Source organism: Helicoverpa zea, chromosome 16 (assembly GCF_022581195.2).
Source record: "Helicoverpa zea isolate HzStark_Cry1AcR chromosome 16, ilHelZeax1.1, whole genome shotgun sequence".
NCBI classification, from domain to species: Eukaryota; Metazoa; Arthropoda; class Insecta; order Lepidoptera; family Noctuidae; genus Helicoverpa; species Helicoverpa zea.
Window position 1 is genome coordinate 6712650 of NC_061467.1, and position 72089 is coordinate 6784738.

The 72089-nt window shown below is 35.0% G+C and overlaps 1 protein-coding gene across 1 annotated transcript; it reads right to left on the reverse strand.

Moving 5' to 3' along the window:
* Nucleotides 1-9170: 9170 nt before the first annotated feature.
* On the reverse strand, nucleotides 9171-29917 carry LOC124637498. The gene is made up of 2 exons (XM_047174009.1): nucleotides 28021-29917; nucleotides 9171-9286 (listed from the first exon to the last, which is right to left on the reverse strand). The coding sequence occupies exons 1-2, from the start codon at nucleotides 29915-29917 to the stop codon at nucleotides 9171-9173; spliced, it is 2013 nt and encodes a 670-aa protein (XP_047029965.1).
* Between the last annotated feature and the right edge of the window lie 42172 nt (nucleotides 29918-72089).

The window sequence follows — 72089 nt, forward strand, 5'->3', positions numbered from 1 at the left end:
TCAACGTCAATTTGAAAAAACTTATGAGAAAATAATGAAAAACTGTAAAATGTAATAATAAAAAGCTTTGAATGTTGTTTCATTTTTTGAAACGCTACCTGACTCCTTAAACATTTTCTCCGTGAAGAACTAGACATTTTCGTAAACGACTGTACCCATAACAAAAAGCGATAAGAACACGTCATGCTCGGACGACGTCACTGTCACACGAATGAAAGTTGTATATGTTAGTATCTGTGGTACATTTATATTTCTTCTGTATTAAAAACTATGGTAACTCTGTTGTCTATTGCCAATGTTCTCTCTCCTCGCCACGTTTTACTGTGTGTTCTTTGCATATTAAAATATTAAGTAATTAAGTAATAATGTTCCTTTGTAATATTAAAGTGAAAATAAAAGATGATTAAAAACAAGATATTTATTTTAACATGGTAGCAGAGCGTGGTTACAAAAATAGAAAAAGATGGCTTCGAAAAATTGTGATATAAATATTCCCATATTCGATGGCACGGATTATAGCAACTGGAAAATACGAATTCTCAAGTTTCTGCAATTCAAAAAATGTAAGGATGTCGTTATGAGAGCGAAAACTGAAGCCGACAAAGTTGAGTGGGACGACAAAGATGTCCAAGCAACGAATTACATATATAGTGCAATAAGCAACAAGCAGTTGGAATATGTAAGTGAACTTGATTCAGCCTACGAAATTATGAAAAAATTCGACCAGATGTATTTAAAGAAATCTACAGCGTTACAAATAGTGTGCAGACATAATCTCGAAAATATCAAATTGAAAAATTATTCTGAAGTGTCTCTATTTTTCGATGCGTTTGAAAAAGCTGTAAACGAGTTAAAACAAGCAGGTGCAGTGGTATCTGAAACAGAAAAGCTGAATTATATGTTAAAGGCACTACCAGCGAGTTACAGCTATATAGGTGATCTGATTGACGTCTTGCCGGAGGGTGAAAAGACAGTAGACTATTTAAAAAGTAAAATAAAGTTGAAACATACAGAAAACGTAAGTGAAGTTACAAATGATACATCAAATACATTTAAGGCAGAAACCAAGCCATCATATAATTGTTTTAGTTGTGGAAAACCTGGTCACCTAAGCCGAGATTGTAGATCTGGCAATGTAAACCGTGGTCGAGGACATAGTTTTTACCATAACCGAGGACGTGGTGTTTCAAATTATAGAGGACGTGGTTTGCCAAATTATCGTGGAAATTCATATAATCATAGAAGACGAGGGTCAGGAAATTATCACCAGAATAATCCGGAAAATCCAGGTAACAGCTTTCACACTACTATTGTACACAATACTTGCACAACGAAGGAGGAGAATACGCCTGAGAATGGTCAAATAACCTGGTTATTGGATAGTGGCTGCACAGACCATATTATTAATAGCGACAAGTACTTCAACACTTATGAGACATTAACTAAACCTATTAAAGTTAAAATTGGGGATGGAACAATATTAGAGGCTACAAAAATTGGCAACATTAAAGTTTATTTTTTAGTCTGTGGACAGAAATCTGAAGTGACTTTGACAAATGTATTTTTTGTAAAAGAAATGAAAGCAAATTTATTGAGTTATTCTAAAATTACTGATAAATATTCAATTACATCAAGAGGAAAGTTGACAAAAATTTACGACAATTATGGGAAGGTTATAGCAATTGCAATTAAGGATGACGACCTCGATGGCGCAATGGTCACCATGCCGGACCGCCGAACCTGAGGTCCCGGGTTCGATTCCCGGCTCGGTCGACATTTGTGTGATGAGCATGCTTGTGGGTCGTGGTCTGGGTGTTATGATATGTATTTATAAATATGTATATATGTAGCTATATGTAGTTTATCAGTTGTGTTAGCACCCATAACACAAGTTAATTAATAACTTACCATGGGGCTAACCGACCGTGTGTGAAAAGGTGTCCCGACATTATATAAGATGAAAAGTTACATGTGTGAAGAAATATCGCAAGTAAATATAACTAAAAAGGATATGACAATTAAAGAAAAACTACATCGTACTTTGGGCCATATAAATTTTAATAATTTGGAGTTAATGTGTAAAAATGAATCATTAGAAGGATTACCTAAAGAGATTGAATATGAATATTTAAAATGTGCCATATGTATTGAAAATAAAATGCATAACCTACCATTTCAAAATAATCGCCGAAGAGCAGAGGGTATATTGGATATAGTACACACAGATTTGAATGGGCCACATCAGACTACGGGATATAATGGAGAAAAATATTTTTTGAGCTTTATTGATGATTATAGCAAATTGGTCAAAGTTTATTGTATTCGGTCAAAGGATGAGGTATATGACTACTTGGTGCAATATGTTAATGAGGTACAGAACTTGACAGGAAAGACAGTAAAGGAACTACGGTGTGATAATGGAAGAGAATATATTAATGCTAGATTGTTTCAGTTCGCGAAGGAGAGAGGAATGATTATAAGGCCTTGTCCAGCATATGTTCATCAGTTGAATGGAACAGCAGAACGGTATAATCGAACACTAATGGATATGGGTCGATGTCTTTTAGCTGAGGCCAAAGTGGAAAGAAGATTTTGGCCAGAAGTAATTAAAACAGCTGCTTACCTTAAGAATAGAACCTTAACAAATACTATAGAGAGAAAAACACCATACGAAATATTTTTTAGAAGGAAGCCATCTGTTCAAAATTTAAAAATGTATGGAAGTAAAGTTTTTGTAAGAATTCCGGAAGAACGGAGAAGATCTAAATGGGATAAGAAAGCAGAAGTTGGAATTTTACTTGGTTATACTGATACTGGATACAGAGTGTTGATTAAAAACAGAGTTATTATTGCCAGAAATTGTGATGTAATAGAGGAAGATGTTAAATTATGTGGTATTGAAAATGAGGAAGAAAATAATAATGAAAGTAATACAAAAGAAATTGAAAAAGAAAATAAAAAGACTGAGGAGAAATCAGATAAGGTAGAAAACTTGGAAAAAGATGAAACAAGTGTAGTAGAAAGGAAAGATAAAGAGCAAAATAGACATTCAGCAAGACAAGTCAAACCTCCAGTTCGCTTTGATGAAGAGTTTGGTTATTATTGCATATACTGTAACTATTGTGATGCTTCGGCACCATCTAATTTTCAGGAAGCAACTTCATGTAATGAGGCAATGCAGTGGAAAGAAGCAATGAATCGAGAGATGGATAGTTTAATGAAAAATAACACATGGACTCTAGTTAACAAACCTCCCAAGAACAAAAAGGTAATTGATGTAAAGTGGGTGTACAAGAAGAAGAGTGAAAATGAGTATAAAGCAAGGTTAGTAGTTAGAGGTTTTCAACAAACAAACTGTATTGATGACACATATTCTCCTGTTGCTAAAATGCCGACACTTAAACTATTATTATGTTATTGTTGTCAGAATTCTTTGATTATACATCAAATGGATGTGGAAACTGCTTTTCTTAATGGTAAAGTTTTATCTGAAGTTTATGTAAAGCAACCAATTGGCTATGAAAATGGTACTGATAAAGTCTATAAATTAAATAAATCATTATATGGTTTAAAAGAAAGCCCCCGTGCATGGTATGAATGTTTTAATGATTTCTTGACTAATTTTGGTTTTTGCAGAAGTAAATATGACTATTGTTTGTATGTTAGAAAAGAGAACAACATTACTGTTTATATTCTTCTATTTGTAGACGATTTATTGATATGTTGTGAAAGTGTAGAAGTTATTACTGACATAAAAACTAAATTATCTGAAAGGTTTAAAATGAAGGATATGGGTAAAGTAAAAAATTATATTGGTATTGAGATTGAGTACATGTATAATCAAAATAATGTCTTAACTTTGAGTCAGAAATCTTATATAGAGTCATTAGCTAAACGTTATAATATTGAAAATTCTAAATTGTTTAAAACTCCTATGGAAATTAATTTAAAATTGACACAATGTGATGTTAATGAAGATGTTAAGTATAGAAATTTGATTGGTGCACTTTTATATATTAGTTCAGGTACTAGGCCTGATATATCCTACAGTGTTAATTATTTAAGTAGATTTCAAAACTGTTATAATGAAACACATTTTAAGTATGCTTTGAGAGTATTAAAATATTTGTATTTGACAAAAGATCTTAAGTTAACATATTGTAATAATAGTAACACTGATATTGTAGATTGTTTTGTGGATGCTGATTGGGCAGGAGATATATTAGATAGAAAGTCTACTACTGGATTTGTCATTAGATTATTTGGAAATATTATATACTGGAAATCAAAGAAACAAAGTAGTGTAACAAAGTCTTCAACATTTGCTGAATATGTAGCCTTATCAGAAGCAGTAACAGAACTAAATTTTCTTGTTTGTTTAATTAATGAAGTCTTTACTAAAGTTTGTAAACCAGTTAACATTTATGAAGATAATTCAGGAGCTGTAGCTATTTCAAAATATGGAAACTTTACAAAGAATTCTAAATATATTGAAGTACATTATCATTTTATACATGAAAATGTTAAGCAAGGAAGAATTAATGTTGTAAAAATAGAGTCTGAAAATAATATTGCTGATATATTTACAAAAGCTTTGGGAAATGTTAAATTCATTAAATTTAGAGAAATGTTAAATTTAAAGTAGTTAAAAGTTTGTAAATTGATTTGGTATAACTATGATTTGGTGTAAGAAACTTTGTGGTAATGTTTAGAAATATAAATGTAAGGAGGCGTGTTAGTATCTGTGGTACATTTATATTTCTTCTGTATTAAAAACTATGGTAACTCTGTTGTCTATTGCCAATGTTCTCTCTCCTCGCCACGTTTTACTGTGTGTTCTTTGCATATTAAAATATTAAGTAATTAAGTAATAATGTTCCTTTGTAATATTAAAGTGAAAATAAAAGATGATTAAAAACAAGATATTTATTTTAACAGTATATTTACAAGCCGACGCACACATAGGGCCGCGCGCAAATCTGAGTTGAACTATCTATACACCTACATACTTGTTGACTCTAGCGGTATCGCCGACGGAATTATTTTTTCCAAAGAGCGGAATTATTTTTTTCAATGTCGGGACACCTTTTCACGCACGGTCGGTTAGCCCCTTGCTAAGTTATTGATTAACTTGTGTTATGGGTGCTAACACAACTGATAAATTACATGTAGCTACATATATGCATATTATAAATACATATTGTAACACCCAGGCCACGGCCACAAGCATGCTCATCATACAAATGTCGACCAAACCGGGAATCGAAGTCCAGTTTGTAAAGTTGTTTCGGAGATTTGCAATGTTTTTACGGACCGTGCGTACATTAGTAGGGACCTAGGCCAACCTGTTATTTTGTCATTACAAACGGGCACATTTACAACATTGCTAGATAGGTTTGTTTCCACATTCTCATAGTTAGGTGATAACAAACACGTTATGAGCTCATAATTGCTTCTATTTGTGCTAAAGTATTGTGTTACGTCGTAGTATTGTTTATACGTAATGTGTTAACAGTGTTTGTTTTCTCTTCAAACGGAAGGCTCTGTTTTGTATAGCAACAGAAAATATTAGCTATGTTATGGCAAACATGCTGTGTTTTGATTATACACCCTAATTGTTGAAGGGTTGAAATACTTTATGAAACATAACAAATATTTTATGAAAGCTTTAACCGAGGAACTATTTAAATTGGAGCTTAGAATATTATTAAAGATAAGCACCGTACACGTATTAACCTCGTTTATAATTATTATTTTCGCCTTATGTATCGAAAGTGGTTCTAAATTTCAACTCATGCGTTTCAACACTGTCAAATAATTTAAATTAAACGAAGTGACTATCTTTTCCAGACGACCTCAATGGCGCAATGGTCACCATGCCGGACTGCCGAACCTGAGGTCCCGGGTTCGATTCCCGGTTCGGTCAACATTTGTGTGATGAGCATGATTGTTGGCCGTGGTCTGGGTTTACAATACGTATATATGTAGCTATATGTAGTTTATCAGTTGTGTTAGCACCCATAACACAAGTTAATTAATAACTTACCATATTATTTTATTATCTTTTCCAGACAAAAAACTTACTAAAAAATAACAATACCTACAACATCAAAAAAACTTTAATAAAAACAACTAACGCTCACAATAACAGAGGACGTCTCAATTCAGCATGGCGCTAATTTACATTCTGCCATCTTCATTCAAAGCAACGCAAAAAGAGATGACGAGACGTTCTGAACGTTCCCTTTGTCGTGCGAACACCGACTGACAGGGCGTTCCGATTTGTATGTAGATAAATGAAAAAGGGTATTAGATCCCTGTTACGCCTGACGTTTGTGTAAAATGTAGATTTTGAGAGAATGCGTTGGTTTAATTAGGTAGGCTGGTTGTTATTTCACGTCATTTTTAAGTAGTAATAAGCTTTTTTGCCTTTGTTATTGAAATCTCAAAAGGCCTTTTTACGCCCATTTTTACAGTTTTTCTAAAAACAACTATTTGTTAAAAATTACACTAAGCAGTTTGGACCCGGGCCTTAGCCTAACTTAGGAATGGATCTTAGGACTTCGTTTTCAGCGGTTGTGTCTTGTGACTATAGACCAACCACGCAGCAAAAAAAGTAATATGCATTATACTTAAACTTGACCAGATAGGGCGCAACTTACCAAACTAATCAGTCACGTTTCTTGTTGATAGGAAAACTTCAATATTGAAAGCAGTTCCTTGACCTGACTCTTCCAACTTTTGGGCAATTTCTTAGAATCATTTCCATTTACATATCTACACCTTAAACCAAACAGTATACCTTTTTACATACACCTTTAGGTCGTTGATATATAACAGCACCGCAGACAACTGACTTTTAGTAAACATCTGTTAGTACCTAATGCCACTTCTATTCTTCATTATTTTTATGCAAATAAATTCCACACTTGATTTTATAGTAAAGATATCAAATTTTAATGCAGTTGGTAGATTATACAAAATAATTTTAAAATTACTTATATAAAATGAGGCATCAAATTTGTTACTATATCAAAGTCATTAGGGCATCCACACGTTTGTTCAAAAGCGTTCACGTGGTAATGAAAACTCTATTGTCTGTCAATCATACGTTTGCGAACTTGTTAAATGAATCTATAGATAACAACGTAACTTAAATAACATATTAAAATATAAAGTATCTTGCATTTTCAAAAAAATACCTACGTAATTTGTTCACATTTTGAACTTGCACAACCATTGTTCAGTGTTCTAGCATATTTTTAAAACAAAGTTATATATATGATATTCTATCATACTACGAATTCACCTTAAATTAAACTTGAACACGAAAAGTCAAACTATAAATGAAGAAACGTTGGCAACAATATGGCTGAATATCAATAACATCTACTGAGTACATTTGTTTCATTGAATATACGAAATAAACTGTAATACTACTGAAATATGTATATTAAACTATAGATATTTTACGAGTATTGTTTGTGCTCAATGTTCTTTAGAACTTTATGAAGAATCAAATTGAGAATTTCTATTCGCGTGAGTCATAATTTTATGTCATAACTTTTCCAACAGTCGGGTAAACATTTGTGTTGAACCATCTCTAAAATGATACCTTTTTGAGTTGGGAAATCATCAAAAGACCCCTCCCTCTGTGGGTATAGCAGAAGGGAGTGTCAGACTTTAACTGACTTAAACCCACCATTGTTCTTTCAGAAACCCTTTGTGCACCAGAGTTGCGGACTCTTTCGACCAATCCCGCAGCCCCGATGGATTTAAAACGATGCCTTGGTAAGATACTTAACCTTACCTATGTATTTATTAAAATAAACGATTCTTAAATTACATAAATAGTCCTTAATAACTAAAAAAGTATATTATGGCCTAAAATTAATACATTGCCTTTTATTAGAAAAACATATCGCACGCTTAATCATAAAGAGAAATAACTCAAAAATAAGTTATTTAAAGATTTAATCATAAAACGTAATAACGTATCGCTAAGAATATGTACGCGCCAACCGCCGCTCGATTTGAATGAATATGAACGAAATAAAGGACTGTCGCTCTCTTTCTGACTAACGCTTTCGAACAGGTTGGTACCGGTAAACTGCTATATTCAGTAGTGTGCCAACCGTGATGCAAGCAAGGTGATCGAAAAATTATTCAAAGGGCGAAACATTACGGCATACTTCTTTATATTATTAACAGGTAAGTCTTATTTCTTATTTTAATTTATCCATAAAGTGAATAACTACGTCTTATTTCACTTTATTATAAAAAGTATCTCACTACTTTGTGATATCATTTTGACTTATTGCAGTTTAGTTTAAATTTTAGTAACGCGTCATCCAAATTTATATTACTTATTTCGTTTTTATATTAGAACTATAAATATAGTTATGGCACAAAATGACTTATTTCGGTTCAGTTTAAAATTATCGTTCAAATTTAATAGTGAAACATGCTTATTTCGCTTTAGTTTTAAATTATCGTTCAAATTTAATAATAAAACATGCTTATTGCTGTTTATGATTAACTAGCGACCCGCTCTGGTTCCGCACGTGGACAAAGTGATTTAGGTTGGTCCTTCAATAACAATAGTAGGTATCAACTGCGCCGATCAAAATAGTTTTCCTCGATTTTGATATTTACCCGTTACTCGATTCATATCTTCCGAGTTGCAGACGCGTCTTTATTTTACTACTGTAAAAATATTTAATATTAAGAAATTAATGTATTGTTATTTTTTGTAGGATGGCATCTTGGAGAGCAAGTCGTATTCTCAAATTGGTATCACCTGATGCAACATTTCTTAATCAAGACAATGTAAATGAACTGGGGGTTAAAATCGACAATACTATTGTACAAGATCAATACAGTACAGCTAACGAAAACACAGAAAATGTCTCTCCAAATAAAAATATTGATGTAAGTAGCTGTGATGAGATCTTATCAGATTGTGATAGAGATGATCAATTTGCCAACAAAATTGATGCTCGATTTATTAGTTCCCGTAAAACAGATAATAGTAGTCTTGCTAAACACACATCAATAATTAGAACATTGAAAACAAACCTCGTACCAGATTATGACAGTGACGATTCAACCACAAATGATAATAGTAACTTAGAAAACATTGAAACTTATCCTGAAATGAATCAAAGCATTCAAAAAGCACTGCCGAAGTCTTCTTCTTCAAACTCGTCTTCATCGAGCTCTTCTTCCTCCTCCTCCTCTAGTAGTTCATCTTCGGATTCAGACAGTTCTACGTCTTCTAAACGAACTAATCAACATTCTGAACATTACGCCGATGGTGTAAGACCACAGAGCGCTTCAACTTCCACACTACCTGCTAATATTTCCCCAAAGTATACTGATGAAAGTGACAACACACTTACTTACTTACGACTTACGACTTAAGTGATGATGACCCTACATTTAATTATGAACTGTCTACCAAACACAAAAAGAAAAACTATTTTTTCGATGCTGCCACCAAAACAGACTCATCTGACAGTGACGATAGTGTTTCAGATTCTGATAGAAAGAAGATTTGTAAAAGAGGCCGCAAGCGATCTCTAAATCCGGCAAAGTGGAAACAAAATAAAGTTAAAAAGTTACGGAACACTGGTGAATCGTATATATCCACATCAAAATCTCAGAAAGTTATTCCCAGCCGCTGTCTTAAAGTGCCTTGCACAGATAAATGTAAATTAAAATGCACAAGTAATATATCAATGGATGAAAGGTATAATATATTCAAAGAATTTTGGGATTTAGGAGACCTGACAAGACAAAGAGTTTTTATAAGCAGTTGCATGGTAGACATAACTCCAAAATATAGGTACACAAATGCTACAAATCCCAGACGCCCAAATAAAGCCTATAATTTTACTGTTAATAATAAGACAATAAGGGTATGTAAGACATTTTTTAAATCTACATTGGATATTACGGACAGAATGATATTCACCGTACAGCATAAAGTAAGTGACGCTGGATTTATGCTTGAAGATTTGAGAGGGAAACACCATAGCCACAAAACTCTTAATCCTGAATTTCTTGACGACATACGGAAGCATATTCAATCCATTCCAAAAATAGAGTCACATTATGTAAGAGCTACTTCTACCAGAGAATACATTGACGGCGGAAAAACTATAAAGGATTTATATTCAGATTTTGTTAAACAACAAGAAGAAAACAATAAAGAGACAGGAAATTACATAGCATACTATAAAATATTCACATTAGAATTTAATTTAAGTTTTTTTCAGCCAAAAAAAGATCAGTGTGACTTATGTGAATCATTTAAAAACAGTACTGATGAAAAAAAGAAAGAGCTGGAAGATAAATATAATAAACACATAGAAGAAAAGTCATTAAGCAGAATAGAAAAACAAGAAGATCGTAAAAAAGTTACCAAAGATAATATTGTCGCAATTTATGATTTAGAAGCAGTGCTCCAATGTCCAAGAGGTGATACCTCGGCATTCTACTATAAATCTAAACTTAACAGTTACAATTTAACATTAACGGAATTGACACCAACGGATTCAAAAACGGCATATGATAAAGTACATTGTTATTTTTGGACAGAATCAGAAGCCAAACGTGGGGCAATAGAAATAGGAACTTGTGTATGGCAGTATCTTGAAGGGATATGTGAAGGAAATATAGAAGAGAAAAACGTTATATTTTATTCTGATAACTGTTGCGGACAGAATAAAAATAAATATATCGCAACATTGTATTTGTATGCTGTGAACACGTTGAATATAAAATGTATAACACACAAGTTTTTAATCACAGGGCATACTCAAAATGAAGCGGACAGCGTACACAGTTTAATAGAGAAGGAGATAAAGAAAAATCTTAAATCAGGGCCCATTTACAGCCCTGATCAGTACATAGCTTTAATAAAAAATGCGAAGAAAAGTAAACCACCTATAAATGTACACGAACTAACCTTTGATTCCTTCGTTGATACTAAACTATTGCAGGAAGAATGGGGATACAATTATAACATAAACACGGACGGACAACCAGTTACTTGGAATAATATAAAAGTGTTGATGATGAAGAAAGAGAAACCATTAAGTATTTATTACAAAACTTCATACAAGGACGATGGTTACCAGGAAATTGAAGTAAGAAATAAAAGGAAGAAGATGAACCTGGTAACAGAAATTTCACTAAAAAAAGCTTACACAGAAAGGCAGGATATAAGTCGTAATAAAAAGAGGGATTTAAGAGATCTTATCGCAAAAGGACTTATCCCTCCTTTTTACGCAAATTTTTATAATTCCATAATTAATTAGATTTACTTAGTTGATTTCATAAACATTTTAGTTATTTTGTGTCTCCAATAATTGTATTAACATTGTTTTTTTTTTTTTTTGTAATAATGTAAGAAGAATTTTATTTTGTTTTTAAGAAGAATTTTAGTTTTGTTTTTAAGTAATATTAGTTGAGTTGATTTCATTTATATAAAACATATTTACGGATCTCAAGTTTGTGATAATTTGTTAAGTTTAGTTTTCTTTTTTTAATTTTGATATTTTTCTTTAATTTTTCCCCAGAATTTGGAATTTAATTCAGTTAGTTGACATTAATGTAAGAAGAATTTTAGTTTTGTTTTTAAGTATAATAAATATTAGTTGAGTTGATTACATTTATAACATTTTTTACGGATCTCAAGTTTGTGATAATTTGTTAAGTTTTTTTTTTTTAATTTTGATATAGTTTTTAATTTTTCCCCAGAATTTGGAATTTAATTCAGTTAGCCAAGACATCAATGTCTTAAGTTATACTTTTACTTTAAAATAAAAGAATATTAATTTCTAATTATGTGTTTCATTACTACAATATTTATTGATATTTTCCCGTTATGTTGTTAGACAAAGAAATATTTCGTATTCTTTGAAGAAAATTATTACATTTATTAATTAAAAATTGAAATAAGGCTTACTAAGTTAAATAGCTAAACAACATTTTATTAATAAAGAGATATATTTTGTTTTATGACTGGTAACATTTAAAATTTGTATGAGAATTTTAATTATAAAGTGAAATAACTAGGAACTTTTTTTTTAATGCATCATCTACTAGTCAATAGTAAATAGAATTTATTTTCATATAGCACTAAACAAAAGCCAATAAGCCCAGCTTTCTTATGAATCAGTTTATTTCCTTTTAACATGTCTACATTAATTTTAATACGTTGATAAAACTCAACCCAGAATACTTCTAAACTTTAAACAGTCATATCCAAAAAATATCAATTTTGATATATTTCTTTTTTTGATTAAGCGTGCGATATGAAATAAAATTGATAGCTCACTTAAACTTTTAAAATAAATGACGGATACCAAACTAACAATAAATTTAACAAAACCAGGTGTATTAATACCGGCACTTAAAAAAAAACTAGAATATAACAAGATAATTTCAATTCAGTCGTAGCTAACGAGACTCGGGAAATAAAAATAAAAAACTGGGGAGAGCAGGAAAAAGCTATCTGAACTACGCAACAGTCCTTTGATTCATTACAGTTTTCGATTAGGTCCCGTTAGTTTGGCTTTAAAAAAATATACTCGTTTTTTGTGTCTAGCGCACCGTTTTTGCTGGTTTTTGGTACCTGTGTTTTTTTTATGTACGGTAAACGTTTTAGTTTTAGGCTTCGAGGTATAAAACAATTTGAGGATGTACATAACTGTTTTAGAAACGGTATGATATCTAGTTGATGAAAACTTGGACAAAAATTTGTTTAATGGAAAAAGATAAAAATCATCATATTTTAAATATCTTTGTACTTTAACTTTTTGATTTCTCTGAATTCTTCTTAAATATTATTTTCGATGAAATAAAATACCATTACCACGAAAACTTCAGAACAGTAAAAGATCTGCAACACTTTACGAAGAAAATGTTTTTCAGAAAAGCAAGACCTTGATTTTATCATATTTGATTTTCATAGCAAACTCATCTTTATGGTTTCTTTAGAAAGAGAACATAATATTTTCTTCGTAGAATTATTTTTCTTGCATTGGGTATATAAATATCCAATAAAATTACGAAAAAAATCGTGTTAAGTTACTATAACTTTCATTTTATTAATTTCATTGATCTACAGGTATATAATTTGGCAAATAACACAGATATTTGGAAAAACAAATACTTATGTATCTCTGTAGGCCAAAAAATTCAGACAGCTTCTTTAAATAGGACAATTACTTTTCTCGGACACGATTTGTTACCAATTAAACGTAGAGAAAAACTAAACTCCCGCGTAAAAAGCCGGGGCGGCCATTTAGTAAAATATGAGTAGGCAAGGAAAAGGATGACTAAACTCGCCATTCTCTAGACACCCACAGCATTTAACTACCCTCATCCATCTATCCTTATGCATTTGACACGTATGACCCGCCCCCTCCCAAAAGAAAGACTCCCACTCCCAGCGATTACACTCCCAAGTAAACAAACCAATTTACCTCATCAAATAATAGAACAAACAAATAACCTACTAAACAAAGTACATTCGATAAAAAAATAGTTATAACTCCAAGTCATTCAACTAAACGGACCGTGACTGCGCAGATGGAAAGATTAAGATTAACGAGAACACAAAACAGGAACGATATGTTCCTTTGTACAGCCTGATTGAATGACTTTCCATAAACAATGATACAACATTTCTTCTGATTTCTGTCTTATCCCTTATTGATCCCGCTCTGAGGATAATAGACGGATATGTACAGGTAAACGTTTGAGAAATCGGAACGTAATAGATTTTTGTATAGGATGCTTTGTGAACACTTTGATGTGTTACAAAGCATTTTCGTAGTTCTGTCTGTTCATGTAAAAGTTGAAGGGGTTGTGTATGTTTGAAGGGATGATAAGCAAAGATATTGTTAAGAGATAGACAAAGAATTTTGGGAAACTTGATTGTCCGTAATATATTTTGTTGTTTGATTTTGTTTTGTTGCTGGTTTGTCCATACACTGAAAATGCTTTCCTTGATTAGTCTAAGTCTTTATAATTGTTGCTTAGCGCGCAAATATACCAGAATCGTCATCATCATTATCATTTTAGTTCATTTCCCAATAACACCAAAATCAAGCACATCAAAATTACTAAATAGCAACATTTTGATTTGCACTCACGTTATAAACGGCATCCAACAGTTAAATTTCAAATCAGTACACAGACCATTGAACAACAACATGCACGCCAATTTCATATAACATTTAACAGCACAAACATACGTCCCGAAAAGTGGGAACCCCTTCAGAGCAAGGCTCACTAAAAGTTTTTTCCAGTACCCGTGTCTTGATGCTGTAAAGTCAAGTTTGAAATAGGAGGAACGAGGCTCAAGTGCGCTCTCGTGAAAACCTCATTATTCCAAAGCACGGGCCCTTTGTATGACGAAATAAGGTTCCTTAACAAACCTCACATACGTACTCTGGTGGGAGACGAAAAAAAGTTCACTTTTCGCCAGTATGTGGATGGGAATGTTCTAAATGAGGTTTTGTTTTGGGTGCTGTATATTTTATTTGGTGGTGTTTGGGTTAGTGTTGTTGTTATTGCTAGTTTTAGTGTAGTCATTTAACACTAAAGTGTTAACACTAAAGTGTGTGTTAAGTGTTAACACTAGAAAGACCAGAGTGGTCAAATGACCCCAATGAAGTTTTTGATCTGTTGACATGAATTTGGTAAGAATATACTCATATAGAATACACCTCTGTTGAGTGCTGACTATTAATAGTTCAAACTACTAAGGCATTTAAAAATATTACGAAGAAAAATAGTACATAATAAAATAAACTGCATAATGAACTCGAAAAATTATGAACATTTCTCAGCAAGACGCGCAAAGCTAGAACACCTCAGTTCTAAAATTTAAGTCGCTTAAGGAGAATTCTCGGGTAACCCATGAAATTGTTATAAACATGCTTCAGCTTTGAACGTTACGCTGCGAAAGCGACCAGCCATTTGTTCAAAAAGGCTTTTCCGCATTGGACCCGCGAATAAATAAAGTCTGTACTTGTAACTTGAGTGATGATTAATGACACCATGAAATTGATGACAGTAAACTTATCTGACACTAGTTGATTTATTGAGCGAAACTTGGAATTCAATCAGTTTTTTCAGGCCGACTCGTTTGATTAAGCGACGTGAACGTTTTTCTAACTAGTAGATTGTTTTAGATTTTTTTTGTTGTGATTTTATGGAGCGATTGGTGTGTTTGAGGCTTAATGCTTTTTATCAATAGACATGTCTTAGGTCTAGTCCAGCTGAGAAAAAAATCGACATTGAGAACTTTTCTTACATTACTTTTTTATAGGAATAAAATATAAGTATGTATTGTAAAATATTCCTATATTACTACTATATACTATATCAAGTACCTACATAACATAGTAAGTTATCAATAGTAACAAAGGACACGGTAAGCCTTTGTAACGTATTCGACTCGTAGTTGATTACTTCTACGAATTTCTACGCTCAGTGAGTGCGTAGCAAGCGCGTAGCGGAGAATGGCGTAGCGTTCTCGTAGCATATATCTCGTAGCAGAAGTTTTGAATCAGCTTTATTTGTTTTAACCATAGATATAGAAAGGGCGCGAACCTATTTTAAATCTGTGATTCTAACCATAATGAGGTGCTGAGAAGAGGTCAATGTCATTTGCAATGGCAGATTTTTTTAAAGATCGAATTCCATTTTTTAAATTAAATAATAAAAAATACGAAATCCTAAAAATAACAGAAGAGTAAAGTAGAATAAACCTGAACGTACGTCTGGAGAATCGTGATGAGGTGAAACAATGGCACGCGACAGGACTCGAGCGGGCCCGACGCGACTTACTAAATCATTTCGCTGTACGAAATCACTAAGCTCGCAGTCTTAGCGCCCTTCCACACGTACCGAGCGGTGTCGCGCGACACACTTCGACCGCAGAATTTAATATAAGCGAAGTTGCATGTCTGTTGTGTGAAGCTAGGTTATGCTGATGAGAAATTATTTTAAATGAAACGACTTAATAGAAATCAAGGTGCGATAGTGGGTTGGGTTAGTTTGCTACTGTTGTTGTTTTGATTTAGTTTTCCATCTTATACTTCTCTCAAATATAACTGATGCAGTGACTCGTAGCTATATCGAATTCTCCCATTCTGGCATCGTTATGTAGTAGACACATAATTTTACAAATATACTTCTCACTAATGAGACAACTTAACAGTGCGATAGCTTGTTAGTGTGAAACGTCATAATCGAATTGTACAAAATATTCCCTCCCCAAACATTTCTGCACCGTTGACTTTTTTGTCTCGAAAGAATTCCAGTAAAGGAAAGGTAAAGATAAAGATTGTATTGTATTCAAAAGATTCTTCTGAAGTATTACAACAAAGAAATTACAAATCATTATAGGTAAAACATATTTGCATCAAAGAAGAATATTCTAGGAAAATATACCTTTTAAATGGAAACTTTACACAGTAAACAAGATGAACTCGAATGTTTTAAAAGTTTCGCCAACTTTGTTAATAACTGAAGATTTTAGAATTCATTTAGAAGTAAAGTAATAGTTAAAGTGCTGTAAATCGTTTTATTGTACTTTACTTATATTTTATGCTGTTTAGTTTTTTACAGACGGTGCTTTCTAGACTAGACTTGCAGTCGTTATTTTTATTGATCCAATTAACTGAGATAATTCTGAAGAAATATTTAGAATTTAATATCTGAGTGAAATCTCTTTCAAAATCGTCTTTGAAAATTTTATAGATGTATAGGTTGAATAGCCTAAAGTAAATACATAGGTTGAACCAAGTCAAGATCACAAAGAATCAACGACTACGTTGTACGGAAATTTTCATAGTACTTATGGCAATTAAAATTTGTAGGTGCTTTGTCAAATTCATGTAATGTAGGTACATCTGCATGTCTCAGAACCTCTACTAAAATGTACTTTATAGGAGCAAACTTTTAAAATGTTAGAGCAATATTGGATAACAAAAACACAAATCTGCCAAAGATTGAAGTTTAGATTTATAATCTAAACTGCAAATTAAAACGCTCACGTAGCAGAACTTTAAAACAGTCTGAAACCCTTCAAAGCATACCTACCCAGATTGATATTTTAATCGAGATATTCTTGATTGAAAAGTTTCGTTGGCTACGTACGGCTAACTCCGGATAAGAGGGAACTAGATAACGTTGGAAAGAATGAACTTGATTAAACTGCAGTGTCCGACTAGATGAGAATTCTGGGGGTTTTACTACCACCCTCATACAATGTTTCTGGATGTATTGCCCCGTAAAATACACGTGCGCTTCGTTTTACATTTTTGGAAATAATAACGTTTCACTTCCTTCTCGCTAGAAGCTGTTTGAGGAACGTGATATTTTAAATTTATATTCCTTGTGTTATTTTAGGCCGATCCCTTTGTATTATTCTTTTGTAAAGAGTCATTTCATAATCACCGTACTGCCTCTCTGTGAAAGTATTTTTCGGTGGTACGGAATGGTGAAGGCATTTGCGCAATTTATCGGGAAAAAAATGTTGACCTTTCAACGACAGACATTTTTAGCAAGATATCAATTTTATTCCTGGTGGATGATTACATATTTTTATATAATGTGTACAAATATGGACCAATTGTGAAACTCCAAGGATTATTATTCTGTGTTCTTGCTTCCTTTGTAAGACTAAAGTTAGGCGAAGCTACTATATACTTATAGACACACAGTACTTTAGTTAAATATTTTTCTAAAAGTTTAAAGTACTATAACACTTCAGAGGCGACCTTTTTAAACACACTTTCAACATTAACGCTTCCATGAAAGGCCTCAAAAATTAATTATTAACAAAGAAAATCCTCAAACAATCAACCGAGGATTTATAAAACGGCACACCGAATTTCGTTTCCCTCCAAATAAAAACAAGGCAGGTGTAACAAAGAACGGCCAGTTAATAAAAAATCTGAGGATACTATTTGCTTACGGATAAAAAAACAATTGTTTGTGTTCGGGTGTGAACAAATATAATACGGTATAAATTTTAAAGGCACATATTTCACGGTGGCGCGCTTACATTTCTAATTTTAACGCGCAGGACGGAATTTATGCTTCGTACATGTGTTGCCATATAGAGAACTGACGTAATAACATTCGGCATTTGGTAGCGAGAACGCAAATATTTGTATATTCAGTTACCGATACGTGTAACCTAATAACTCTGATATATGCTGCAATGATAAATTGTGTTTCATTACATAATTACTTATTAAAGGTTACAATGTGGGTTTGTTATTTGTAGAAAATTATCAGAATGCCTCTAATGAAGTTTATATCAATATGTGGAGTTTTACAGGGAACTACCTCTGAAACTGCTGAACAGATGTTGAAGATTATAAATAGCTGCTTTAGTTTCGAGTGTCGTAGGTCATATTTCTTCTTCAGTTTTTTTGGGAATCAGCTATAGTTTGTATATGTATAGTGTTTGTGCATAGTTTGCATTGTAACATTTTTTCATCTGTGTAGCTTATTCCATGATACATAAAATACTATTACGAAAAATCATAATAATTAACGAAGTTATGGATAATATGACACTGTTCTCTTATTTCTCTTAGCGTAGGGAAGTCCTTAATTATTGTAATGCAGAGTAATTGCTGTAATACAACGTACGTTTTCGTGATCTTATAAATTAGATGTTATGTTAGCTGTTAGCAGATTCAGCTCTCCGTAGGGACTTTGGGTAATTATACAATTGTATTATTTTTTAAATAGACATATCTATAGAATATCAAACCTGGTCATGTATTAGCAAGATATTACTCATTTGATTCGAAAAAGGGTTGGTCTATTTACATAAACAGTAACACAGACAAATATAAACAAAGGATCTATTCAAATTCAGGTTTCTACAGTAAGGCTTACTCTAAAAACCAGTATTCAAACTTAAGTCTGTCCTAATAAAAACAGCTACTGTACCCGAAGCAGTTTACTTAATACCAGCAGTAAATCTTCCCCTCATTTGTTATTTACCGCGTTCCATTACTCTAAATACCGAACGTTTTTGCTGCATTGCACCTGGACAAAGCCCAAAGTGCTAACCAAAAACTGAAAAGCAGACAGTGGCGCATTTCGAAACAGCTGTATGCAGAAAATTGACGCGTTGTAACTGGTGGGGCGCGTCATAGCTTCGTCACGTCAAAGTGGTACTGATAGCAGAAATACCTTTCTGAATTCCACACGCGTGACAGGTGCAGGCTATTAGCATCCAACGGTACCGCCAGATTTATTGCTCGGCCGCGCCGCGCAATGCCACAAAACTAAACTGCAAAATTTATGCGAGCGTCTAACAAATTTGAATTTCGGGCGCGTTTTAGAAAATATCGCTACGTATTTTAAATACCAGTCCAAATAAATTTATAGGGTTGAAAATTAAAGCGAAACTCTACCCGAACGAGATTGATCGTGGCCTTGAATGAGAAATGGAAAAGTTTCGAAGAACTTTAAATAATCCTAAAAATTTTATATATTTTACAAAGCTTAGGGAATCCATTTCCTTTATTGGTAACAGAGTTGTTTTGTTGTGTTTGAATTAACATTTTGTTTGAACAATAAACCATTTTCAAATATTTCAAACAGTTTGAATTTGTATCTAGCTAACAATTCGATTCAATAAATTACTAGCCGGATATTTCTTACACAAAGAGACTTTTGGTATGCTACTAAAAATAATATCACATTATGTAAAGCACCCCAAACTAAGCGTGATATCAGATTCAAGTAAAATAATTTACCCATTAAACTCAAATTACACCACAAATGCAGAACAAATCAATACACAGATTCCATGTCAAGTTACCTCAATACCTCGCATCGCATGTTCCATTAACAAAGATAATTTATATACTACACCACCTGATACGCTAGAACAATGCATTCCATCATCTAAGATGAGATTCATTTGCATAAATTCCTCTTCGAAGGATCTTAGTTTCAACGCAAGTTCCTACATCTCATTCGCGTTTCGGTTACGAAGTGAAATTTCTTAGTTTATCGTTCGTCTTCATGTTTCACAAAAGCTGACGTTAAAATGCAATATGATGTTTATTTTAATTTGTTTCATTATGTTGGGGAAGTTTCAGACTGATGTTAATGTGTTTTGCGGCACAAGTATGTATTATGTAGAACAACCGATTATGTATTTATGTAGAACTGAAATTAATACAAAAACTTATTGGATGACAGTTTCAGTATATCAGTTGTGCCACTGCAAAACAGTGACGTACTAGTGTTAATACAGTACTTACAAACGAGCAACAAAACCTCACTACGGTAGTTTGCAACAGATGCTTTTATGAAAAAAGCAATCACTAAATCCCAGAGCTTAATGAAGAAAAATAATTTACTTAAAATGTTGACTATATTTATAAGAAAGTCCCGATGTAATCGTCAATACCGCGTCCGCGTCCCGTTTTCCTCTGAATTACGGACTCATTTTTTTATATTAAATATTTTTCCTCCAACGGTACAGCAGTGTAATTGAAACTGAGGCAATACGAAGGAGGCTTAAAATATTGCATTAAAATAATTTGTTACATTTTTCTTGTAACTAAGGGGCACGGTGGACAAATCAAGAAAAATGTAAAATTATATTTTAAGCCGGAAGCCGTTCAAGATTCCATTTATTATTTTAGTATCGGTCCCGGGGCGGGCTCCGTCATATTTCGTAAGCAACTGATGCCTTCAGGACGCTTCAAATTTGTCATTCACAGCGTCCTTTTGTTTTGTTAAGGCAATATTGCGATTCAATTAATGATCCCTATATTTTACTGTCGGCTCGCTACACCTGACAAATCGCGTTCAAAATCTCTGACTTTTTGTCTACATTTCGCTTCATTCCAGTAAGAGAAAAGCGTCGTTTTTCATTCGCGCCTACTGATTTCTTCGTGAACACTTGAATTATTTAGAAACGTAGGTAACAATACACCGTTATTATACAGCGACCTTTGGCCGATACAAATTATTGTCTTGAAATCAATTCAGTTCAAAATGTCACGAAGCATTACTTTTGCTCCTATACGTACCTACCTAATTATACATCACTTCACCATGGTATGGGATTTGCTCCATGCTATTCCTAAGCCACTCTTAGTACATAAGGAGCATTACGTCAAAGAGATGGGTTAGCAACATGAATTAACAATGCACTACTGAGCTGTTTGCGGTGTTATCCCAATGCATTACTAACGAAAATACCTAGGGGCCTGGCTAACTAGACAAGACAAAGACTGGACTAAGACTGTTTGAGATGTGAAAACACTACCTGGACTCATGCGAGTTCTTGTAAGGCCCTTCTTGAGACGTTACGTTGACAAAAATATACTACTAATAATAATATATGCTACTAACTTTTGATGGAAGCCGACCCAAACGTAGTAGGGTAAACAGATGAGAAGATGATACTTACTTTTGCCACCAATGTTACTCGTACACATTTGTACGTATAATTATGATCTAGTAATCGCCAGTGATAACGGCCACCAACAAATAAATACTTCAACTTATTTCGTAATGTACAATTATTTTACAATTACTAAATCATACAGCAACAGTCTCAAAAAAGACTAAGGTTAAGCTTATGAAGTACTCATTATCACACTCTATCTAAAAAGTCTATAAGCATTTATTTTTGTCTTCAAAATAAAAATGTTGAACTTCTAACCTTTACACACATTTCACATTTATTATGACCAAAACTTTTCAGTATTAAAGTTCACAATCTATGTACGTTAAATCATACATTTTTTTATATTAAAATTTTCCCTCTATTCAGTAATTACCATTTGTTACACGTTACAGAAGTAAGCTACACGTAAAACCACTCTGAATAATTTGCTTGTCTTAGAAATGTGTTTGTAAAACTCACGAACGTAGGTAGGTACAACATTAGTACGTAAAATACCGATGCCGTCGAAGCTTAGACTTGTATTCGTTTAGTATTTAGTCTAAAATTAATGTACCCTTACTGTTTCTAGAGGTAAAGTAATACATGGTTTCGGGGCTAAGAACGGTGACTTTTAAGGCACCTTTTGAGAGATACCAAATCAGATTCTACGTTATTGTACTTTCCTTTCGGCAAGGGATTATCGCATAAAAATCTATCACAGGCAATAAATAGGAGGAAAAAAGTTACTTCTTTCTAAGGAAAGTATAATCAAAAAAACAACAAACACAACTCCTTAAAACAAGCCAGCAAGACTAGCGATGATAAACCCGTAATCACCCAGACAGAAAACATTAACATAAATAAAAACAAAATAAATCAACATCTACATTACAAGGAGATTTCTTCTACACAACAAACAAACGGAAGTATCCCCGTATTTCGTCTAGTACGGAAAGTATCAGGAAAACATAAAGTGAACTTGTAAATCGATGGCCGAATTGGCTTCGGTCCAGACCCCGCTTACCAACAGAGAACATTACAAAAATCTGTTGTTGCACCATTTGGCAGGGCCGATGTAGCGCCGATCACGTACCAGCTTTATTTAAAAGATTTTGTATAAACGCCCCTCGAGCTGTGACTATTAATTTAACGACAGAAACGCTTAGTGCCTTGGATATCAGTCGTGAAGGCGAGGAAATTGCTAAAAACTTGTTAAGCTGTGTTCGTTTCATTAAAATCGTCGTTTAAAAGATTTTTTGATCTCAGTAGTCATGAGTTGCGATAAACAGCAATAGTCAAAATGCTTAGCTTATTTTTAAACCAAACTAATTCTATATAAATTGATGATTTTACAAAGATAAATATCATGGAATCTTCGTTGCATTTTAAAAAGTTCAAAGTACCTAATTAAAAATCTGAGAAATACCTTGCATCTTTATGACAAAAACATTTCAATATTTTAATCTAAAAATTCTACAATTATTTCAGATGAAAGATGAAACTGGAAAAGTATTCTGTAAATCTCATTATTTTTCATGAAATAATATCAAGTTAAGTTTTTAATTTAATTTGACTCTTACACTATTGTAAATTGCAATAATTAAATTTGATTTGTCTACTAATCTTAGCTGATTAAATGACCTACTCGTCCTTTAGACAAAACGCAAAAAATATAGACACGCAAAAGAAAAAGACTACAAAATACCAATTTCAATGAAACCAATAAAACATGAGAACCTATACTCGTATCACCAAAAACCCACGTAAGAAAAAACAGGACAACAGCAATGAAAACTAGAATTCATGGCCCAAGTCTCACAGTAGCATGCGTACATAAACTGTTACTTGACAAGGGCACTAGAACTACAAGTAAAAGTCAAAGAAGTAGAACTTGAATGTCACTTACACTACTTTACGATGGTCGTAACATTCCGTCTTGAGCTGCGTTCCGTTTTACTACTAGTCACTCATTAATGGAACGTAACCGCACCACGAGCTACTGGTGATTAATGTATTTCTAGTACTGGATAAAATAAATATTAATACACTTTTTAATTTAATAGTAGGTAATAAAATCAATGTACACTGTAATAGAATGTAGCACGAATTTGAAGTTTGCGGGATTGTTCCAAAAAGTATTTACCGTAGGTCTGGTACATAAAGGTCAAAGGCAGAAACTATCATAGAATTTGAGTTTCTTGTGTTTTTGAGTGACTTGAGTTTCTGTTCCACTGGTCATTTATTAACGAGTCCTTCTACACAAGTTGACTCTTAAGCTAACGTAAGCAAATACTGAATCTATGTATGTAGGTACGTTATATTTGTTTATTAATCCAACAAAAAATAAACAAATGGGTCACTAATTCCACCAGTTTAGCTAGAGTGCAATTTACAAATCAATTAAATAATAGAATGATTCGATCTAATTCATTTAATGGTTTAGAGGCGCTTTTTACTATTTGCTTCCACGGCTATTGGAGAGCTTCAATAAAATCCAACTATTTTAAATCCTTCTAAATAATGATTGGTTTGACTAATGCATTTTGCAATGAATTGTTTTATATAATTGGAATTACATATTTTATGTTTTATATAACAAAAAATACTTTTAACGTTGAACAGTAATGAATCAGCCGTCATTTTGCAGTTTAAATAGTTTAAATGTTCTATAGGTAGCTTCATGTCGTAACATCAAGAGAGAAAATCAAAGCTACTATTACAAAGGAAATCCGTTGCAGACGATGCAATAAGTGAGTGTTGAGCACTAAATTCCCAGCCTGGAGGCCTGGAGCTAATGGTGCGTGGGGAAATTGCATAACTTATAGCAATTTTCCCCTACTTTAGCCCCATTGGAGTAACGCATCATTTGGCCGAGTCATCGCGTCGTTACTTCTCAGGCAATTATGAAAATGGCCAGTCACAGCCTCCAACCTGTAATAATTGATGATGAGAAGGCCCTGTTGTGGTTTTTACGGCCTTTTGTAAACGAATCTTGTTTTCGGAAACGTATTTTTGGTGTTGTGATCTTATCTTGCAGGGTTTAATGGAGTGATTCTTAAATGTAACGACTTTTGTTACCTACACTAATATTTTAAACAGATTGTAGTTCTGAAATTAAACTACTTTATTCCGTTGAAAACTTGACTCTTTCTATGTGGATGTAGTGATAAATATTTAAAATAAAATCTGAATCAGCCAACTTTTACATCAAAAGCACGAACATTTATTTTATAAAACCTAGTTCTACAAAAACAGAGTCTAAGCTGGGTAACATTTTTTTAATAAGTCTACGTTTGCAGGAGATTTAATCTGGAGCGTTGCTCGCATAGCAAAGGTAATCTACGATCAATCTTTGCCTTTTTGTGTTCGCTCTGCATCTTTGCGGCGTCTGTTTTCATACTACGGCAAAGTTACATAAAAATGCAGTTATTTTTTATAACTTTTAGTTTTCCCAAAGTGCTATGTGGATGGTTGTCGCTTAAATTGTTTTGTAGGAGGTACAATACATTAAAATAAGGCGACAGTTTGAACAGATTAAATGATATGAAATGATTGTTTCAATTTTACTTACTTCTATTTCAAAATAGTCGTAATAATATAAATTAATTTCTCTATCCACTTTAAACTTTCGCAACATTTTATTACCCTTCATTGTATCAAATTGAAGCCTTCATAAAATTTATACGCTCTTTTAAGAAATATATTACGACAATAGCTCTTTAAACTTTTCTCTTTACATGCATTTTTACTTCAGTGGCTATTTTAATTGGCTTTTTGATGGACACCCGCTAATTAATCGCGAACTCGAGGTCGTAAAGGCGATATAAACAATACTTATAGTCGGAGAGCTCAGACTTTCCACCACTGCTTGAACCACGATAAATCAGCGAAGGAAATTGCAAATAGTAGAGTATTCGCGTAATTAAGAACGGTACGCCAACAAATACTTAATGTTAGTGCTAAGGTTAGATTGTAATTTCTTTGTTTTTATTAATAAAACTAGTTTCTGAAAGCAGTTTTACCCGCATCCCGTGGAAACCTTTGCACAAAACCAGATAAAAAGCAGCTTCCTCGGTAAATGGGCTATCTAAAACTGAAAGAATTGGACCTAGTAGTTCCTGAGATTAGCGCGTTCAAACAAAAAAGTCTTTATAATATTTGTATAAATCGCTAGAGTATTAGAATATCTTAAAATACATATACAGTCAAATAAATACACCATGATTCATGACATAAAAACAATCTTTTTTCTAGAATTTCCATTTACCATCTATTTTCGATATAACATAGCAAATATGTAACCAGCTCTCCAACTATTGGCTTTTTACTGAACAGAAGGCGTCAGGTGTCGGCGTGCTGAATAATTAACGACTTAGTGCATGCGAAGTTTGCGTTGCAAATAATAACTTTGTTACCCCCTCGGATATTGGAAGGAATACTAGCATTCTGGCTTGTAAATAGAGTATTAGACACCATTAGGGTGTATAAACTTATTTCTTAATACTTTATGTTTTGTAAATCAAAAAATATATCATGTTCTACACACAGCTTGGTCTAGAACATGATACATATTTCAATGACACTTACAAACATTAAGATGTTGTATATAAGTGGTATAACCAATAACATTTATTTTAACCAACTTCCCTTAACGTGGTTCTCAATTTGATTTTTAATATCTTTATCGTAAATAGATTATTACGATAGGATAGATTATTAGGATTATTAGGATTATTTTTATGCTAGCAAGAGACAATGCCAAAAACAAACCTGATTTATTGTTCTTAAATTACACTCTAATAAGGTTATCTTTATAATAGTGAACTAGTCCATAGTGTTCGCCCAGTCCCCTACAGATAAAAGTACTACAAAAATAAAGGATGGGGCAGACTAGGATAAGTGGCATAAACTAAGTGAGGTCTACACTCAACATTAGGAGGATTCAAGCAGAACTGGGAATAAAACAAACGAAGCGTGAACAACGGTAAATTCACGACTTCTATGTTACATGCATACGTAAATATACATATACTCAGTAAGTGTAGAATAAGCCTTGCTCTTGTAAGAGTCAGGTAAAAACTTATTTATTCCATTTGTTTTATTCTGAATACTAGCTTTTGCCCGCGACTTCGTTCGCATGGAATAGTGACTTCCGGCATATTTTTGGTTTGACCAATAGATGGCGCTATATGTCCGGAATATTTTTTTTTTTTTAAATAAAAACTATCCTATGTCCTTTCTCAAGTTCCAAACTATGTCTGTACCAAATTTCACACAAATCGGTTCAGTAGTTTAGGCGTGAAGAAAAGACAGACAGACAGACAGACAGACAGACAGACAGACAGACAGAGTTACTTTCACATTTATAATATTAGTTAGAATGATTCAGATACATTTATACTCTTTTCTCATCATCCTCCTGCCCTTATCCCAATTTCATTTGGGGTCGGCGCAGCATGTTTTCTTCTTCCATACTCTTCTATCTGCCGTCATCTCACAAGTAACATTCTTTCTTACCATATCTACTTTCACACAATCCATCCATCGTTTTTTTAGTCTTCCTCTTCCACTATATCCGTCCACGTTCATACTCATCACCTTCCTCACAACATGACTCTCATTCCTCCGCATCACATGCCCATACCACGACAGCCGGTTTCCACGCAGTTTTTCTGATACCGGCGCCACTTTCAAACTTCCTCTTATATACTCATTCCTCACTCTATCTATTCGCGTAACCCCACACATACCTCTTAACATTCTCATCTCTGCCGCATGCAATTGTCTTTCATTCGTCGCTTTTGTGGGCCAGCACTCTGATCCATACAAGACAGCAGGTCTGACCATACTCTTGTAAATTTTCCCCTTAAGTTTAAGGGGAATACGAGGGTCACAAGTTGTTCCCGTTACCTGCCGCCATTTCATCCATCCTGCGTTAATTCTGTGCGTAACTGTCCGATCTATTTCGCCATCGCCCTGAATAAGCGAACCGAGGTACCGGAAATCGGAGCAGACTGGAAGAAGTGCGTTATCAAGCGCTATGGCTTCAGGACTGGAGAGGCCGCCGAAATCGCAGAACATGTATTCGGTCTTGGTTCTGCTGATTTTTAAGCCAACATTCTCCAGTCTCTGTTGCCAACTCCCCAATCTGCTCTGGATCTCAGGTCCGTCTTCACTAACCAGGACGATGTCGTCGACAAACAGCATGCACCAAGGTGCCTCCTCCTGTATGTCCGCCGTCAAGGCGTCCATAGTAAGCAGGAAGAGGTAAGGACTTAAAGCCGACCCTTGGTGCAGGCCCACAGCCACACTGAACTGGTCAGTATTGCCGGCCGACGATCGGACATACGTACAGGACTGCCTGTACATCGCACGAACTAACTCCACATACTTCCCAGGCACACCTTTCTCTTTCATGGCCCAACACAACACTTCCCGAGGCACCCTATCATACGCTTTCTCAAGGTCAATGAACACCATGTGCAGATTCCTGTGCACACGTCTGTACTTCTCGCACAATTGGCGAAGTGCGAAGATGGCGTCCATTGTCCCTCGACCTGGCATAAACCCAAATTGGTTTTGGGTAATTCCACTCTCTTCTCGCACTCTTTTCTCTATCACTTTCTCCCATACCTTCATAGTATGCGACATGAGCTTTATCCCTCTATAGTTGCCGCAATCTTGCACATCCCCTTTATTCTTGAAGATGGGCACTAGCGAACTACTGCACCATTCTTGCGGGATGACTTCTTCATGCAGCAACTTATTGAAGAATAAAGTTAGCCACATACATCCGTTCCTCTTTAATACCTTCCATACTTCAGCTGGTATATCATCAGGGCCCAAGGCCTTTCCATTTTTCATACTTCCAAGCGCTCTTTCAACCTCATCCATGCTAATTTCTCTTACCAATCCCTTATTTACTTGTGCCTCTTGGAGTATTCCATTCCAAACATTCTCTTCATTCATAAGCTTTTCAAAATAAATCTTCCATCTCTCTTTTATTTCCTCATCTTTACATAAAACCTTGCCAGATTCATCTTTCATGCATTTTATGTGGGTTATGTCCCTCGATCGTCTTTTTCTCTCTTTCGTAATACGGTAGAGCTCTTTTTGGCCTCTTGGACTGTCCAGGGAGTTGTACAACCTCTCCTGCGCCTTAGCTCTGGCAACTGCTACCGCCTTCTTTGCTTTCCTCTTCCATTCCATGTAGATTCTCTTTCTGTCATCCTTCAGACTTGCATTCACTATTTCAACATTCTGCCATTCTTTGAATGCTACTTTCTTTTCTTTCAAAACCTTTTGTACTTCATCATTCCGCCACCATGTATCTCTATCTATTAAACCTTTTCCTCTCGACTCTCCGCACACGTCTTTTGCGACTACCCTTATATGGCTTGCCATTTCACTCCAACATTCATTCACACATCTACCTTCCATCTCCTTCATTTCTGACATTTTGTCCACAACCTGACTCCTAAATACATCAGCACATTCTTCTTTCTCTAGCATACGCCACCTAATCCTTGGAGGGGGCCGATCTTTGTTGCTTTTGGGCAAGACAGTTACTTTCACATCCAGAATCACAAGTCGGTGCTGAGTGACTAGTGCTTCGCCTGGCAGCACTTTGCAGTTTTTGACACAGCATAGACTACTCCGCTTAACTAGGAAGTAATCTATCTGTGTCGCGTGGTGGCCGCTCTTATATGTCACGAGGTGCTCCTCTCGTTTATTGAACCACGTGTTTGTTATGGCCAGGTCGAAGGCACTGGCAGCTTGAAGTAATGTCTCGCCGCTTGCATTCCGGGTTCCAAAACCCCTACCACCATGCACTCTCTCATATCCATGGCTCTCTCTTCCTACGTGACCATTAAAATCCCCACCCACATAGACTTCCTCACTATCCTGTACATTCATCATCAAGCAGTCAAAGTCCTCCCAAAACTTCTCCTTTACACTCTCCTCGCAGCCTGACTGCGGCGCATAAACACTTATCACGTTTATGGCCTTGCCGTCCACAATTAATTTAACCGCTATTAGTCTATCATTCATTCTTTTAACATCTACGACACATTCTTTCAGCCTGTTGTCCAAAACTATACCCACACCATTTCTCTTGCCGTCACTTCCACAATAGAAAAACTTATATCCTTCACCTATCTCTCTAGCCCTTGCACCCTTCCATTTAGTCTCCTGCAGGCACGCTACATTTATTCGTCGCCTTTTCAAAACATCTGCTAGCTCTCTTCCTCTTCCAGTCATCGTTCCTACATTCCAACTCGCATACCTCAATCTCAATTCTCTCACACTTCGAGCTCGCATCTTACGTCGCACCCGCCCGTTCTGGTGCGACAACCCTTGTCCATTTCCCACAGGAGCCGGGTGCTGTTCCTGCGCGTCGCCTGTGGGGTACGCCCTAGCCCTATCGCTCATAACTTTATTTACTTTTCTCATACTGCAGAAGTTTCGGCTTAAGTTTTATGGTCGGCCGCCTGCCTGACACCAACCCTCTTTGGGAATGCTATTGTGGTGAATTACCCGTCACCGTGCGGGTGGCCCAAAGTACAGATGTTATGCACTGGCCTTTAGGTTCCCTTTAGTCGCCTCTTACGACACCCACGGGAGAGAGATGGGGACGTCCTATTCTGATCCGGGACCGTCACGGATTTATACTCTTTTTTTCTGACTTCCCTTAAAAGAGGAGGTTCTCAATTCAACCACGAAAAATACATACCTAGACAATAAGTATTGAGTCACGGCACTGTCGGAAATCTACCCAGTTCTAGAACAACAAACCAATCCTCGTCAAACATAAAAACAGATCTAAAATGTATTCTTGTTTTCCGACTTCCCAAAAAGGAGGACATTCTTTGAAGAAATCCTTAACAAATAGTCATAAGTCGGTAGGTTTTCCAACTTTTTCGCCATCTCGGCCTTAAAAGGACGAAGTTCTTTAAAGAAATCTTTAACAAATAACTTGTAACTTTACTTTACAAGACCACATCGCCCTATCTACACCTTCTTTACCCCTAGCACTGTACTCATTACCACCCATACACACACGTTCAATAAAATGCACGTAATTTGTGCACGAACACACACTCGTGCCCATTGTCGTTCGTTGTGCCCAGGTGTTGTTGCTCGCACTGCGAACAAGCCCTCAATTTCGGCTAAACTGGAATGGGAAACCGATATTATGTACACTTTTGCGCCTTTAGGCTGGGTTATTGTCTGGTTGTAAGTATGTGTACAATATTTGGGATCATGTCTAGATTTTTTTCAGTTGTTTTCTTCTGAATTGCGGTGGCTTGGTCTTTTTGGTAACAGTAATATACCTACCAGCACCTTTATTTTATTTCATACTTGCTGTTTTGCCTACTTACCGAAGAAACCGTTACCCGCACCCGGCTATGTGGCCTAGTAACATACCCGTATCCTTTCTCAGGCTCAGAACTATTTAGGTAACTGTGTGTGAACGAAAGACAAACTACTTTCTCATTTATAATTTTAAGTAGAAATGACTGCCTCACTGACTTCCAGTAACTAGGCGACAGGCATAACAGACCTTCAATTTCATGATGCAACAGATATTCAGGACAAAACATAAATTCAGAAAACACACAGTAGTAGTTTTTGGATCAGCAACCCCAACCTAAGCTTAGCCAAATTACTGTGGTGCAGCAGTAACTAAGCCACGAAAGTTCATGCCCATAATATGAGCTTCATAATCAAAATTTAATTTTATACTTAATAATCTAAAATTATGTTGCAAATAATTTAGACGTAAAATGCTATGAGAGTTGAGTTATAGTAGTAAACTTCTCTGATTCTCTGAAGTGTAATCATGAAACTAAGCTTCTCTGCATTTCAGACTAAGCACTTAGAACAAGTATATAAGTAGTAATCTTACTGCATACAATTAATTAACAGATTATTAGGCAAAGATATAAAATGAAATAGAATATTAAAAAGCAATTAGAAAATGACTCAGTCATTCGGCAATTGTGCATAAAATAAATGAACTGAAATAATTATTACATTACAGAATAACTAAGAATTGCTTTATCAATTTAGTTTCAGAATTTACACTTTCTTTGAAAATTGACAATATTTAATTACAGTGCCAACTCACTTAAAAATGACCAAATTCTTTTTACAGGTTGAAAAATGCATATAATTTTTACGTTTTCTTTGGCTTTCATAGTGTTCCAATAAAACACGCTTTCACAATAATAAACACTTACAATAATGTAGCTAGGTATATGCATTTACCACTAGAGAAAATTAAAATACAATATCAGATATGTCAGCTAATGCAAAACATCTACAATTTCAATACCCCACGACACGCGTTCGCTTTAAAGTCATCCTCTCGGGATGTCTCCGATTTCAACGGGGTTTGTTTCAAATGAACAACATGTGTATGCACTATATGAATATAAAACCTGTGAATACAAATGCCCCAGGGCACTGACAGTCGAAAACTTGTATTTCGAATTTATATTGAAAGTTTTTTTTTACTTATAATACATGTTTGTATTATAAGACATGTTTGCCCGGGTAACTGGGATGAGGAGGTCAGATAGGGCAATCGCTCCTTGTAAAACACTGGTACTCAGATACATCCGGTTAGACTGGAAGCCGACCCCAACAAAGTTGCGAAAAAGGCTCGGAAGATGATGATGAACACGTTTTTGTATTAACGAAAGCAAGATTCCAGTTTACGTTTCTTTTGGCATTGGCTTATAAAATTATATGTGTCGTTTGCTGTCAATTTTCATCGTAACAATCAATAAATCTTACGTAACTCTTGCAATTGTATTAGGGTCAGTATCATCATTATATTTCACCATTAAACCAGCAGCTTCTAGAGGCTTCGAGTATCCCTGTGTTTCAGGCGAGGCGGATAATATTTGCCTTTATGGCAAACCACGTTAGTTACAGATCGGAAACGAGCATTAATCCCGTGATGTACGAGTCCCGCTATCCTGCATACATTTTGTTATAAACAACACCGGGTAATGTAGATACGTACAAAACCCATATTTCACCAAAATCATAAAAAATCCTAGTAACTTTTGCAAAATTTCCAATAAAATGTGAGAAAATAATCCCTTCCTTAACAGCCCTTTAGGGAAAATTTTACGGACACGTGCAATATTTCCGGGAAGGGCTACCCGTTGCTGAATCTTTTTTGAATGTCAAAGAAAAACAATAATTTATGGGATACGGAATATTAAATGAAGCAACCAACAGGGAGAGCTTTCAAAGTAATAATAATGAGAAATATATTGTAATTCTTTAAAATAAAAAAAATTAAAACATCTTTTTAAAACACAAGCTTGACTTGTCCTCTACGTTGTTCCTTGCTATAAAAATTCAATGAGAAACAAAGACCAAACTCGCTTAACTTAATCTAGCTAGATAAAGGAATATTAGAAGCACACAGGGTTTGATTTAATTAAACTTTATGTCCCGAACGTTATCAGCTAGTTACAAATAACGACCTACTTTGCAATCTAGCCCCTTTGATTTTATGCAATGACCCATTATTCCCGGAGGCCTGGATAAATTTTCCCGAGCTTCGGTACATATACGGATTTTATACTCATTCATCAACGTTTAGCCGAGTCGAGAGATAAGTACCAATTTACTTGCAGCCGCCTTAGTTTGCATGTACTTTCATCGTGCTACCCCGGATCTGCATTTTAATAAAATATTGGGTTACTGAGGTGTTTACCTTGAAATATAGTTCATTTTTATATGATGTGAGTGGTGTTATGCGAGAAGAATCTAGTCGCCTGTAGGTAGTATCTACCTTGATTGTGGATCTCTTATTTTTGTTAAACTTTAAGTTTATTGCAGTCTAGACCTTGTTGTCAGTCAGATAGCGGTAATAATATAATTTCTCATCCTGCATGATTTGATAGACCTTAACTTTGAGTGTGACACATTATTTTATTTACCTTTGTTTGTAAAAAAAAAAAAAACAGTTTTTCATTATATTTCCAATTCCCAAACATATGCAAAAAAAATTCTGATACATTTATACGGTATTTGTATAATATGTATGAACCAGCCCGTGTACCGGCCACTCAAGCACATGCTCCCATACGGCCGAATATAAAAATATTGTAACAACAAACCTATAACAATAAGAATGATTAATGATTGCTGTGTCCCATCCACCAACGGCATGACATATGAAATTTTATGAATATTTATCATGTTTTTTTTTTTCATTTTGTTTAAAGTCTTTCAATGTATTTACGAGTTTTATTTTTATTTTACAATGTTTTAAGATTAATTTTACACCAGGTTTAAAAGCGACTGGGTATTCTTTCTTGAACAAAGCATTGCTTGCAGGAGTAATTAAAAATAGATAAAATATATACAGCTCAGATAAAGCAGCGGAAGCTTTCTAAAGAAGTACCGGACGAGCCAGCTCAAGACGTTCAAAAAGAAACGTAACAAAGCAACTATAAAAACTCTCATCAGAACCTGTTTAAAAATGTATATTTTCCGCCAAAACACCTAACTAAACCGAATTTGTGGGCGCATATACCTCGCGGGAGAAAATTCACGATGTATAGGGGATCTCGAGCGCCCCCGACCGCAGCCAAGCGCTCCAATAAAGAGCATCTCGTCGGTCTCAACAGCAATTTAATCAGCTTTGTTCTTTATAAATAAGCTACGGTATTCGCCCCACCCAGGCAAGCTATTAAGCTTTGTCTTTTATTTTTTTCGTCGTCAGTTGAAACGTATAAACTTGGCCTTATTAGAACAATGTTGTGTTATGACAAACCTGGGCTTGATCTTGGAAATGTTATACAAATGAGGGCTATTGTTCTATTGTATTATAACTTGTTTCACTTTTTCGTTTCTTGTAATATAAAGAGTTTGTATTTTTAATAACTAGTGACCTACCTGGCTTGGAACAATGGATTTTCTGCCTGGAAAATACACCAAACTGTTAAGAAATACGTTTTACGTTTATCTGTTTCAGCTCCACGAAAAGACTTATCAAATCAAAGAATTTACCAAAACTAATACGTTAACTTCTAAACATAAATCATTAGATGTTTTCAAACTAAAAATAGTCAAACTTATCCTGATTTACGAGGCACACGCGGATATATTTGACAAAATAATCAATCCGAAGTTTGACAGACGGAGTCAGGAAAGGCACGTAGCTCTCGACCGGGTTCGTTATCTCGTTCGAACTGCACTACCACCCCCAAAGCGGCACCCTGCATACCATGAACGTACGACTCACGTAGAAATACAAATCTGCAGACGAGACTTTACTGCCCAAACGTAATAATTTATACGACAGCCGAGTAATTTACTTGTAGTGGAAGAAAGTCGTTGTATGTTTTACTGCGGTGCCTATCTATTTGTTTATAAATCTTGTTGAGGCTTACAAGTTTAATGATAATAATTGTGTCATGATAATGAGCACGGAAATAAAAAGGAGGAAAATAGAGATCAGTGAAGTATTTTGCCGTATAGTAATGAGGAAATTAATATACGTGATATATATTCCTTAGCAATGTTACCTAATAATGTGGACACATCAAAGGCAGGTCTGCTCATTTCTATGTGCATGATCCTCTGAATATCAGGACGTATTCGATGCAGCACCTGTTCGCCCGACAACTCGCCAACTTTGCTTCACAAGTTTGCTTAAAGTATTACGAAATTTGAAGCGGACGCCCGCGTTGCCAACTTGTCCCACATTATGTTTGTAAGCCTGATGAAATCGACGTCCAACCAAACTTTCCACCTTGTTATTATCACTTTTTAAAAATGTACTCCGCATTTCTGACGCACAATAGAAATTGGTAGTGAATTCAAAGTTGACCTGCCGTTTCTAGAGGTAAACTTGGTCTCAACAGTGACTTTTGAAACTATCGCATCGAACCTATTTCACAAGGGGCCCTCTATAACTTCCGAAGCTGAAAAGTTGTTTTAGGAATTTCTGCTTTCCGGAGTTATTTTGAGTGGTCACTTTGCATCCAGTTCAATTTTTAGAATATATTTTTGCATTTGTCATGAATTGGAAGAAAGTGCAGATTGTTGTAGTAATGAAATACAGCGTTTATATAAAGGGTGAGCCCTAAAAGCTGTCTATAAAAATTAAAATAATATCGTTTCATAATAATTTTTATATCAGTTTAAACCACGCACATATTCGCAACTATTATATCAATATTTTTACCACCAATATTTACTTTATACCTATCTGTACTTTCCACTTTAACAAAAAATCAAAATCAAAAGCAAATAATATTCTAAAAAAGTAATATAAAAACTGTTTACCTTGTGTCTGTTATGCATTTACATTTACGAGAATCTAGAATCGTAAACCAACTCCAGTTCTGAATGTTCAAGATAACATTTAAGTTCAACACAGCAAAACATTTCATTGCAATAAAATAATTCAGAAAGCAAGATTCCCGAGAGTTGCTAAGATTACAGGCATATTTGAATCTCTAAACTATTCAGGGCACACTAAAATGCACTACTTTTCTTTCGTGTACTAGAATATGGATGACATGCTAAATAAAATAACAAGAGAATCCATATTTACATAATAGTAAAGTAATATTTTACATCGATAAAAAGATGGCGAGGGAATAATGGTAGAAGCGGCACAAAGCAATGGAAGCAATCAATATAAACACGTTGATTATTCGATTACTCTCGTATTGCGCGTCCAATTTAAAATAACAAGGTGCACACAGAGTGCACATAGGCATAATAAAATGGCGAGTACGTGTCATCGGCTTTTGCGAGCTAATCGTAGCGGGGACGCTTGATTGCATGCACCGTATTTTCTTTTTTTTTAGAGACGCGTTCAAACTGGCTTCATTGAACAAAGCAACTATCGCTGAGCTGGGATTATTGAACCAATTTAATTTAAGCGGAATAAGCTTTTTGATGCAGCTCTAATGAAGAAAGAAACGAGATCTCCCTGATTGGGCGCTACGTGTCTGCTGCGATGGATATTTGAAGGCAATTTATGAGATAAAAAGATTTTCAAAGTGAGAAGATTATTTATTGGATGTTTCAGGTTGAACGTCAGGAATTTATCATTAAGATTTTACCTTTGTTGTTTTATATGTATTTTTATGAATCTAGATAGAAAAATCATTATGTGCAAAATTATTAATTTTTAATATTTTGCTTTATCAAAGCTTTAATATTTGCCTCCTTTAATTAATAAAAATACATTTACCTATAACTGCGCAAGTAGAGTTTCGCTGAATCAGATTCCAGACAGAATAATAACAATTAGTTTCAAGAATTCCACTAAGTCGCCAGTTTTAATAAGACAGCCAACGTCCTCGCTTAATCTCTTAAACCAATTACTGATGTATCTATTTCATATTGAAAAAATGAATATGAATAAGCTATCACGCCCAGTGTCTCTTGCATGTAAATGCGAAGTCGACTCTGTTCGAATCAAAATTCAACCGCCGAAGTGAATGAACGAATTAAATTACTGATGTTTTATTTATCATTTGACCGAAATAACGAGCATGGTCTTCGGTAAATGTGAAAGTTATCATTCGTATAATTGGAACATTATTCGAATACAGAAAGTTAGGATTTCCGATAGGTATAGACAGTTCGAGACCCTTGTCATGTTTTATATCGAAGGAATATTCTGAGTTGGGAAAGTGTAATTTTCCGAATATCTTCAGATACCCTTATTGCTGATCGATTTTGAAGCATCAAAAGGCAAAGTTTGTTCCTTTTATAGAAATAGCGTATGTACTTAGGGATTAGGTTAAGCCGTTGAGGTATTGAAAAGGCGGGAGGCTATTTGGTATGACGGCATTGAGGGTGAGGCAGAAGCGTATGTCCAGCTATTCACATTGATGGACAGACGTCTATCTATACATATGTCAACCTGTATTTCAGATCTAACTCCACGATGACAGGTGAGGTAGAATCACTTCAATCAAGTAACGTTTCTGCCATTTAGTAAATTCATTTCTGATGTGGACATGTAACGTGACTTCACTCCTTTACTTCCATTTTCAATTAACAATAGTATAGATTTAAAAATCTATTAATAAAACGTTGTACAGACTAATAAACAAAATGAGCTCCAATCTACATTATAAAGCGCAGCCCACATGTTGCTACTGCAGCGCCATCTTGCGGTAGTTAACGATCCATTGACGGTCTAAATCGGAACAGTTACCGAGCAACCGAACAGAGCAATCGATGAATAGCGCTTAATGTCGACACGCTGATCGATATACCCTTTTCACTATTTGTAGCCTTTACAACTTACGGACGGAGTTTGAAGACGCTGGAGAATTTTCAAAAGATTCGTTTATGTTAGTATGTAGTACTGAGTTCCTTTGAAAAACTGTTGCTTGTGTCAAGCGCATATCTATTATCCCTGTGTTCTAATTACTTATCTATAATATTTAAGCTCAAAAGTTAGTTTGCTTGATCTCGCATGGAAGAACGTCGTGGTCCCATTTTGAAACATTACTTCACTGTTAGCTAGATGATTACACGGGATGCTAGCTATTACGCAGGTTTTCCATATAGGTATTCAAAGTACCTATATGGAAAATGGACATAATGTGGCTCGACCGAATGTCAACATCAAATTGTAAAATGACTGAGGGAAACATATGGTTATGGTGGGCATTTCTACAATCTCGTTCACACGTTTGACCCAATAAAGCGTCCTTATCCGGGACCTACCCTTTATATGTAACGTCACACCACCGTTAATCTCATAGACCGTTGATCGAAAAACGTTTAAGATAAAACGGGGTTTAAAAAATAACAGCCAGCTAGTGACGTCAATAAATCATTGGGGGTCGTTACGCCCCCCGCACCCCCTGTCAGCGCTTCGCGAACGCGCAAAAACATCCCAAATCTGTCTGGACCCCACCCTTGTAATTGCTAGATAATGGGTGCGGATTGAAAAATCATCCTCGCTATATGTTAAGGGCATGCAAAGCTCAGTTGTACCCGTAATTTGTCATTGCGGTTCAGTTTTAGGTTCGTATTATTAATGACCGCGATCAATTTTGCAATGAGGGTTGCAGATTACGTGTGGATGTTGCTCCCCCATGGTTATTAAATTAATGAATTGTATTGTACGCTCATTTTATTATGTTAATCGACTCGCCAACGCACCACCACACAGGTCGACAGTCTGACAACGACTGACTCCCCACCGCTCGATCCGGTATTTATAACCGAGTGACGTATGCGCACGAGGCGTCATAATAATGACATAACCTATACAATGATGCACATGTACCTGCATACACTACATCTCTCCCTTGTTGTTTTGATTTTAACCTTGTTTCAAAAAGTTCAACAATCAAACTCATAAATATTTTGGTAATTTCTTAAAGATCTATCAAACACCTGCAGCACAACAAAACCACGCTGTCAGATCAGTCCACCGATCACACTGCCATCAAACTGATTTACTTTGTTCCGTTTCCATTTCATTTCCCTTTCCATTTAAGGAGACGACAGATATCGGTGATACTGCGGGACACTACATCCCTTCCCTTGTGAAATAAACATAAATAAAAATCCGTCCCTTTGCAGACGGTAACATACCAGCATCTGCTTCAGGCTCAACAAGACAAATTCGTAGCAGTGATATCAGGCCGGCAAGTTTAACTTCAGGTTTTGTAGCCGCTGTTCCGGCCCTGTATTATATCTACACTAGAGATGATCCGTCCATTTGGCAGACATCCCGCCAATCAGTCCATGTGAAATCAAGCAAATCTCAAATATTGCTGTACCTTCAGATAATGAGCACTCATCTTGCTTGGTTCGACTTCACTTAAAACTGATACAGAATGCATTGTTCCAAGGTAAAAGATCGGCATTAGGGTACCTCATCAATGCTTTTCACTCATTCAAAACCGTACGAGCCGTACGAGGAAAGTAATCACATAAGATCGTCCCAATTGAATGGTGACCTAGATGGACTGTTTCCAATTTGATGATGACCATATACTTTGTCACCCATTTAATGGTGACCACATACTTTGTCTCCAATTTAATGGTGACTCCATACTTTGTCACCCATTTAATGGTGACCACATACTTTGTCTCCAATTTAATGGTTTAAATTGTAGTTCTATGTACGAGTTAAGTACTTTGTGTGCCTTGTAAGCAAGAGAATGCTAACTCAACTAATTTTGGTAATATGTAGTTTTTAATTTGAGAGTGGAATATCAAAGCCTATCATTATCTCAGCAATGTAACAAACAATCTGGTCTTCAACCCTATTGATCAGCGCTGGTACTTTGCACGTTTCTGCTAGTACACTCGCTGAAATTCTGATATAGGCTTTAAATACCCTACATCAATGTATGTCCAATATCTAGTCAAGAAACTGTAAGCTTCTTAGCATTCAACACCCAACATATGAATACCATACTGCATATAATAGTGCGATAGGAATACTTATATTTCGGTTAGGCATCCAAGAACACTATTATCACCGGACATTGCGTTCTGTAATGTTTGTTTGCTTTTCCTAATGTGGTTTTCAAAAATTTAAGTAGTCAAAGAATTATTATGCTTTGATGGTAAGCTTTTTAGTGTCATGGTTACATATTGATTATAACGAAGGTGTAAAGTAACATTACGAATCAGATTTTAACTAATTAGAACCATATTATGCAACGAACGCACTTTAACAGGTGTCACTAACTTTGCACTATATATTTTGAAGCTGTGACATTCTGCATCACCATAAAATAGAAGAGTCCCTGACCCTCAACTCATGCTCTTCTTCCTTTCAACAAGGTGACAGCAGCTCACAAACAGTTTTCTAGTCGATGCAATTTTCCTTTTGCAAAACAACCGCTAACCTTTCTAAAACATTTGTCTACACATAGATAAATGTGGGATTCTAATTCTATATCTCAATTTCATGAGCAGCTATGCTGCTCTCATGTAATACTTGACCTCATCAATTTGATGATCAGCTTTGTGCTGCTTCCATTTTTAATATTTTACGCTTTTCCAATTTCATGACCGCGTATAGGTAACGTAATATTTTTTTTGTTTTTATGTAAGTATAGTTGGCTGCATAAGTATGTTTATAGTTTCGTTCAAAAGCGCTTACCCTTTATTGCAGCTGACTTTATCTACGTTGTTTTAGTTAGACAACCAGAATATAAAAATATTATTATCTTTTATAGGGACAGCACCCCAGTAAATTTTTAAACGATTTGGTGACTAAGGGCAATTTTACTTCCTATACTTTAAGGAACACTTACTCAGATTATATATTGCAGTAGGACTTAGGAACTTAATAATATTTTAGTTATTATTAACCAAATGTCGACGCAACTGTGTAGTTTAATTAGCACAAAAGAGTAATAAATGTCGATAAATGTAAATAGTGATAAAGTTCTTTACCTCTCGTGCGAGTCCAATTGTCTTACGGTAACCTAAGATTGGTGTTCTAAGATCAATTATTATTAACCCTAACGCTATGGACACAAGACATTATTTTGTTAATAGATATCCATCCCACCACCCATATGGATCTTATCTTATGGGATGGGTTGAGGAAATTACACAACTTTATATTACAAGTAGGTGTGCACTTCAAGAATATATTAATGTGATGATTTATTAACTTGAGATCAATAAATGGATTCTATTTCATATACGTTCATATATGGTTATGTTATTCGCCCCTATGGAAGCATATTCTTCCACAACTCTCAATGTACTTATACTGCTTATTGGTACTGCAATACTGTAAAACATAATTTGCAAATAACAATATTATAATGAGGGCCACTTTGTTAAACTATTTGTAAACACCAATGTAAATCAATAAAAAAGAGGCTAAGATACCAATTAAAATTCATTCAAGCCTGAATCTTGAAGGTTTTAAAAGCACACGCAATCATCAACTTTTGAGAACTTGATTGCAACAATCATCCATGAGCTAATCATCATTAGACAGTTCCCAGAGTAAGTATCTACATTGGAACTCCTTCCAGGTATCATCCTTAAAAGATTTTTTGTCACAGATGAGAAGGCCCAGTTGGGTAAATGATGATGATGTCCTCCTAGCCGATTATCGGCTACGGCGGCTGTACTCACGTAAGGGGATTAGCCAACTGCGCAGGACATATTATAGTGCACAAGCATTTGCGCAGACACAGGTGCACTCACTGTTCCTTCACTCTCATAACCCGATGGGACGGCAATCCGACACGACCGGAAAGAGATCAGGCGCAGGACCGACATTTACGTGCTTTCCGATGCACGGGTGTATCAATCACCAACTCATCAGCCGCGCTTGCGACAGCTAGACCAACGAGGCAGTTGGGTAGATAAAGTAGCATTGTCAAATAAATCACAGATTGCTCCAATGCTTAGTTCCATATTCTTTTGATCTAAGAGTTTTATATCAACCTAAAGTACTGAAATTACAATTGTGAGCTAGCATGTTTACCAAAGATTCTATCTATTGAATACCAAAATTTTGATCCACATTTTCCAGCTAGTATTGCTGCTTGTATGCTGTTCTACTGTTCTGTATCTTCTGGAATATCTCTGTTGTATAACAACCTCTTTAATACAGCAAAATAAAGTAAAAGTATTGAAATTATACCTAGGGTGACTGAGCAACTGTTATAATTAACACTATTATGGGTAGGCAACCCACTAGAGGTGTTGATGGACTTGGATGTTGTGCATAGGTGAATACATACCAGTATAGCTGGGCGAGTTCTTCAACATCCATGGCCAACCCACTACGGTCCCTCAATGTGCTGTTTGTTTAACTAGATACCTAGCACATGTTTGTCATTTGTAGAACCGTTGAGTATATAACCCACCAGTTTGTTCTTGTAATATCCTCTATATTGCAAGCACTTGAATTAAGTTAGTTAAGTACCAGAACAATATAGCAGGTATAAGTTGTTGACTAGACTCTGAGAAGTTAAGTTTGGAAGCTTTTTATGATCCAAATCACCGGGCACAGAAAATATAAAAATTATCAAGATTTACTATTTAGTTGTTGCAGTAGTTGACAACTATCGCCAGATAATTTATGCGTGTACAGTCAATTGAATGACCAGTAGACGTTCACTACCGTTAACTGTCAAGCTGTCACTTTAATGACCAGTAGATATAGACTACTGCCAACTGTCAAGCTGTCAATTTAATGACCAGTAGATATAGACTACTGCCAACTGCCAAGCTGTCAATTTAATGACCAGTAGATATAGACTACTGCCAACTGTCAAGCTGTCAATTTAATGACCAGTAGATATAGACTACTGCCAACTGCCAAGCTGTCAATTTAATGACCAGTAGATATACACTACTGCCAACCATCAAGCTGTCAATTCAATGCCCAGTAGATATAGACTACTGCCAACAATCAGGCTGTCAATTTAATGACCAGTAGAAACACACTACTGCCAACTGCCAAGCTGTCAATCTAATGCCCAGTAGATACACACTACTGCCAACCATCAAGCTGTCAATTCAATGACCAGTAGATATAGACTACTGCCAACAATCAGGCTGTCAATTTAATGACCAGTAGAAACACACTACTGCCAACTGCCAAGCTGTCAATCTAATGACCAGTAGATACACGCTACTGCCAACTGCCAAGCTGTCAATCTAATGACCAGTAGATATACACTACTGCTAACCGTCAAGCTGTCAATTTAATGACCAGCAGATTTTTGGAATAGAATAGGTCTTTATTTGCTTAGAATGCAGGCACTTACAAAATAGGATTGTAAACAACATGATAAGATCCGTGTACATTCCGCCTTGTTGGCATGCAAGCACAACAATTATTAAACACAATTGATTATAAGGCAAATAGGTTATTGTATTATATCCTCTAGGAAATCCCACCACTGCTAATGTCGTCTTGACGACAATTCAACAACCAGCAACTTTATATTGCTTCCAATAAATGCCTATTATTGAATAAACTTTGATGCAGGTTTAAGAATGAGTAAACTGATCACCAAGTAATGATTTTGTATTATTAATTACTCATTTGATAAATATTAACACCTGCAATAAATATTGCTACTTCCATTAGAATTGTAACAAGGTAAACTTAAACAAAGAATTACGTAAAAAGGTTAAAATTTGTTTGCAATTCGGGTGATACATACATGAACATAAAAGTTATGTATACTTTGTCATTCTACTCTCTTCCCTTCCTTCTTTCCTTTTGCTCTTTTTAATATGATTGAATATTAACATCGGTCAGAGGTTACTTGTTGTCAAAGCTTATTTAGCATACATTAATTTGGTATAGGCATGAATAGGACAAATTATTTAGTATAACCTTGTATATCAAATATTTTTCTGGATCACAGAACTAATAGGTAGTTCAAAATTATAAAAATTAGATAATAGGTAACTGTTGGTCCAAACACTCACGGTTTTATCCTCGTCGCCAATGTATTGTACGCTCATTTTATTATGTTAATCGACTCGCCAACGCACCACCACACAGGTCGACAGTCTGACAACGACTGACTCCCCACCGCTCGATCCGGTATTTATAACCGAGTGACGTATGCGCACGAGGCGTCATAATAATGACATAACCTATACAATGATGCACATGTACCTGCATACACTACATGAATGAATTTATATGTTTTATTTCTAAAAGTTCTCTGGCTGTAGGTATGATTGTGAGGGTTGCAAGAAAACTTTTCACCTACGCCGTTTTAAAAATGAAACAAGTTTACCCATATAATTTTAAATCAATTTCCAAAAATATAAAAGCACCATAAAACTTTCATATTTCCAATAAAATAGCACTCAAAGGCTCAACATAAAAAAATCATCGTTTTGCAGCAATAAAATTTACAAGCAGTTAATGCATTTCCACTATAATAAAAATTTTACATACCCACAACCAGTGTCAATCTTGATGCTTGTACCATAAGTTTCACTGAAATGAGACAAGTAGTTCTATCTAAAGTACCAGTGGTCGTCAAATAACTTTTCCTCTCTGAAATCAGCCACATCGCATGCGCATATTACTCCAGCCTGCGAGGGCACGTTAAGTTAATTTCGCTGAATGCTACTCAGTAGCAGTCCTTGATACAATTTCCCGTCAAAGACCAGAGGGTTGAAAAACACTAGGACTTGTTGGGTAATTAAACCTGCACTATATTAAATCAGTTCTTCCAATAACGAGAAGTTTCAATGTTTTAAAGATACTATTTTTAAGGATCAAAACTTGTCTAACAAGCAATTCTTTGAAGTTATTTTTTACTAATCACTGCTTTGACCTACGCACGATTCAAACCTACGACCTGCATACCCACATTCTCTCTTACGCTTGCAAATTAAGCAAATTATTAATACGGGATTGCTCTTTTTATAAGGTAAATTTTACTTTAAAGTATATTTATAGCAAGCATTAATTAAAAAAGTACTATTTTTCAGTTTATTTCACTTTAAGGGGTTAGTTTCTTGTTAACAAAATATATATTTTTAACTCTTGCTATTGAGCAACATTATAGCTCGGCTAACTTACTTTAATTACATTACAGGTCACAATAAAAAAGCCTAGTAGTAGGAAGTAATACCTACTATTTTTCTTTTACTAATAAATATTTCACGTATTGAATCGTGGGTGTTTCCACTCACCCCTTTAGGATTCATTGCCATGACGGCTACGTACTAATGCCCTGTAGTTTGCATTGTTCAATGTTCAAGCCAAAATAACAAAGTAAAAAATAGTGCACACAAAAAGCCGAGCGACGATTTATCACTGTATTTGAATACGAATCGATTTGATTTACCGATTACTGGTACAGCCGCTTTTAACGTTTATTATTAACATTTTTTTTTACTTGTGAAATTATGTTGCTCTTACTCTCGGACTTTTGCTAATTCTGACTTCTCGCCATAAATACTCCCTACTTTATTATACCTATATTATCTTGTCTACGAAAACTGGATGACCCATCCACGGTATCATCAATTGTTTATTGCTTGTATCTTACGTTAAATACTTGAACTATATCTTACTATAAATAAAAGTACATGGTTACACGTAACAACGCAACTCTATAGATGTAAAAACTCGTACACTGTTGTGATTGTAGTAACCCAAAAATTGAACAAATAATTACAGATTTACATCCACCAAATTAAAATGTATGTATTGTACATTATTATAACAAACAAATAAACATTACCTATAATCCAAGCCTATAAAGTAGCTAGTTCGTGGATTAAATACATGCAAACATTACTAACGCACTGAAATGTGCCAATTACGGTATTACTGGCAATATTTTGGATGCAGTAACTAAATTATTGTTGCACGAGTCCAATTTGAAACAGCTAGCTGTATTTATTGTATGGATTATACATTATTTACTTACCATGCCATGCTGTATGCAGAGTATTTTACAATGCATTATGTATCTACATTTTCATGAAAGAAGATAATATCCGAATTAAGTAATTCCACAAGAAACCGTATAAGAAAAATATCGTTTATTTTATGCCTCAATACAATACACCTTCCTGCCTTTCGATATTATTAAGATAAATCAACATATATCAGGTGGTCATTTATAATCAACAGCTCGATATATCTTGCCCTCGCAAGCCGGGCTATCATCTGTCAAGCTTCTCACAGACAGCGATCAAATTGAGGATTGCTGGCTTACTGCCCTTTGTTGAAGCCTCCCATGCAAACTGAGATTATACCTGCCCATCTCACCATACAGATCTCAATTTACCCATCAACCGCACGTATCGTATTGTTTATCTATAACAAAAAGGCGACGAACTGTGATATTGCTAACAAAATCAGTCAATCGACGCAAACTATCGGGAAGGCAACTGACTGGAAAATCCAGCGAAATAAAAAATGGTGCCGTGCTTTGTTCTTGCGTTTTGATGTAATGCTGATCTTCTTATAAATGCTTAACCAATGAAATACTGATTATTACGACAGGAGAATATTTACCTACTATAATTTCCCATATTAAATATGGAAATTCGCTCGGTGCACAGACAGTCAACAAACACGTGCTCGAAGCCGTGAGGCAAAACCAAACATCAAAATCCTTTCACGTTTTTGGGACTAGTACCTACATTCTTGTTCATTTCTAGAACTTTATTAAAAGTCATAGGACTGTCAGTCTACCTTCACATACCTTTGCGTAATTATGCATACAAAATGTTCCAAGAAAACATCTTCAAACAGAGCTGTTCCCAAGCGTAGAGACAGCCTCCATTCCTACATAATATTTAAAGGAATATTGTGCTAATTGGAAGTGGTGCGTAAAATATCGGATTACGCAAGCGGCTCGGCGGGCGGGTTCCGTGTCTAGTGCACCCGCCCCACGTTACCAAGTCAAATTAAATTTACATAAATAGTCAAATACACAAGGCCCAAAGTAAACCATTCTAAATTCGATGGCCCGAAAGTTGTATCTCTGCAAACACGGACATTCGGAGCGGCAAATGTGACCTGAATTAATATTTGACCAGCGTGTTTGTGCTGTACAAGTTGTGCCTTCATTTGGCTTCTGCGGGGACTTTACATTTGGTAATTTTCTATGAACTCTAATTTCAGGAATTAGTAGTCTGACCCGCCTTACCACATTTAATTTACACCGCATGGGAATGTAGAAATTCGTATTAATTTCGAGATAAGTTAATACTCACCTAGGGAAGTTATAATGGAATTCAGACAACTTATGATCCTAGCAACCGCGATGAATTTGTTGGCGACGAAGATAAATGAAGGGATTGTCAAAACCGAGGACACTGCACAGACTTATGAGATTTACATAGACGCCTATGTATACACATAGTTAAGTCAAATCATGATAGCTGAAACATAACACCTATATTCCAAATTACAGTCTTACTGCCTCCGCATAAATGCACCATGCATTTATGACGGCATGGTGCTTATACACAGCTGAACAAAACTACAGTCAAATTTTATGATCCAGCTGCTTCTCTAACGCATCGTTAAAGACTCACGGAACAGAAAGTCGCTGTTAATGTGAAGCCAAACATACAAACAACCTTCTCAGCCAAGAAAACCCGTACACCAAAAAACGGGCGTCAAAAATCACCTTACCAAAACCAACACACCTCGCAGATTATAAAGGCACCTGTGTATAAACCGTGTGAGTTTATTTTAAAAATAAACACGCTTGTTCATTGAGGCGTCTGAAACATGAGCAGCACTCAGCCAGGGTGGCATTAAATATTTCATTTTAGAGAAGTTTTTATTACAGTCGGTGAACGTGTCCGCGATAAACGTAGCGAACGTGACTAGAGAACCTTGCTTAGATCGCCCGCTCACCTATACTTGCGGATGTAAAATAACTAGATGTGTTATGCGCAAACAAACAAGTAAACATCTAATCCTCTCTTGGATGTCAGTATGAGAATAACTCCTGCCAAAAAAATGATCTAAGCTGGCCTTAATCTCGTGAGTTGACCTTTGCTCGAATTTAGAGAATCTAAGCCAGATTTATATCAAAGTGTCTCCATGTAATAAACCATTACAAAGTCTACAAACTATTGTAAAGCCATAAAACGACAAAAAATACAATTCTATATTATTTTTTAGACAGCAACCCCGCCACGACGGCGACGGGGCGTTCAAGGGATGACAGCGAGGCGGTTGGATTAGAAATGTGTTTCCTAGCACCCCGCCTACCTACCGTTAATTTGTAACAAATACGACATTATCACGATACTTTTTGCCTGCATGCAGTACTATAAATATTGGGAGCCTGATTTACTCTGGTACACATAAATAACGTTGCCTTAATTTATTGAATGAAATTTACGAAACTCGGGGCCATTATCGAATATTTTTTGGGGTGAAACTCTCATCGATACTCGTTTAGGGAGGCGAAAGGCATTAACTTCAAGTTCTAGTGAATAAATCGAATACAAGAGGACTTTTTCTGTACTTTCTGTTTCTCTTAAGCCTTTGCTCAATACTATTCCTAATAGACTACATACACTGCAGATAATGATCTACTCAATTTTATACGTCATATCCCAGCCCAGTCCTGTGTTTCAGTTAGCAATAAATTCCAAAAAAATCCACTCAACTTAGCATTAGATAGATCCGTTTAGATCATACACATGTGTTAGTTCATTGGCTGAGTGATGCGTTAGACTCGGGTTAGATCGACAACCCATTACCATACATTTTTTTGATAGCCAGCCTCAAAATAAAAACGAAACACCATGTTCAGGTTTCACAGTTTACCGTGCTATTTCTACATCATTCGATCGGAATACCACGAAATAAAACCGCATTGCAAAGTTTAAAATAAAACCGAAACTGTGTTGGTACTTTTGTAGCGGTTTTGCATGTCGCCTATCTTTACCGACAAACGTGCGAATAGTGGATTGGTTTTACTGTGGAAATCCAATTAATGTGTTCTTTTCATTGGTACCAACACCCTTATCTGCCATGTGCTTAAGTCAAAGCTGCACGATTCGCTTATGAGGTTAAGCAACGCTTGGCGCGGTAGGTCCGTGGATGGATGGCCAACTTGTTGTTACGTGTTCTTCAGTGTTTCTGAAGGCAGGATATACTGATCGATCCTGGTTATCATTTGAACATCTTTGGCTGTCGTTACAGGTAGTCAAAAGCCGGTTGGGTTACCAGGGTAACTGGTTTGCATCACTCGCTCCTTGTAAAACTGGTACTCAGCTGCGTCCCATTACACTGGAAGCCAACGCCAACATGGTTGAGAAAAGGCTAGGCAGATGATGACCTGTGCCTGCCACGTGATAGTGGGAGTAAAATCGTATATAATCTAGCTACTTATACTTTACTATCTAGCATATGATTGTCAAAGATCAGCTGATATGAACTGAGCTCATAAATTAATGTCGATCTTCCCGCAGCTGTCACTCATTGCCATGTTAAGGTTCAGCAGAAATTACGTAGCATTTCCGTGTTCGCGTTCGCGACTCAATATAGCCACGCTTGGCTGACATTTAATTTAGTCGATTCCAGTTAATTCGAGCGCACGGTACCACCTATCGACCCCTCGCCCCGAACTTTGTCTAATACACTTTGCAACGTACATATTCCTATCCGCTGCAGTAACTATAATTAAGATTTTCTACATAAAAGCTGATGGCTTTAAAAGTTTGATAGGAATAAGTGTTTTAGTGTTTTTTTAAAAAAAATGTAATTTTACTCATCAAAACTGAACCATCCTATAACGTAATCTGAATCCTATTTTCAGTTAGTTCAGTGGATAATTTCCAAATATTCTGAAAACTCTATCTTTAAATGGACTTCACCGTACAATATTCAATACAAAATTTCGGAAGTCGCAAAACCTACATGTCATTTTTCCTCTCAACAGTTATTCACTTGCCCACCATAAATCGTTCGCTACCAGATCACGACGAATGTTCAAAAACTCTATCCAATCATAAAACAACTTCTATAGGGGGGAAGGGGGGGGGTTATTACATAGTAGTGATTTAACTGCTGGGAGCTGGCCTCGACGGCTTTACGATATGAAACTGAGCAAAGAAATAACCCGACTTAACTTCATAATACTTTATAATACTCCATATTGAATCGGCGACGACCCGACGGCGAAATTAAACAGTTTATTATAATTTCAATTTCCTTGATTGTAGCTGTTCAACGTTTTAATAGAAAAAAAATCGGTAAAAAAAACTTTTAAGTTAAACGGTTTTATCTTATGTGTACTGAAAACTAGAAAATAAAAAAATAGTTACTTACCTGTCAACCTACGTAGGTGGTCCCGGTCATATTAAACTAAAATAAAAACGTGGGGCCCATTAACTATTGCTGTAGTACTTTCTTCTAGAGGTATAATAGGTGTGGATTGCATCGACTTACTATAATCGTAACTGGAGATTTTGACAATCAATAATCAGCCGTAGCGGCTTCACCAGCGAACGCCGAGCTCACGATCTACCAAAGTATAAAGATATGCTTTGCCATAGGTAGGATTTCACAGGGGCCCCACGTTTTTATTTTAGTTTAATATGACCGGGACCACCTACGTAGGTTGACAGGTAAGTAACTATTTTTTTATTTTCTAGTTTTCAGTACACATAAGATAAAACCGTTTAACTTAAAAGTTTTTTTTACCGATTTTTTATTTTCTAGTTTTTAGTATTTAATGAAAATGCCTACCGAATATTCCTCATTCTATCTAATTCATTTAGTGCATCATTATTACACGGTCTCTTACCTGAAAATTTATTACAATGCAATTCCTCAATACATAGCCCTTCCAGATACTTTTTTTTGTAACAACCCCAAAAATCATCACATGACCTCTCCTGCTGTGGGTCAGCAGCGGTGAGGGAGTGCCAGACTCTTGACTAAAAATCGTTTTGTTCCGTCGTAGGCCTTTTATGTACCAGGGCCGCGGTAACTCTTTCGAACAATCTCGCAGCCCAGGCAGGCCTTGGCCCTGTTGGGCCCCGCTGGAGTTACTGACAGTTTTCTACTTGTGAAGCCCTTTCATTTGATACCCATATTGGTGGGATTGATAAAAAATTGTTATCAGGCATTTGGTAGCAGCGGCCATCTTAGATTTCAATTTTGCATAGTAAATTGTATTCTACTTGTTGAGACCTTTCATTTAATACCCATGTTGATGGGATTTATAAAACCTAAGTTATCCGCCATTTTGTAGAGGCCGCCATCTTGGATTTTAATTTTATATAGTACATTGTATTCTACTGGTTGAGAACTTTCATTTGATACCCATATTGATGGGATTGATAAAACCTACGTTGTCCGCCATTTTGTAGCGGCCGCCATCTTGGATTTCAATTTTTTATAGTACATTGTATTCTGCTTGTTGAGCCCTTTCATTTGATACCCATATTGATGTGATTGATAAAATCTACGTTATCCGCCATTTTGTGCCGGCGGCCATATTGGATTTACAATGTTATTGATATTACTATATTGTATTGTCATCGGAATTAAAGGTGTATACAAAATTTCAAATTAATCGGTTGACAGGAAGAGGGTGAAATTTGAATTACTAAATTTGACCCAAGAATGAATAAAACAAACGGGGTGAGCTAAATAAAACCGTTTAATAACAGAGAAGGATGAGCTTCACAGATTACGTAATACACGGCCTATGAAGAATCATGATTTTGATTGCATGTCACGGTTTTAAATTATATATTTACGGAATCAACGAAAGCTGTTCTCGGTGTTACAGAAGATTGTTTAGTTAACAACCAGTGACTAAAAATCAACGAAGTGCTCATATTTAAGAGAGACATAATGCAGATGTAAATATGTGTACCAGTTAGGTACCTACATAATATTCAAACAACCCACATTATTTCGGATACAGCAACCATGTTCACATCATCAAACAGCGCCATGTAACTCCGAATTATTCCAATCCACATTTAATACAGCCCCAACAACGACAAAAGTTGTAGACAGCTCACGACCGCAGAACCCATTTGATCCAGTAACCAAATCACGATTCTCATTAATGACAGCCATTAGCACAGGTGTTTAGTAATACGTATAGCAGTTGTTGATACCACAACGCTGGCTAACTGTAGCTATTGGCTATAAACTGCAAACCAGCATTACACAAATCGACGCGGCATTAACACGCCGTTTTCAATTGTCGACACGCTATTCTAGCAGATTTATGAGTCTATGAGATTTCGTGACGTCACAGTTTAAGTGTGATGAAAATAAATAGGAAATTGAAAATTTTTACCGAAGAACTGCAGTTGCGAATTGTAAGAAACTCTCTGTATTTCTTATTTTTACGACACTATAGGCTACTTAAGTACGTACCTACAATTCGCAAAAACGGAAATGTTTTATTTAAAAATTATCTTAGTATTTAAACCCAATGTATTATAAGTGCGTAAATATTTAAAAATAGAGCATCAACGGTAGCTAAATCTGGCTATAAAAAACGACGACGTATTTTAGAACAACTTAGACGTAGTTTGAAAACCACATGCTCGTAACTTAGAACTAACTTCACATTCCGACTGCAAATCTGTCAGTACTAATTTGCGACATCATCTTTTTTCCAAACTTCTAATACTTTATAGAGTTTCAAACAAATCTCATCAGACTTAACGACAACGTTTTACTCTTAAGGAACGTTTTGGAGTCTAGCTGCCAACTGCAACTGCCGACTACATGAAGACTACATGAAGTCGGCCGCAGCTGCACTATTGCACTATTGGTTTGTATGTATTATATGAAACCGTTTTGGATCGAAGCGGCCGCAGCATGTGCAGTAGCTGTCAGAGGTCAGATATCTGACAGTGAGTGCACATGCTGCAGCCGCATGTGCGAGCGGCAGTTGCAGTCGGCAAATTGAATTGAAAACATACCTTTAACAAAATCACGAATTTATCGCCACAACATAGTCCGAAATACTTGAAACTGCACGATTTTAAAACGCTTAATCGACAAGTTTTTCTTTGTAGAATATTTTTCTTTTAAGATGACCTTTTACATTTAACTGTTCGAATTGCCAGTACTATATAATGTGTCTGGACGGACCAGTTATAAATTTTTACGACTTAATAAATGTAAGTTCACAAGACGCCTTTGTCATTTCGGGATATTATTGATTTTTCAGTATGCATTGAAAACCAATCTACTTATAGTTACTGTAGGTACTGTTTAAAAAATAACTTATAGGGCACGAGCTTCTTCAATAACATCCTTGTTTGTCAGTAAGAAGAAAATAATTTACAAAAAAACTTAGTACTTACTGAATTCATCTTAGAAACCATCTCTTTCAAGTACTTCATCAACCAAGTTCTATAAGGTAATCGGAACCACCTAGCGAACACTGGTACATCTCAGATTTAACACTTAGAACGCTTGAGATCACCTAAAATACTCTTGTCGCGTTGTCAACGAGAACTAATTCCTGGCTACGACTACACTGGATTCATGTATCTAAAGTTACCTTCACATTCAAGGTCCGATGTTGGAAGTCAAATGAATTATAACCAACAGTGGTCCATATTTTATATGTACAGACATCGTTGTGGGAGTAAAAAAATATAAAAATCATATTGTGAAGCTTAGGTGGGCGTCCAGGACATTCGGGGCCTACCCCGTCTGCAGTGTCCACTTGGGCTCGATTTAAGGATCTAGGAGTGTCGAGACAAGATGATCAAGCCTTCACCTAGGGGTGGGACAGTAAAGGTGAATAAAAAAATGTATAGCTTTTACGAATACGTACATGTATTATTTTTTTACGATTCCGACATATCGCATTACGTTAACAGGCCAGCTTTCATTTCATCGCACATTCAAACTCAAACTAACATTTAAATAAACAAAGCGAAATTAAAAAAGCATTTCTGACCAAACGATCATACATACGGCTAATTCAGACGTCTGAGCCCGGGATTTATAGTCATATAAATTGGATTAAACTATTAACTTTACCTATTACCGTTTAGCTTTCCCAAATACTTGTATGTGAAACATTTTGACCCCTGTCTCGTAACTCAGTTAGGTTTATTATCCCTATTAAGAGGATACCGTCGCAAATATGGGCCTTATTTTTTGGAAAATGATAGTGCGTATTAGAGTGTATATATTAGGTTGTTAGTAGATGCCAGTCTTTAGTGATATTATATGTGATATATAGACATAAGCTAAGTATCTAAAGTCTCGTCTCCTTTGATAGTATTTAGTTTTATATACATCCAAATTCATTACATTTAGAACAAATCACAATCTAGTAAAAGAGCTAAGCGAAATAATAATGCTATACCATTTGGGAATTTAAATAATAACTGAATTAACTAAATACAAAACTATTCATACAATTACCGGATCATATTAACTCAATTAGAACACTGTCATTTGCACTAAAATCTGAATAAATTAATTACAATAAATAATAATTAAAAGTAGGATTTATAATAATGCATTTTAATAACTTAATTTTCATGTTGCCATATTAAAATTTATCATAATAACAGTAACTTGATTAAGCAAGCGAAATTAAAAATGTTTAATAAATGGCAACATTTAACTCAATGAAAATCCTGCAATATTGTTTAATTAAAAAATAATGTTTTAATATAGGCGTCCAGAAGCAGCTCAGTCTTGTATAAAACAATGTTTATTTACATTTAGAATTTATGTTAATGAATGCCTATGATTCTTCTTGTTTTTTGATGTTTCAGATACAAATATTAATAAGCATTCCTCAATCAGTACAGGGTTTTAATATAAATAATTAATTACTTAAATGCGTTCCTAGAAATTGAAAGTTGGTTTTCCGGGAAAAACTGAAATAATGAGAGAAATAGTGCACTTGAAATGTAGGTAGGTACAGCTACGTGCAAAATAAACATACAATAATCATAAAAGATCACCGAACACCACATAATAAAAACTTTAAAACTGAAAGCAGCACAAACCACACCAAGCCCCATCTTCACTGCTCCCCGTATCGAATTATCCGAAAATTTCTGCGTTCCAATTTTGTACACGTCTGTACACAAATTCACCCGAAATAAGTGGCCCACGCGGTTATCGAAAATTCAGCGCGTCACAGAAATGAGTATCAAAATCGGTAATATCAATGAATATGAAAGTAAATAGTCTGAGGTTATTTTAAATTATGTCAACTAATGATGTCTAAGAATCTTGTTTTGAAAATAGAACGTAAAGACTCTATTTTAAACATAATGTATGATATTGATTACGTTTTATGGTCCACACACTTACTTCGATTAAGCTTTCGAATTATACTGGTAAGATTTTTTAAACATATAAAATATATCATCAGTCGCTTCTTGTAAAATACTGGTACTTAGCCGCATCCGGTGAGACTGGAAGCGGACCCCAACATAATTGGGAATATGCTCGGGTGATGAAGAAAATAAATATATCTTGAAAAAAATTACTTGTTAGGCTACATTCTATATAGGTTATTGGTAACAGACAGACGAATAATTATTAAATTACGCTATAGGTTCTTATGGACGTTCAATTTTTAAATCCCATTTATAGGCCGTTTATATTGATTGACAATAAATATTAAGTCCGTATAGACAGTAAATTCGTCTCGTATAAAAATGGTATATAATAAAATGTAGTATTAGCACCGAACAATAAAATTTGGGACATGCTTGTGCTTAAAAATAATTGTTGTCATAAAGACGAATATAAAAAGCTCTCATTTTTATTAATATTAATATTTATTTGTTTAGTTTATCCCTTCTCAACAATAATATGTTTATTTTGATAAAGTGTTATTTTAATGGCTAAGTCCTTTTTACATGTCCAGATAAGTTGAAAATACGTCTGTTTGTAATGAAAATTATTATTGATCTAATTTTCGATAGCCAATTCATTGTTTTTGGAAATGCATAAACAAAAAGCTTAAATTTAATATCTATCTCTTTTCATTCCAAAGAAAACTATAGATTTTACTTCACAACAAAAATTACTATAATCCACGTCAGCAAGAATTCCGAGCTCATTCCCTTACTTCTACTAAATATCTCGTGTAAATGTATACATCTGTATACATAATATACATCGATATCGATATACACACCCATGGTACAGCCGATAAATCATTGTGACATTTCACTGAGATGTCAACATCGGTCGTTAGGCGCGTCACTAGCGCCGCCTGCCGATAACACACAAAAACAGGAAAACTCAGTACAAAATTGTATGCTTTATAGCTGCGATAGGTTTTTCTATTTACAGTTCATGTATTTTTACCGTCATCGTGTGTATAAGGTGCATTTTCCGTGTATCAAGAATTTCACTAGTAGTGTGTGTACAGCAAATAAGGTTACAGTGACAAGAATAACAATTTCGAACCCATTGTATTGGCATTGTGTAAGCTCTACAGATGAAGTATTATTGATCGAATACGCAAAGAAAAACAATATAAAATTCCGAGTATTATTTTTTTTAATAAATTCTAAAATTCCACAACAAAAAAAAACAGTCGCACAACACTATCACCTCACAAACTATAGTTCGGCCATTCAGAGAATGCGTTCCTGACACGTCGCGATTGAACTGACGACGTAACTTTGCAATGGCGTTGCAGTTACGATAAAAATATTTTTGCTGGTTGTTTACCGTTTTAACAATTGAGGAGCATTAAAACAACATTATTATATCAATAATCAATGAATGTTATTACGTCGTCAGTTCAATCGCGACGTGTCAGGAACGCATTCTCTGAATGGCCGAACTATAATAATAATATTTTCTCAATCACAAAGGTCCAAAACTAAGTGAAAAATGTCCGCCGAATGGAAACAAAGAGAGTGACAAATATTTGCCGATGGCTGTGCGGGGCAAATCCTTTGAGAGCCCGTCCTATGCTGTTACAGATTTACCCTTATACGAGTCCAGTGTTACTTGCTTGTATGAGAAACATGAGATTTGTGCCCAACTTACGAGGTCGTAAGTCTGCCGAAAATGCTTGAATTTTTAAATGAGGATGTGTGAAAAATATGGGTTTTGATTTTGGTGTATTTCATAGGTTCCATATAGGGTTAAGGATAAAAATATAGATATTATAAGATCTATTATAATATAAATTGTGTGTGTTAAGTGATTCGCAAGGATCTCGCCAGACATACGCAATAAAGACCATAATCACAAAACATAGGAAATTCATTTGCACATCATTAAATCTTCTTATAATAACCGTAATAATTTTTTTAATGTTATACAGGGTGTGTCGTTCACAATCACTTAATCGAATTGTAAAAAAAATAACTTAATCTATTCAGTGGTTTAACCACAGGAGTCATTTTTCGTTTTTATAATTTACAACAGAGATAAAGTTCGGCGTATCGAACGTTTTGATCAGTTGACAGCTGTCAGTTTTCAAGGGAGAATTTCAGTTGTTTGTAATGACTGACTTTTATATGGTGGTCTAATTTTCGCACATATTTATTCTATGTACTTTGTTTGAAAAATTCATTTTTTTTATTTTTACGTATTTTTCTTTTTTCTTTGTGTTAATCGACATATATTAACCAGTATATTAACGCATTTCATTTAATGTGATTGTGATCGATACACCCGATATAGTCATATACACATAAAGAGAAAAAACACTTTAATTGATTAAGAGAGAGCAGATCATCAAGCAATTACAACTGTGGGACGAATACATCTGGGAATTACATCGATAGTTGGCACCCAGTGACAGGAGGCGTTACACCGTCGTCACAAGTTCCTAATAGTTAGAACTTCCCCATATACGTACTACATGCAGGAATTAATTTCTAATTGGACTTTCTAAACTACTGAATTCTATGACAGTTAATATGCTACCAGTAATAATTCATCCTTTTGATCATTTTTGTTGGTTTTCTTTACACCTTGAAAATGTTTAAAACTATTCAAGAACTTTACTACTTATGGAGTATTATTCGACAAGGCTAAATATAAACCGAACTTCGTCTCAACTACCATCCGGTTTCAACGAAAAGATATCAAGAAAACTCACCGAACAGCATAACGTTTTCAATCTACGCTTTATTAATAAATTTCTAAATATAGAAGCGAACTTTTTGAATGGAACCCGAATCGATATTTCAAAAATTCCTTTAAGTTCCGTCATAAAGAAACACTCCAGTGCGCTTTTCCGCAGACGACGACCAACGAGATTCTTGGAACTTAACAAAATTTTGAACTTTAGCCCGATTCATCATGCCTTATACAGAGAGGTAGCTTATAATATCTTCTGCGCCATTAAATCTAAATTATTCCCTGTACCACGTTCAAAAGTAGGTAATAGGGTAACTTAAGTGTAATATAAATTGCCACAAACTGTCGTGAGTTATGGTTTTAATGTTTTTGGAAAACGAAGTTTGTAATCTAGCTTGGAGATACATATCATTTTAAAATGCATCTTTTCCCATGTAAAACTTTTACAACTATTACTTTTTACAAACTATTACACCAGACTTAGTAACACAGTAACTGATGTGTATAATAATATAAGAAATAACTAGTTGCACATATGCTTAAAAGTTAAAATCAAATCATTTTATTTCATTTACGCCTTTACAAGAACTTATGGACATTCAAAATATAGATACATTTGATTCTAGTTGCCCATTCCAGATGTACCTACCTTCCAAACATCAATGAAACATAAATGAAATGCCAACAATATATCAAAATATAAATAGAAACATATTCAGACGGTCTTCTCCGCGTAACATTTTATAAAACCCATAAGATTTACTTTTCCCCTGTTCGTCACAACTGTATCCCTACATAGTTGGTAAAAGACAAAAAATGACAAATGTTCCGCAAGTTGGGGACTACTAAGACGTTATGTTTATTTAGGGACAGAAAATCCCGTGGTTTTCTCAGAAGGGTTACAACGGTTATCGCGTTTTCTTTTAACTGTAGACAGGAAAGTATGGTATTATATCAACATTTACGTATAAACTTAAGTTTTACAAACGCAGTTTTATATTATGGTAGGCGTTATTTTGCTGTTTTTGTTTATTTGATTGGTTGTCGCACAAAGGATATAGAGTCGTCCAGGAAAATGCGTTTGACTGTAATTAACCCCTCAATTACATAACTGGGAAAAGGTGGTAGATGATGATGTCTAAATACTATCTACTTATAAAGAGCATAGAAACCTAGAGATCAGTTCTAAAACCGAAAACAATGTCTACCGAAATACACAACAAATACCTGAGCTTAGATGTTGTGTAGTTAATCACGACGCACCCAATTTAATACGAAGTCCGAAGACAATAAGGCATCCGTAATAATGGATATTCTTTAAACTCACGACCTTCTGTACTTAAGTGCGTAATATAGGAGGTAGGTACATCTAATCTCTAATAGGACAACAGGACCGAACAGGAGGTCTTATTCAGGGCACCATAGCTTTTGTTCTCGCCGGAAAATCAAGGAGCAAGGGAATAAAGGGCCCTTTTCAAATCCAAAGACCCACCTGACCCCGTCGCAGGCAATTACAGTAACTTTCTTTTAGAATTGATTGTCATTTACAGCGTCCATATTGTTTGATCCTTGTAATTTCGAAAATCCGAATATTTGTTCGCGAATAATTATGATTCTTGATATTCTGTAGAGAGGCTCGAAATTAATTCCGAAGAAATCTTTTATGTCGCTGGTGTAAAATAAATTAATAAAGCTCCCGCTGTGTTATTGATTTTAATGAATTTGTATTTCGGATGTTTCGGCTGGATGCTAAAATCTTGTCGAATGATATCTGCTTGAATACAAAGAAGCCACAGTTAGGTATATGGACCTTGCTTTTTGGGGCTTCATTCACTGACTGACTGTAAAATGAAGAATTTTATTTTCTTCCAAACACTATCTTTGTGGGAGAAGGGCGCGACACTAATGTCACCTTTCTAAAAGAAAAAAGATATTATCAATCTTTATCTCCCTACACATTTCACACATGAATTATAATAAGCATTCTTTATTTTAGCACAAAGGTTTGACAAATTGACTTCACATAATGGGTTGAATTATCAATCTTCTAGATTCCCTTTTACGAAAAATATTCAGTAATTGAAGACTTTTTTACTATAATAGGTCCCTATTACAAACTACTTATCTATGAATGATTAATTTATTTTCCAGTCCTTGTTATGACTACAAAAGAAGTTCTTGTATGTAGACAGACTTCCAATGACAATAAATTGCGTATGTCGAAAATAAATAATTCCAAGAATAACGTAATACCCTAATAATGGCTTTTATTATGAAAGATGTTTGTTATCAAAATTTTCCAGATATTGGCATTCATAGTGAATTCTAAGAACAGCTTTATCGTGTTGGTAGCGTTATTAGATTTAGCACACTCTGCCGTACTGATCGAAGAACACCTTGCGTCGTTTTATAAAAAATATATAGATGTCGTTTTTTAATGAACTAGGAATAGAATGGCATTCGACTCGTTCGCACCCCTACAATTACTTATTCCTTCGATCTGCAGTCTGGCCTAAAATTTTAAATGCATTTCATATTACATTTCATACCCCTTTTGATGAATGACATCATCCACAAAACGAAATTGAAACTCCAGTAATATCTAAACATGTCCAAAATAAAAAGCCGGTCGTCAGCTGTTTACCATTACTATCATAAGCATATATTAGTAACAGGTGCGGGATATTGATATAATTTTAACTTAACCGACGTAAATACACCGAACAGGACATGTTTGAACACGTCTCGAAATTTGGCAGGACTCCATGATCACACCTTCGCCGTGTAAACCTCATTTCATGAAAATAAAATAATACGGTGGAAATTAAAGGTTTTTTTTTTTTCTTTTTTTTTTCGTTGCGGTTTTTATGGCTTTTCATTCGGCACTGAGTATTTTTTATGTAAGGTGTGATTAAAAACAAAATTAAACTTGTGTAACCCCTTTTTTGAGGTATGCCGTATTAGGACAATTAACATTTGATGTAATGAAATTCTAGTAAATCAGGCGAAAACTGGATTAAAACACAAGAAGTGTCTATTTCAAAATAACATAAGAATACTTCCACACCACTTCATAATATAGGTATATTCTACATTACATAAAAACACGTAGATATTGCTGACATGGTTGCTCCCCTATGCACTTAAAGCGTAATCCTCCTAAAATCGTATTTGTAACGAGAAACGTGCTTACTAGGATGAAATCAACGAAAACTTCGTAAGTGGACTTGTAATATTACCGTACAATGCTTATAGAACTTTGATAAACTGTAGTTAACATGTTTCAATAAATTAAGGCTTTTATCTAACTATCACATGTTTTTAGACAAAATACTGTAATTTACTACATCCCACGATATTCCCAAACATTTTTTGTACCCATTGAAGTACCTATATAACTGACAAAAAAGCAGCAATATACGCAATCGATCATAAAAGGTATCGTGTGACAAAATTGTATTTTAAAACATTTACCGAGCCCCATTCGATGGGGTAGGACAATCGCTAAAAGAGACACTTGAATCGTTTTTTGCTGACGCACAGGGAGATATCACAAAAAACACAATTCCGTTTGCTCTGCCTCAGGGTACACAAATAGTATTCTATTTCCAATATTGATCGATATCTTGGCAAGGAAAAGCCACTACAATATTCAGGACTGGCTACTGAAAGTAAAGGTATAATAGGTACAAATAACTCCAAATAATTGAAAGGTTCTGCAACATTATTGTATGAGATGGTTGATGTTCAACATTTTGGTTTGCAGTCTCGGATTTAAGCTGTTTCATGTTGTTGGTGCATGAAAGGGTGTCATTCAAGTTCTAACGTTGAAAAAAGTGTTCATCACAAAAAAAAGATAATAGGTTACTATCAGCTAACTTTACGTACAGAAAATTGATTAACTACACTATAATAATCATTTATTTTAATAGAAATTAATTAAAGAGTTATTTTAAGCCTTAGCTGCCCCAACTTTTTCAGCGAGCTCAATACATTGTCGAATTAGTGACACATAGCCAGCCAATATTGCTCGTTCTGAAACAATAAAAAAGCTCATAAATCTCCATTTGCTTCATCACTGGATAAACATAAAAACGGCCAAGTGCGAGTCGGACTCGCGCACTTAGTTCCGTACAAAGTCTATTATATAATAGTATATATCTTACACTGAATTATACAAGGATGCTACTCTATACTTTCGTTCGGTACTAAATATTTCTATTAATTCGGTTCAGTAGTATTGGCGTGAAAGCAAGACAAACAGACCGATAGAGTTTTCACATTTATGATATAGAATAATCTCCCTATATCTTCATATAAATATAATCTTTTTGCAGGTTATTCAACATAGCCCAACACTGTATTCGACATATAAAATTACGAAATTTCGATTCAGATCACTTGTAAACCAGACTAACCCTTGCGCTATCGTTTGTACAAACTACGTGCCAAGTTTTAGAATAAAACTTATTCATAAGTCTGACGATAATTTTAATAGAGTTTTTACTATTCCGAAGCTTATTCTTTGAGGGTTTAAAACTATAGAACTTAACGCTTTGTCTTCAGAATATCGAACACTAACGGCCAGTTTTTTCATCAAAAGTTAAAGTTAAAGTAACGGTCAAATTTGTTTTTACAAGGCTAAAGTGACAGCAAAATTCATAGAAAAATTGAATTTAACCGTTACTTTAACTTTAGTCATTACTTTGACTTTTACTTTGGCTTTAACTTTTGATGAAGAAACTGGCTGTAAATGTAAAGGTGCTGCGACTCAGGCAAAGTTTTGATAACGTTGAATCTTCGTAGATTTCACTGAAAAAGGTATATGAACATTCTTAAATGGACGTGATGTGTTTCACCAATTATTGAATTAAGTACTCCATTGTTTCTGTGATTCGAACGCTAAAAAAACGCTTACCTTTTTGGTAAAAAGGTAAGCGTTTTTTCACGCGTCTCAAATATACTGAAAAACTGTTTGAAAATAGTGCGAAATACACACAAACTCGTACACAAAGCTGGTTGCTACTAAACTCAAATATTGTTCCGAAAAACATGCGTCGAAATGGAAACTAAGCCTTGTTTGGCTAATACGTTCAGTGTGAATTGACACGAAATACTACAGCTGGATCAGTAAACAAACGCCAATGGGCTATGATCGCCTCAAAAATTATACACCACGCAACAATAACCACAAACAAAAAATGCTACACCCATATTTGTAGACATATTCATATTCCAATAATAGTCGATTTCGACGCGAAAAACCGTGACATTTACGGATGTGGGTAAATCAATTCGGAGACGGGTGCAAACATTACCCATGTCAGCGAAGCGCGAAGGTTGCGTACAGGCGATTGTTTTGCGTACTGGTAATTTGAACCATATCCAGACGACATAAACACTATGTTACTGAGCACAGGGCTGGGCTTTCTGTACGTTCATTGCGACAAGCCTGAAGCAGACTGTTGTCATAGATAACACAACGGCCAACCCAACGACTCAGGTAAACATTGGTTTTGTCAAATATTATGCGGATGAAATTTCAAGCATTCTTTGTTTCCACCCCATGAAACTCTCGCCCGCTATTTTCACTTTTGTATTTTTTATGGTGCGAATTTTAAAATACACTTACTTCAAGTAATTTTCGATGAATTTTCAGAAAACTTTTTTAGAGGCGTGTGTAAGTTTTTATGTCAGTAAGAAATGCAGACCAAGCATAACTTTCATAATAAAATAATACGAAAAAAAACCTGAATTTATAATCGAAATACCATTCAAGTCCACTTACCCGAGGCCTTGTCCGGCTTCTAATAACGGGGTGTGAGATGAGGTGTGGCGAGGCGTGCGGGGTGCCGGCTGAGGGGGGGAGGGGTTGTCCGTCAGTTGATCCGATCGCGGGACGAGCTGATTGATGACGACGATTAGTGATGCCCAACCCGCCCACGAATAAATTGTCGACCGATTTTTTGCTTCGTAAACTTAAGTCCGAACCCGCCTTTTTATATATCGAAAATACCCCGAATAGACGTCTCGTGTTAATGGAAAAAGGGATTCGAAAATAATTTTTCGTGTTAAAAAAAAAAAAAACTTTCCATTTTTATAGAATTATAAAATTTATGAAAATTACCTACCCGTTATTGTATTGAGTTAAGATTTATTTTTTTATGAACACCAATTATGTGCCGAATTATTCATAATTTTAAGATCTAGTTAAGACTATAAATAAGAACAATTTGGCCTACACTTGTTCTCATTTTCTTTTCATGTAAGATGGAACGAAGCGCACAGCCCGGTGACTTAACCAAGCGTGCACTACAACATAGTATTAATTGATGGGAATCAACGGACGGTCAATAAATTATTAAAATATTCACCAATACCAATCCAGAAAGAATGCTTACAAATTTATAGGTAATATACTTATAATTGAAATAATTAGTTCTCAATACTCTTTTCAGTAAAATTCGTTGGTTTCAATTTTTCATCGAAAAAGGATGCAACCTTTTTCCACAAAAAAAAAATAATTAAATTGTTTTTAACAAATACTTGGAAGTACATGAATAAGACCGCATAATAAATGTTACTATTGAAAATTAAATTAAATTATTATCGATGTGAAAACCACGTTTTCCTGATACTATTGTTCAAATACGATCCTCGAAACTGCAGAATCATCATTGGCTACCTCCGTTTCGTTTAAGAGTTGAAATAATTTCAGCTTTACGCTTTATTTATTTTCCATAATGGAGCGTGATTCAGCACTTTTACTTCAACTAAACGCACAAATGGCGCCTTTGTTTACACGTTATTGAAAGAATGAAAACCTTTTTTTATTGAAGGCTGAAAACATATTAATTCACGCTACAATTAATTCTAGTTACAATAACATTATGTGTTCCTGCAATTGCACTTAAACTATTTAGCTTAAAATTGTTTCTTACGTAATGGATTATTTACTTTTAAATCATGTAATTTATTTAATGTAAATATACTTTTAATCCTATTGTACCTATGCTTTATCCAAATTGGCATACAGACGATGCCCATTATCGAGAAACATATACTTATACAAACCATGTTTATATGGACAAAATGATGGACAACATTCTCTAAAGCAGTGGTTCTTAACCTTTTTGACATGAGGGACCATTTTAACTAAAGTTTGCCTTGCCGGGGGACCACCCCATCGGTTTATCTAAATTGAGAGTTCTTTGATAAATAATACAAGCATACTTTATAATTAGCAGTCATTTCTTTATTACTTAGCAAAAAACTAAAAGTTACAGATTTTAATTTAATGAGATTTTTGTCACTGCTTTCTCTTTACTAATTTCTTCATTTTTGGTTCAGTACTACGCATGTCGGCAGTTGTAGGTAAGCAAATGCAAAGAAAGATAAACATATGCCTATGTAGTTTCCAAACGCGAAATTTTTTCAGACTTAAACCAAATATTACGTAAAATTTACCCCTAATGTACTTAACTTTTTGTTTGTTGACAAATGCAAAAATAAGGGTATATAGTTTCTGAATACGCGAGCGAAGCGAGCGCGAGATTTTAATTATTTTTTAAGACTCAAAACTAAAATTACGTAAAATGTTGCGAAAACTCGCGCGCATAAATAAGTCGATAAAAATAAAGTTAGATAACGTATAGCAACGTCGCGAAGCAAGCTTCGCGGACCACTTGGAATGCCTCCAGAGACCACCAGTGGTCCGCGGACCACCGGTTAAGAACCACTGCTCTAAAGGACAAAATAAACAACTGAGCAATCAACCCAAGCACTCCTTCAAAACTCAAAAAGGTAACAACACGGCAACTATCACTGGCTACTTAAAACAAAACCCACAAACACCATGATCCACTCGTAGATATGCAACATTAGAACAAATTACGTTCGTTCTGTACCTAATGGCGATCTAGATTAGCATAGCTCCGAACGTGAGCAGTTGAGTGCGGTAAGGCCGGTAAGTAACAGTTGCGAAAACTATAAACTATCGCATCCGGCGTACCGCGTTGAAGTGAGTCGATAATAAATCGCTAACTTGCTGTGGAATTACTCGGACGCCCATGGTGCGAGCGGCATAGACTAGGAATATACTTTCGTGCGTTTTATGCCTTATTTGTAACATGCTATTTTTAAGGTAATTTACGTAAACGCGAAGTTAAAATTTGAAAAAAAAAAGTAATTTGAAAAATTTCGTCAAACAACCACAGTTCTTGAAGAAGATCAGCTAGCTGTGCAGTATTTTCAAAGTTTTGTATTCTCCCTCTCTCTTATAAACTGATGGGTCGGCTCTAGCATGATCAGATAGAGATGAGGCGCAGGACTGACATTCACTTATTTCTGAGACACTGGTGTACCAGCGTCAGCTTGCAGACACCGGGCTGCTTTGTAAAAGTTTCTTAAAATCCAGGTAGCGGTTTCGTCCATATCCAATCCAATACCAGATCATAAATACCATCAACACAGGTCTAATACCACCCAATTCTCAATTCTTAATGATTACTTAATATGTTATACAGATGGTACATTTTAATAGACACAATTATGGACACGACAAGGCACAGCTTAAAGAATTAATGCCCGCTGCAGAGGACGGTTAAAGAAGAGTCCCTTCTGTACGTACTTGATCAGTTACGTAGCTAAGGGCAGGCACACGTTGGGCGCTCGCTCCCGCCGGACGCGACGCGTCTACGCCATCCGTTCCCGACCGACCGTTATATTAGACGCCATATTACCTTGCTTTTATTTAAGACCTCACTTTTAGCTGGAGGGTATTATGTGAGAGAATAGATAGGGAATAGGATGGGATATTGCTGTTTTCGGATATCCATAGGCATCAGATAATTCGTTTGAAGTTTATGTTAAATTACTTTCAGTTGTCAACTGTTATTCATCTGACAATAACTTAGTCTGCAATAGCATATACAAATCGTTTAAGAAAATTAGATACAATATTTGAAAAAAGTGCCTTTTATTAATTTAGGGAATACTTACCACCATCGTTGCATTCTGCATTTTGGAATGGTGTTGCATCACTTGCCACCGCTGGTTGTGTTTCTGCGCTCACGCAACCATGAGCTGCAATTTCAGAAAATATTAGGTAGATATATTTCGGCGAGATACGAAAGAAATATTAATGAATAATATTATTTTTTTAACGTCTTGCAGCTACAATACTAAACTTAAAGTTTGTTGAAAATACACATACTGTACTTTTTTTAGCTCGCTAACTATGACCATTTTTACATTAACTTACATTCACAATCCTTGGTTAGATCATCAACAGAATCTAAAACTGCCTCAGTATTGTTCATAATATCCACTGTTGCAAGCAGGCTCTTCAAGTTTTCCATTGTATTCAACTATTGAAGAAACTTGATGACTCTTAAAAGAAAACTATATTTTTTAAATAGTTCTACAAGTTATTTAAATTAAACTATAACCCTAAACTATAGCTATTTTCTTATTATGTGACATTATCGATCAATGTCAGGATAGTTTTGACTATGGACGGAATTTCAAAAGAGGCCGTTTATAGCAAAGCCACAAAAAAAAGATTCTATTCACTTATTCATTAGATATTTTCCACTAATTGCGAGTACCAAAAGTTATAGATTTATTTGTATAAAAAAATCTTCAAAAAAAGACGCAATTAAAAACTTGAAAAACACATACACATTTTATCAATTTAAGATCAAGTAATTAGTCAGAAAAGAAACGATATCTAAACTCCTAATTACCATCCAATTCATCCAATTGGGTTTATTATAACGCTAATAAATCATGAACAATAGCAGTTTTATACATCAAAAGAACAATTGTCTCTGATATCGGATTTCGTGTAAAAGTCGGTGATAAAAATTTATAAACAACGCTGGGTACGTGTCACAGCCTTGCCAAAGCCACGGGCGTTTCGTTCATTGATGAAATGAGTGCCAATTAAAATCTCTGCCTAGTAATTAAATGAGCTTTTATTATCATTTTTAACTAGCTGTTGGCTGAGTGCAGTATTTTTTTATATCGTTAATGAAAATTCGTTTTAAAAAATGTTTTGTAAATAACGAGTATGACAGTATTGATTTTCTTTCCAATAAGTGTTAGTGAACTTTTGCACATACGGCGAGTCAAGATTAAGTCAATGTGTTGAGTGGAAAAGTGGCCGATACATTTATTAAACGAAAATACATATGTACGGAAATCTTAACGAAGGGCGTAGATACTGATTTCCTGTAAACATGCTGGAGACGAGTAATACTGCTTGTATTATTAAACTAATATAAAGTAAAGAAGCACTAAGACATCCCGGTACGAAACATAGAAATGGCGACTAAGGTATATAAATAATATTGCCAAAACAAAAGCTTGTTTTCCAACGAAAAGTTATTTATTCGTAGCTTACACAAACCCTTGAAACGTTCCCCAGCCTATTTTAATCAAATTTGTAATCAAATTTTAAAGTTTAAATAACACAAACTAGTGCCTATTTTGATGAAAATCATATTTGTTTCTGAGTTTCTGTCTAAACAAATACTCAATTTATATTTTCGTCAAGCATTTAAACTTCTATATCGAATCAATTTCAATTTATAATGGAATTAAGTTTAGTCGTAAAAACATAAGGCGACGTTCTAATTGATGAGCCAAAACCACGATTAATTATTATTTTGATGACTCGTTAATTTTTTTTTAGAAGCTGAGTCCGGTAGGCTATTTTTAAGAGAACGCTATTTTAAATTGGTGGTTGTCTTTCTATAACTTTTATTAAAGTATTTAATTTTTGCTGATCCTGATGAATGTAACTGAACAACTTAGCTTCAGTCCGTGTAAGATTATTGCCAAGTTCTGTCAAAACAAGCTCAATAGATTTTTGCTAATGAGAGTAACACACATCTACACATCCTACTTTCTACTTCTATGGCTATATTTAACACTAGCCGTTTTCCCGCGGTTTCACCCGTGTCCCGTGGAAACTACTGCCCGTACCGGGATAAAATATAGCCTATGTTACTCGTGGATAATGTAGCTTTCGAATGGTGAAAGAATTTTAAAAAACGTTCCAGTAGTTTTTGAGCCTATTCATTACAACCAAACAATCAAACAAACAAAGTTTTCCTCTTTATAATATTAGTATAGATTAACAAATCTGATTTTAACCTGAAATATAAAGAATTTTTGTACCCTGTAAAGAGACCTTACTAACCCCATGTAATAGATATCTCAAGACCAATTAAACCTAGTCCTAATACATTAGAGACCTTCTTAAAGTCTGACTCTTACGAAGCTTAACAAGTCAAATGAAAGAGCCAAATCCCTTTGATCTTAAAATCTTAATTGATTTCATGAAATTGTGAATATTAATTACTCCGCCGCAGTACTTTGATTTTTAATTGAGACAATAATTAATTTATGTTTTTAATATTTTTTCATCAAAGTTTGATTAGCTTTAATTAGAATATTAATAAAGAATGTTTCAGGAGTACAATAAGGAGTATTCAAACTCTCTTGAAAGCAAGCTTAAATGTTAAGCTAATAGTATTACGTGGCTTACACTGTAGTAGACACAAACTGCTGTCATTGAACATCCTTGGCAGTCGTTACGGGTAGTCAGAAGCCAGTAAGTCTGACACCAGTCTAACCAAGGAGTATCGGGTTGCCCGGGTAACTGGGTTGAGGGGGTCAGATAGGGCAGTCGCTCCTTGTAAAGCACTGGTACTCAGCTACATCCGGTTAGACTGGAAGCCGACCCCAACATAGTTTGGGAAAAAGGCTCAGAGGAAGACTGTAGTAGACACAAAAGTTCTTAACGTAGGTAGTAAATTAACTTAGATTATAAATAGCATTTTATATTCAAGTACCAAATAGTCATAGGCACAGTATAGAACAAGTAGGACTAAGAATTTTCCATTTATCCTTGAAAGTTGACTGTAAACCACTATGTTCAAATGTAAACTTAATTATTTTATTGTATTTTAAAGGCTCGCCGTTTATAAGTGACATCATATACATATCATAATGCACACCGTAACACCATGACAAACAATAAAACAAAAAGCGAAAATAAAACGAATATTTACGACACATTTTATGTTTCTCATTTTCCATTAATGAAATTTTTTTCATTCACGATATGAGCCAAAATGAAGGTTATTTGAGTTGAAATATGACCCACCATATGTTCTGGGCCGCTTTCTCTGTAATTGACTTCTCCCTAATGAAACGGCGCTCAGTCACGCCCAAATGTTTAGCATTTCTGTAAATTCCTTTTTATTTTGTGTTTCGCAAATACGTTCCTATATGTGTCCGAGATATATTAAAGGCATATTTTGTTTGTCGTGCAGTATAAGAAAGTCTAGGAATATTTTGCAGCGTTATTTCCCAAGGGACATGTTTGCAAACAACTTTATCTGGTAACTGCCTTTACCTGTGGACTGATTGTATTATAATGTTCTAGTAATAGAAATATGCAAGAACTCGCAGTGTAGAGGAGGATAAGGTCCTTACAGGGATAAAAAACTGAAAAATACTCAAGCAAATAAATTCGGGTGTTAACACTGCAAGTAAGGTAAGCAAGAGACGTGGGTAACTATGGAATTAAATATTGTAATTAGGCCGTATGGAATGTGCTCTTATGAAGCATCGGCTAGGCACTTTAACACGTAATACTAAGAGGTCCGATCAGCAATTTTTAGATTTTTCCAGTAGAATAATTGCATCTGATGAATACTGAAATACGTATGCGATCAACGGCTGTCGGAAAACCTCATTTGTTTTATCGCTAACTATTACAACGGTTTTTATGCTTAACAATTAAAATGAATCACACTGAAAACAAATGTTTCTCATACCTGTAACGACGCAAACATTCGTGTAAAACCGGACATTTTCGAAATGTCATTAAAACGTCGTGTTTCTTTTGAAAATCTTTGTCTGTTCCATAATAATAACAAAAGGGCCAGGTGAGAGCTAATAAACAGAATGACTTTGTCCTCTTAACGAGCTTTCACGGAAAGACTTAGCCGTGCAAATATAAATAAACTGCTATTGTTTCAGTGTCCGGATGAGCCTCTGCTTTTAGCGATCCACTGGAAAATACAGCGAACGTTCACTGTTTATCTTCTTAATTACTGATTAGCCGATACAGACGTTTCCGTTTCTTTGCAGCTCAGATGCTCTGCGCACGTTTCATTATATCCTAAATTAAAACGATGCAGAAAATAAGCGTGGTGCAGAGAATCCAAAGCAGTATTGGAGCACACACTGCAAGGTAAATAGTCGGCCGATAGTTGATCCGCTGGTTAGATTTTTTTTAAAGCAAATCGTGAATTCAATCGAAATTTTTAGTCGATCTGTTACCGGCCAAATACCTGACAGTTCTTATGTGCGTATTTCCAGTACTTATCAAGCGCCCGAAGAAACTATCGGCCGACTAAAAAGTCTGCAGTTGGTACTCTTATAGATTGTTGACTCGTGCTGAACTAAATAGAATTACATTTATTGTGTTTTCTTTTTCTTAATGTAGCAGTGTTATAAGTAATTAAAAGTAAGATATAAATCAAGGCAGCTGTGAAAGAAATATATTGGAGTAACTGAATTCACTAATTCGGTCTGAACGTTAGTACGTGATAGCTGGTTAAATTCTAGAATTTGATTTAGCTTTATTATAATATACATTTTATTCATATAAACACTATGTTTAATTTAATCAATTTTACTCTTAATAGTTACAGGTAGGTACTAATTCGATTAGTTTGATATTTATGTAGTTCTCTACTAAGTAGTCTACTACTAGTAAAACTATTACTAATTTTATTTATTTATTGCATTCTGTATGTAACGTGAAAACAGTCATGAGTGAAAAATGAGTTTCTGTATGTAGTGTGTCGTAAGTTAGGAATAAAAAGCTTAAATACCAGATGCGGAACTCTAAGGAAAAAATAAAAAAATATACAAGAAGTTCAACATTTTCTGTAAATAGACTCAGTGGGAAGTTTTTATTTTAATCTCTTTGCGTCTCGATGCGTACAGTCGGATGTTTTACTTAAACAGAAAAATACAAGTAACTGGACAACTTTTTCA

Bases quoted from the DNA above. Each gene is read 5' to 3' on its own strand.
- LOC124637498 (XM_047174009.1), bottom strand. From the start codon at position 29,917: ATGAGAAAAGTAAATAAAGTTATGAGCGATAGGGCTAGGGCGTACCCC. The intron at 9,287-28,020 runs GTCGAGGGACAA...AATGTTGATTAG, and splicing joins CCAATTTGGGTTTATGCCAG to TTCGTTTAGAAGACGTAGAA.